The 72089-nt window shown below is 35.6% G+C and overlaps 1 protein-coding gene across 3 annotated transcripts; it reads left to right on the top strand.

The window, feature by feature from the left end:
- Window positions 1–33701: 33701 nt before the first annotated feature.
- On the top strand, window positions 33702–45586 carry LOC107893857 (E3 ubiquitin-protein ligase PRT6). Of its 3 annotated transcripts, none has more exons than XM_016818984.2 (18): window positions 33702–33911; window positions 34044–34251; window positions 34424–35536; window positions 35771–36987; window positions 37093–37233; window positions 37738–37981; window positions 38074–38796; window positions 39419–39607; window positions 39712–40385; window positions 41444–41495; window positions 41578–42211; window positions 42680–42888; window positions 43303–43838; window positions 43923–44027; window positions 44164–44230; window positions 44311–44388; window positions 44871–44939; window positions 45043–45586. In XM_016818984.2, the coding sequence occupies exons 2-18, from the start codon at window positions 34198–34200 to the stop codon at window positions 45115–45117; spliced, it is 6180 nt and encodes a 2059-aa protein (XP_016674473.1). In that variant the 5' UTR covers window positions 33702–33911; window positions 34044–34197; the 3' UTR covers window positions 45118–45586. The 3 variants fall into 3 exon arrangements, with proteins under 3 accessions (XP_016674473.1, XP_016674475.1, XP_016674474.1); XM_016818986.2 differs by having other exon boundaries at window positions 33720–33899; XM_016818985.2 differs by having other exon boundaries at window positions 33720–34251.
- The last annotated feature ends 26503 nt before the right edge of the window (window positions 45587–72089 follow it).

The raw sequence follows: 72089 nt of genomic DNA, 5'->3' as shown, positions 1-72089 counted from the left end.
CTCATTGACACTACAATTTTTATGTCAAAATAAACCAATTCACACACCAAATTAACTTGTATTTAATGTCATCTTGAACATAATAATCACATACCTAACTTACCATTCATCCATACCATTCATGTCTACTTTCACAATCCCTCAATTCTAATTCAAATTATCACCTTAAATATATATACTTAGTACTACTCAAACATTCCATTTCATTCTATATTTTAAGGAACATATATATATACATCATCATAAACATCAACCAAAAGACCAAAAGCATTTACAGCCACATCATTAGATCAAAGTACCAAACATATATACATGACTACAAAATATTACCAAATCAAATACCAAACATAAAAAACAAGGACAAGCCATCCAAAAGATCCTAATACATGCTATTCATAACCAACAAAAAAAAATGACCCAAAACATCTACCGAGATGATGAACAGATAGTGTGTGTGCTCCGACTTGATCTTCTAACTGTCAAAGCTTTTCAAGATCTATAAGAGAAAAATACATACAACAGAAGCAATTTATGCTTAGTAAGCTCATATAGAATGTAACATAATTTGCTAAACCATGATTATAACTTAATTATGCATTGAGTCATAGAGCATATATATTCATTTAATTCATTCTCATATAAAAAACCTAAATAATTCAATCAAGTATTCATTCCAATGATGTACCTTTTCTAATAATTCATCGTTCCAAGGCATGCTATGGTATCTTCCAACCATGGTCTTAAACATACCCGAGGTAGTGTTATAGTATCTTTCAACTATAGTCTTGATTATTACTGATGTAATGCCATAATATCTTTCAACTGGTCTTATTTCTATTAGATTTAATGCCATAGTATCTTTCAACTATAGTCTTACACATTTTTGGTTTAGTACCATTGTATCTCCCAATTATGGTCTTATTCATTCTAGTTTAGTGCCACAGTATCTTTCAACTATGGTCTTTCTAATTTCGAGAAAAATGCCATGGTATCTTTCAATCATAGTCTTTCTCGTTTCTCAATCCAATGAATTTGATGAACCAATCATATATTGGTAAGCATTAAATTACAAAACATCAATCAATTAACTGCTAAATTAACTTATGAATTTACCTAAACAAAAATGGTTACAAGAACAAAATCGGCAACTATTATGATACTTTAGCTTTCCCACAATTCATGTCCACTTGATTTGTTTCTTGATATAAAATTGTGATTTCATTTAATTAATACAATTCCAACATTTACATAAGCAAATGTATACAATTAATTACTTCTAACATCATTTTACGAATTTACCCCAACATTTTACCTTTTATACAATGAAATACCTAACTTCAAACATACAGTTTAACAACATTTGATGGAAAGATCATGCTAGTCCAATTATACCTAGCCTCTAGTCAGGCCATTTTTATCAAAATTTCACTAAAATTCCATGAATTTTTTCTATTTTAACTATTTAATCCTTAACTATCAAAACATTTACAAGCTACTTTATAAAATAGTCTTATTTAACAACCAAGGTTAACAATCTACCATTAACTTCAAAAACACTTCAATTTCACCAATGGCATAATCCAAAATGTTTCACAATATTATAAATTAGTCATCGGTTTAACTAGATTAATCTAAAATAGACTCAAAAACATAAAAATCACTAAAACAAGGCTCAAAATGCGTACCATGCAAGGTGAAATGAAGCTTGACTGAAACCTAGCTTAAGCATCCATGTTAGAATTAGTTTTAACTAAATGAAGAAGAAGATGATAGTCATTCTTCTTTTGTTTATGTTTTTTTAATTATTAAGTTACCTTTTTAACCTTTAAAATTAACTTTAATTACATGAAGCATACGACCTTATTATCCACTAACAATTCATGTAGTATAATTATCCTTTAAGTCCACCTATTTATCTATCCATAGCAATTTAACACATGTAACTAATAAAGGCTAACTTTTGCATCTTTTACAATTTAGTCTTTTTTACTAAATTAACTTATTAAACATCTAAGTTTCTTAACCAAATTTAATATGACCCTATATCAACTCTATAAAAATTAAATAAATAATAAAGTACTGACTCGCTTGTAGGAATCGTTGTCCCGAAACTACTGTTTTTGACACCACTAAAAATACGCTATTTGTAATAGCCCGATTTTGGGCTTAGTCGAAACAATGCTTTTGAGACCACAAATCTAAGGTTATAGAAACTATTTTATTATTTTTAATATTATTTTATATGTTATAGCATGATTATATAGGTGCATGAAAATTTTGGTGAATTAATTTTAGCGATTGTGAGCCCAATTGGGAAAAATGACTAAATCGCATAAAGTGCAAAAATCCTATTTTGATAGCTAAGGGTGTTAAATAGTTATAGAACCAAACTTGAGGAGTCTTTAAAGGGCAAATAGACCCTTGGATAAGTGGTGGCTGGCCATAGGAAACAAAAGATAGAGAAAGTCAAGGTTAGGTGGAAATTTGGTAATTTAATTGACCAAAATGAAATAAAATAAAGAGGAAAAAGATATCTTTTCTCACCCACTTCACCATCGAAAATACTAGCAAAAATAGGGGTTTGGAAGCTTGAAAAATTATAGCCACTTTTTACCTTCACAAGTAAGTGATTTTGATAGTTTTTCTTGATGATTTTTGTATTTTTGGACCCCTTGTAACATGAGCTTTCAAATGAAGGGGCTATTTTGCAAAATGGTGGAAAGTCTAGGGTTTTACCATGAGAGTGTTCATGTTTTTTTCTGAAATTTTATGGAAGAAAATGAGTCAAGATTGTGAAATAAACAATTTTTGTGAAGTAGTTTTTATGGAAACCCTAACTAAGGACCATTTTGCATAAGTTATAAGAATAGGTAATAAATGTGTGAAATAATGAGAATTGCAGGCTGCTCCGAGTATAAAAAGTATTTGGCTAGGCTTGGTTAGTAAGAAAATATGATAAAGATCGATTTTTGAACCTATGGGTAAAATGGTTATTTTGTGAAAGTTTAGGGGCAAGATAGTCATTTTGCCCAATTATGAATTTTCGAGTGCCTAGATTAATATGCTGATGAAATGAATGAATTTATATCATTTTAGATCAAGAATTAGAAAATCCGGGCCTAGATCGGGGAAAGGCAAAACAAGTGGACTAAGCCGAACTAGTCGCCTACATTTTCTATACCGAGGTAAGTTGTGTGTAAATAATGCAACTACACTGTTATCAATTGTGAATGAATTTTTATAGCATAAATTGCTTAATTGTGGTAATGAAAATATATGATGATAATTGAGATAATAGAACTCCCGGGTGAACTTTAGGAACAAATCGGATATTCATGCCAAGACATTTGGGTCATTTGTACGCTAATGTAAGACATGTCTGGGACATGCATCGGCCTCGAGAAGTAAGCCAGTGTAAGACATGTCTGGGACATGCATCGACTACGAGATGTGTCAGTGTAAGACCATGTCTAGGAAATGGCATCGGGACGGATATGTGAGAGCTAGTGTAAGACCATGTTTGGGATATGGCGTCGGCCTTGGTCTCAATAGTCAGTGTAAAACCATGTCTGGGACATGGCATCGACTTGATGGATGAGCCAGTGTAAGACCATGTCTGAGACATGGCATCGGCATTACACCCTATGTTTGAGGCTTAGTGAATATCCAATAGCATTCCAAATGGTTCAACTGTGAGAGTTACAGTTTAAGTTAAACGAGAAAAGTATAACCATGTTGTGAGTGGTACAAGTACCTATTTGAAATATATGAGATGTGAGCTCAATATATGCTATGTGAATTATATTGGATAGTGATGAGTATGTTATGCTTATGCCTACTTTTGTACTATGAGCATGATGATGAATGCTAAAATTGTTGTTATATTTATTTACACGCAACTTACTAAGCTTTATGCTTACTCCCTCTCCTTTCTATTTTCTTATAGTGCCGCCTAATTAGCTCGAGGATCACCGGACGTCAGAGGCATCAATCATACTATCATCCGAAGCACTTGGTATAGTTAGATCTTTTATTTTGATTATGGCATGTATAACACCCTGACTTTTGAGTTTTGTGTCATCATTAATTAGCCAAATGTATTGGCTTACTTTAGCATTTGATTCATTTTGTATAAGGCCATGGAAAATGGCTAATATTGAAAGTTTTTGTGTGAATGCAAGCTAGTCTTTCATGAATGTGAAATTGTTGGCATGGTTGAATATATGTAATGTATATAGGTCTTAACTATGGTAGCTTGGTTGTGAAATCATATTAAGTTAATCTTTAATATGTTGGTTGATGTTAGATTGTGTTTCAAGGTGGCAAAGGCTTGGTAGATAGCCTTATATTGTCCACACGAGTAGACACACGGGCGTGTGTCTAGACCATGTGTGACACACAGTTTGCCCCATAGGCGTGTTGCTAGGTCGTGTGTCCCCTGCATGTAAAAATTGCAAGTCAGTATGCAAGTTAGTAAACACACAGGAAGAGACACGGCCGTGTGTCTCAGCCGTGTGAAGGGCACGGCCTAGCACACAGGCTTGTGCCTTGGCCATGTGACCCTTAAGGATCATTGACGTTAGAAACAAAATGTCAAGGTTTTCGAACACGGGCTGAGACACGGGCGGGTCGAGGCCGTGTGAGGGAGACGAGCCATGGACACGGGCATGTGCCAGGCCCTGTGTAAACTCCTGTTGGTTCGAATTGAAAAATAAATCTACATGGGTGTAGGACACGAGCGTGTCCCTAGATGCTTAGGCCGTGTGTGTCCCAGGGCTATCAGCACGGCCATGTTATAATGACCACACGGACGTGTTGCCCTTCCACACGGACGTGTGCCCTGTTTCAAGAGTTATTTTTCTAAAGTTAGTTAAAGGACCCAGGTTGGTCCTGAATGGTTTCCAATGGATGTTTGGGGCCTCGTAGGCCCATATTAAGGAGTTTAAACAAAGTTCAAAAAAAGTTCTAAATTTGATTGAGTCTTAATGACATTGATATGATTGTATGCATGTGACTAAGTGTGGTAACTCCTCGTATCCTATTACGGAATATGGTTTGGGTATGGTGTTACACTGTTACAAACGACGCCAAGGCTACACCAAAAAGAAGTGGCACGATGGGTTGTTTTGCATATAGAAGAAGTTAAGTTGCATGTTCAAGTTAGAGCATAAGATGTTTAAGTAGCATTCCAATGTGTCTACAGTAGACTGAGAGAAAAAATAAAGAATACTGAAATTTTATTATCATGAATTGTAAATGTAACCATACAATGTACACCTATGAGAAACTCTGTCACATTCATACATAAAACTTTTACATAGGTAAAAAGCTTAAGTTACATTTGTTATAGGACGTAACATCCAATACTTAGATCTGGTTCATCGGGTCAAGTGGAGGGCGTTATATTGTTATTGTTATTGCATGTCATTTTGCATTGCATTCAAGTTGGGACGATAATGAAAGGGGGAAGTACTGGTTGTTTATCTGCAATACTAGTGGCTTGTCCACAATACTAGTAGTTTATCTACAATACTTGTGACTTGTCCACATCTTACTGACAGCTTAATTGCAATACTGGTGGCTTGTCCACATATTTCTAGCAGCTTAACTGCAATACTGGTGGTTTGTCCACATATTTCTGGTAGCTTACTAGTGATTTGTACACATATTTCTGGGAGCTTGCCTACAATACTTGTGGCTTGTCCACATCTTACTGGCAGCTTGACTACAATTACTAGTGGCTTGTCCACAAGCTGGTGTGTTATTGGATAGATGAGTTCTAGGGAGCTCTTACTATGGTGTGTAGCGGAGTTGGTAACTTTTCTAAAAATATTACATTAACATGTTCATACATATTGGAACTATGAATCTGTACTATCCTTTGTTTAATTGTTGGTTGGACTACTATTTCTATGGCCCTTTACTGATTACTTAAGTTATAACTCACACTAAGCTTATTAGCTCCCTCTTTAGTTTACTGGTGTATTTTTAGATAATCATCATGGTTAGGACTTAGACACGACTATCAAGGAGCAACTCAGATGTTTTTACATTTGAAGTATTTTAAACTTATTTTTAATATTTGTTTTGGGACTAAAATTAATTTTATCTGGATTGTGGCATGGGTTTTATTTTGGGATTGTTTTGGTTGCATGACATTAAAGTTTTAAAAATTGCTTAAACTAGTATTTAAAATGATTACACATGAAACTTGGTTTTCAATAAAAATCTGACAATGTCACTCTTTTCTGTTGCATTATTGAAAAACAAGACTTTAATAAAAATTTGACTTAGTTGTCAAAATAATCAATATTTATGTATGCAATACTAAAATCAATCGATTTCTAAAATTTAACATAGTTTTGCAAAAAGTAAGAGAACATTTGTTTTTTTTCACTAGTTTTGAACGAATAAACAAATGATTTAAAATTACGTTTGAAATGTGAAGCTTTATTTAGGTCATTTTGGTGGCCAATATATCTCTCCGAATTCAGTTATAACGTCTAGGCTAGTTAGGGAGCTTACTGTAACACCCCTAACCTGTATCCGTTGCCAGACTAGAGTTACAGAGTATTACTGGAGTTTATAGAACATTTACTGATACTTCTTACTAATTAATATTCATTTTTGAAAGAGGTCGTATTGTCCCTTGAATAGACTCTCGAGGCCCATTATAAATATTGGAAACAAGTAGAGACTAAATCAGAAACTCAGAGAATTTTTTGCGAAATTTCAAAAAAAAATTCTAGATGCAGGGCACACACACCCGTGTGACCATAAGACACGCTCGCGTTGTAGGCCGTGTCTGATCCCGTGTAACTCTCTGACTTGTACTACACAGCCTTCCACACTCCCGTGTGCTAGGCCGTGTGGTTAATTTAATTTTCAAAAATTAAGTTCAGGTTTCACATGGCCAAGACACGCCCGTGTTCTAGACCATGTAGCACACACGGCTAAGACACATGCTCGTGTCTCTGCCCGTGTATTCAATTCTGAGCATTCTGTTTCTCAATTTTAAGATGTCGGGGACACACGGCCTAACCACATGCCCATTTTTCAGGCCATGTGTCACACACGGTCAAGACACACATCCGTGTGTCTACCCATGTGGACAAAGTAAAGCCATTTCCTAGCTTTATTTCTCACCCAAATTTGCCAATAACCTACACCAAAACTTACAAGTATATATACCAGCCAATTTAATCATTAAAACTAAGCCAATTCTATCATCTAACATGATATATTTTCACATGTATTTAAATTTATATTTTTACCTTTATCTAACCCATATGTTAAGAATAACTTGATCAATCATACTTAATATACTTAATACATAGGTATTTGTCATAATATAACCTTATCAATATTCCAAGATAAATCATTACTAGCCATTCCAATGGCTAGACTGCAAACAACATTTACAAGCCAACATAGGCCAAGTTACCTATACATGCCATTATACCAAAATAAGTTTACTAGTTATACCAAAACAAGCTAGTAGATAGTGTGATGATACTTCAACCAATCTCCAACCTTCGCGAGCTTCCGAGCACTACAAAATAGAGAAAATAAAACCTAGTAAGCATTTAATGCTTAGTAAGTTCGTATAACAGAAATTAAACTTACCAATCACATTCATTATAATAAACATATAATAACATGCTTTCCATCAATTTGGCAAGTTGCCTAAACCCATACACTCAATCAAGCAAGTTAGTCATGTAATTCATATGTATATCAAATAAGTATAAATAAGCTTATCATGTTACAACTTTCAAATATTTCAGAAGCATTCGAGATATAATTCATTTAATCTCATAATTTATCATTTCAGGAATTTGTCCATTAAGCCATTGAAATTTTGATGGATATTCAGTTAGTACACACAAGGTGTACAAAATATTAAACCGTCAACTCATAATCAGGGGTACCCATTAGGGCGCTTAATTGGAGAGCACACTCTCGAGCTACATATCAATATGCTCAGATGAGCCATGTAACAAGACACTTATCCGAGCTAAACAGGTAACTCATAAGAGTTTTAATTAGTGAGCTCACAGAGCTTAATAGATAACTCCAAAGAGTTAATATTAGGGAGCACCGGATAAGGTAACAGAGAGTTCAAGCAAGTCATATCAGAAAGCTCATAAGAGTTTATATCAAGACACTTACAAAGAGCAGCGGTAGTGCTCAACACATGATAAATCACTACAGATTAAAATGCTCTCAGGAACTATTTATTAGGACGCTCGAGAAGGCTATAACAGGATTGCTGGTCCGAGCTATATTCTGTCCGCAACATATGCAGGACCACATGAAATATAGGAAATCATATATATCCATCGAATTTCATTGTTCAAACGGAACTTAATGTTTTCTAGATATGATTGAACATATGATTATTTCATTTATTTTTAACAGTTATATCATTCATATAATAACATACCACATTCAATTCAAGCAAATAAATAAACACAATCAGTTACACGAATTTACTTCGATAATAGTTCATATAAGAAAATCTGCTAATCTGAAACTTTACTCTTTTCCTCGATCTAGCTTCGAATTTGAGTTATTCGGATCTATATAAATGAATTTAATCATCAATTTAATACAATTCATATCCAATTATATTCAATTTACACCCTATGCAAAATTACCATTTTTCCCCTGAACTTTCCATAAATTCCAATTTCGTCCCTAGGCTCGGAAAATCAAAATTCATGCAATTTAATCCTTATTCCAAGCCTAACTGAAATTCTAGTATAACTTGCACATGTATTTCACAAAATTTAGAATTTTTCTATAACTTTTACAACTTTTTAATTTAGTCCCTAAATCATGTTTTCATCAAAATTCACTTTGTAAAAGTTGTTTATCTATCAACAACCTTTCATATTCTACCATAAATTTCAAATTTCAGCATATTCATCCGTGGAAAATTTTCTATACTTTGATAAATTTTCAAATCAATCCCCAAAATAGATAGATTATGTAACACCCCTTACCCGTGTTTGACGCCGGGACAAGATACGAGGCATTACTAGACATAAACATAAGCACACATACAAAATCAGGCTATAAAATTTCGTTCAAATTAAATTCATTCATACATATGCAAATTGTCCCTTATATGGGCCTACAAGGCCAAAAACATGCACTGGGAGTAGTTCAGGACTAAACCGAGAATTTTAGAAATTTTGGGGAAAACTTAGAAAATTTTTATGAAACAGGGTCACAGGCCCGTATGGGTAGGTCGTGTGGTCACACACGCCCATGTAGCTTGGGTCACGCCCATGTCCTCAGCTCGTATAACTCTATGTTTATGACGTCATCACACAATAAGGGTCACACAACCAAGTCACACGCCCGTGTACTTAGGTCATGTGGCAAATTAAATTCCAAAAATTAAGTGCAGACTTCACACGACCTGAGCACACGCCCATGTCCTAAGACCGTGTCCTTCATACGGCCGTGTCTCTACCCGTGTGTTCACTACTGGGTATTCTGATTTGCCTAATTAAGGTGTAGGGGACACACGACAGGAGCACATGCCCATGGGGCAAACCGTGTGTCACACACGGCCTAGATACATGCCCATGTGTCTACCCGTGTGGACAAATTCTATGCTAATTTCCAAGCCATTTGCCACCCTTAAATGCTCACTAACTTATACATTTTTGATGGCATGCAACATAGCACTTTAGTCACTCAAATACTCACAATCATGATTAATCCATGACTTTGTAATGTCAACATATCACATGCTCAAACCATCATGCTTTCATATGGCATTCCACACCAATTTCATATCTATTCATCCTTATAAACCTACTTTCAACCTACTCAATTATACCATGAACATGGTCATACCTATTAGTCCCAATTCATTCATTAAGCATATGTGTCATTTATCATATTCATTCCCAACAAGCAACCACCAGCCACATCACAAAGCGTAAATACATTGCATGCATGCATAAATAATTAGGGTTACAACCTAAGAAACAAATATAAGCCACATCTCATGGCCTTATACAAAATGAATCATAATACCATCATAAGCCAACTCATTTGGCTAATCAATATGACACATAACAAAATGACCAAGTCCCCTATACATGCCATACTCAAAATGTTGAGACTAACTATACCCAAATGTCCAATTGATAGTGTGATCGAGTCTCCGACGACCTTTGATCCTCGAGCTAGCTAGGCGACACTATAAAAGAAGGAAAGGAAAAGAAGTAAGCATTAAAGCTTAGTAAGCCCATATGCAAATAAAATGCTATCTAGACAAGTAATTAACATAGATTTAACATAATGAACATAATTTATAATTCAACAAATCATTTAAACTTACTCAGCACATAAACAACTTTGTCATAAGTTCATCACATACCAAGGCACTACTCATGAGTTCGATATACATACATGTATTAACCCATAACATATCCTCTTACTCATTCTTCTCATTGACTTACCCTTTGAGTCTTCTGTCAAGTTAATCGATAATTTACCCGTTGAACACTCGGAATACTATCGGATACACGGAAGGTCTTGCGCGTAAATGCCACATATGTAGCCAAAGTTACCTCATCTCACATAACACATAAATGCTCATTCTCGAGCTACTCACAAGTCTACTCACACAAGTTGTCAGTCAGGACATAACTACACGGGCTGCTCACACAAGCTGTCAGGTATCCGCAACACATGTCGGACTACCCAACCACCGATAGGACATACAAGACCAGCACCCGGAACCACATAAATATATCTCATGAGCTCATAAATCACATGATTCCTAGTGACATGTCACTTGTATCTTAAACTATTCCTAAGGTTCAAACGGGATTTTCAATATCACTTCTCTGTCAAGCTTGCTCGTAATGTCGATCTCAATGTCCATAATACCAAATCATTTACTCATGGAGCAATCAAAGCATAACTCATAATAGCATTAAATAATTTGAATTCACATAATATTCAAGCATAAAAAATATAACATAACATTACATTATTTATACATGAACTTACCTCGGTACAAAATGATGAAAACGAGCCTATTCTTCGTAATCCTTGTTTTTCCCCCGATCAAGATCAAGACCCAAATCATGTTTTTCTTGATCTATAATGCAAAATTTAACCTATTTAATACACACATTGTATTGTTTGAATCGACCTATAACACATACTTTGGTAAAATTACTTTTTTACCCCTAACTTTTTACTTATTTATAAATTGGTCCTTAGGCTTGTAAAATGAAATGCATGCATTTTCTTTATTACCCAAGCCTAGTCGATTCATATTCCTATTCCTAGCAGCCCACATTTTTCTTTATTTCACACATTAACTACCCATTTTACCACTTTTACAAATAGGTCCTTTTCATGCATTTCTATCAAAAATCACTCAGTAAAAGATGTTAAACACATATCAAACTTTCATATTGCTCCATTAAACATCAAAATACATGCATGACACACATGGGTAAGTTTTTGAACATGAACCCTAGCTCAAAATAATGGTAGAAATAGTTAGATCAGTTGATGACAACTTAAAAAATGTAAAGAATATTAAAAACGGGGCTAGGATGCACTTACTATTAAGCTTGAAAAGTTGAAAAACCCTAGCTATGGAACTCTTAGAAATTTCGGCTATAGCATAGAGAATATGAGCAAATTTTTCTTGATTTTTCCCATTTTATTCTTTTATTAACCAAATAACCAAAATGCCCTTTAATGCCTTTCTTTCAAATTTTCCTATGCATGCCTATTTTTTCAGAAATTTTAGAAATTGGTCAAATTACTATTTAAGGACCTCTAATTAATAATCCATAACAATTTCATGCTTAAAGCTTTTAGAACTCAAGTTTTGAAACTTATTCAATTTAGTCCCTAACTTCAAATTGGACACTTTAGGCATAATTTTTTTTTCATGAATTTTTCACACAAACATGCATTCATATCATATATCATCAAATAATCATAAAATAATTATTTAAACTTCAAATTTGTGGTCTCAAAACCACTGTTTCAACTTGACCCTAATTTAGGATGTTACAGATTAGACTACCCAGTTTCAAAAATATAAAAATTACTAAAAACAGGACAAGAATACTTACCCAATTAAGCTTGATTAGTTTCTTCTCTCTCTCCTAGAGTTTCCATGTATTTTGGGGATGAATATGATAATAATATGATGATATTTCTTATTTATTAATTTATCATCTTTTAATTATTTTTATTTCCAATTTAGTCCTTGCCCTTTTTCTAAATTTCCATGGATGATTCATCAAAAATATCTACTAACGTTTCTTTAATGGTCTAATTACCATATAAGGACCTCAAGTTTTGAATTCCATAGCTATTTGATCTTTCTAGCTACTAGAATCTAACTTTTTTATTTTATGCAATTTGGTCCTTTCCGTAATTGAGCACATAATCGGTAAAATTTTCTTATCAGAATTTTCATATGACATTCCTGTCATAATGCAAACCATATAAATCTATTAAAATAAATTTTCTTTCTAGCTCGGATTTGTGGTCCGAAACTACTATTCCGATTTCACTAAAAATAGGCTGTTACAGTTACAAAGTTTAATAAGGGCTAAAATTAAAAATAAATTAATTTTTTGAATAACGATATTAATTATTGAAACTGAATATGATATTAGACTAAAATTTTTCAGGAATGAATGGTTAGAAAATTGTTAAATGCTTATAAGTATGTGTATGTGTGTATAATCTATTTAATTGAGATTATTTTTGATTACTCAATCATGACTCAAATGTCATTGTTATGACTTTGAAATGTTTTAATACTCTTTTGTATGGTGTCCAAACCACGATTTGAAAGGTAAGTATAATGATATTTTCCATATTATCTTACTAATTTTATGCTTGACATGTTATTGTCTTTTTTACATAGGTTAAATTGAATTTTGAGGGCTTGGTTCACTCTGCAGATCACCACCCCACACTATTTCTATCGTCCAAGAGTCATATTACTCTGGCCATGTATTTGTAATAGATGTTTTAGTGATCATTTTGTGACATGGTTATTAATTGAAATTTAGGAGTCATGGCTTCTATTAAGGGGCATGCATACATATATCCCTATTTTCTTATGAGATTGATTGGATAGTCATGGAATTCATTTTGTATGGTTCATATAGGCTTTATTATGCAAACATTGATTCATGAATGTTTCATTGTACAATGGTTTACTTGAGCAAGCTCTATGAAGAGTCTTAATTGTACTTGGTCGTTCTTGAAGCATTTTGAATAGTGCTTTATTTGAAGGTGATTTTTAATGTGTTCTAAGTTTTTCAAACTCAAGATTTAGGTCCCTTACACCTTGTGTTTAATAACCATGGTGTGGGTACCGTTTTCTTATTGAAAAGGGGCAAAAAATGCAACCAAGTGCCTAGGTTTTGATACCTATATCAATAGTACCGCACATAGGTCAATAGAAGGCTCCCTAGGATAGTACAAGGACCTAAGTTTGAACTCCAAGGCCATAAACACTGTTACCTAGGGTTGTAATAGTGCTGGTGTTGTGTTTTAAGGAAAATGAGCCCTCTAAGGTTCGTATATGGTCACAAACACCTCCAAACACCTATAAATTGATTCAAAATGATTTTAATAAGATTCCAAAACTCAAAAATTGGTTTTATCTATGTTCTATTACTTTATAAAAATATTTTCTAATTTAATTTCTTAAATAAATTTGAAATTTTTGACATGAAAATGGTCTGGTGGCATCTTTCATCTATACTGGTCATTTGGATGAGTGAGGGGTGTTACAAGAAATCACCTTTTCATGTCTCTACTTCAATGAAACATGAATTCCATAACAAAATACTTAAATTCTTACATTGTCTCTTTAATATTTTCACTTTCTTCTCAACTTACTTCACTTCTAAATCCAATTTTATTGATTCTAAGATGATAATCAAACTTTCTAAGATCTCTACTTCACTTTTCCTCTTTGGTGACTATAAAAATTCTTAAAATATTTGGATGAAAATGGTGTAATTGATGAAAAAAATTAAAATGAATAAAAAACTTTCTTTCTTCTTTTTTTCTCTTTCACGTTTGAAGCAAAAGAAATACGAAGAGAATTCATCATATTTCTATTATAAGTATCTAATATTATTTAATTATAAGATAAATTGGTGAAATGACTTTATTAAGACAATTGAAATAATTTTAAAAAGTTATATGATACTTTTGATTTAAAAGATAACTAGTAAATGGTGATTTAAACAAAATATATTTAAGCATACATTTTGTAAAGTATACAAATGAATGACATTGAATTGAAATTATAATGATGTGTTAGAAAATGAAAAGAATAACAATGTTAATATCAGATTATAAATGAAACTTGAATGTGGAATTTCAGCTTGGATTTGAGTAAATAAAATATGTAGAATAATTATAAGTATGTGTCATGGATAAAAATGCCAATCATAAAGTGAAAGAGAATAAATAAATAGCTTGACAGATATATGATAATTTACTTGATAGTTGTATGTAAATAAAAGATAATAAGTTGAACTAATTGATATGAAATGATCTGATTAAGAAATTTGAGTTGTTACTATGAATATAAAAAATTATATTAAGATTAATGTAATTATACTAAGATTTGGGAAATGAGTTAAACATAAAAGAAATAAAATTAGTGAGTGATTGTAACACCCCGTGCCCGAGACCGTTGCCGGAGTCGAACACGAGGTGCTGACCGACTTAGTTCATTTACTTGCACAGTTCATTTTAAAAATTTCCAGACAGTTGGCTAACTGTGTCGCTGTCACCTTAAAAATCATATCTTGAGTTCCACAACTCGAAAATCAGTTTCGTGATTTTTTCCTGAAACTAGACTCATATATGCATCTAAAATATTTTTTCTATAATTTTTTGTCAGGCCAATTAGTACAGTTTATTAGTTAAAGTCTCCCATGTTACAGGGATCGACTACACTGACCTTCGCGCATTACGACTTGGATATCTCCCTGTACAGGGATTCAATACTGATGCCGTTTGTTTCTATAGAAACTAGACTCAAAGAGGAATCTATAAATATATGGCATGACTCCTAATTATCTCTGGTTAATTTATAATTAATTTCCAAATTCGGAACAGGGAATCCAGAAACCGTTCTGGCCCTGTTTCACGAAAACCTAAATATCTCTTAACATACAACTCATATGACCGTTTCGTTTCTTCCATATGAAAGTAGATTCATCAAGGTTAATTTACATAATTTATTCACTATTTAATTCCATTCCTACTATTTTTAGTGATTTTTCACATCCACATCGCTGCTGCTGTCAGCATCTGCCTTTAAGGTAGACTTTACCTATTTCATAGTTTCCATGATTCAATTAGCCCTTTTTTTTTGCATACATAGCACAAAGTATAATCATGATTAACCATTCCAATGGCTAATCGTTTCCAAACATTTCCATACCTCTTAGTGATCAACATACAAAACGATTATAGTACTATGCTAAAAACGTATATAAGCCATTTTCGCATGGCTATTCAAATTTACACAAAATCCATGGGTACATGACCAACAACAAGAAGGGTAGTCCTATACATGCCATTTCAAAGTTCAACCAAAATTGTACCAAAAGGGGGCTTTGATAGTGTGGGAGACTTCGACTTCCAAAAATCTCGAGTCCGATAGCTGACGAGCCAAAATCTATAAAACAGAGAAACAAAGAAACAGAGTAAGCAATTTATGCTTAGTAAGTTTTGAGCAAGGGATTGCAGCACAACAAAAGTATAGCATTCATATAGCTAAACGGACAATTTCATATGCACAAATTCTCAATATCATACTTACTTCACATTACCAACCCTTATGTTCATACACAAAAGATCAACTTAGCCAAAGGCCGGTAGCTCATTTATCGACTGAGCGAATACAGATTTGTAAGGGATCAACTAATTCAAAGCACACACGAAACATACCTCATCGTTGGGATTTTACGAGCGTATAAATTTAAATTTTTATAGCAAGATCGCTCATTCCCAAATCAAGCATCTTCGGGGTTTAGCCGGATATAACCACTCGCACAAGGCCTTCGGGTCTTAACCCGGATATGGTCACTAGCATAAATGCCTTCGGGACTTAGCCCGGATTTAGTCGCTAGCACAAATGCCTTCGAATCTTAGTCCGGATGTAGTCGCTTAGCACAAAAGCCTTCGGGACTTAGCCCGGATATCATTCGAGTAACCATGCACATATATCAATAAGTCATGACACATTCATATTTCATTTTCATTACCAAAGCTCAAACACAAGACACTCATCACATTTACAATTTCGGCTCAATAGCCACATACAAGAGCATGATTTTGATTTACTTAAGACATAATCTAATCGAATCATAATTTAAGTCCCATTACTCGAAAACTTACCTCGGATGTTGTCGAACGATTCCGATGGCTATTCGACCACTTTTTCCTTCCCTTTATCGGATTTAGTTCCCCTTTGCTCTTGAGCTTAATTTAACAAATATATTGATTTAATCATTTGAGCATCGAAAAGAGGAACTCAAGGTACTTGGCCCACATATATTCATTAGACATTAAAGTCACATATGTACGGAATCATGAATCAAACTCAACACATTAGTTAATACTCTCCTTAGCCGAATTTTCTAAGTCAAGATAAAGCCTTCAATATGCTTACCTATGGCCGAACAACACATCAACCTATGTACTCATTCATGTGGCCGATTATGCATGTCTATGTTGAGGCCAATTATATACTCAATACCACACACAAATGGCATACCTTTTACTAACTAATGCATTACATATTATAACTCAATACGCATCCATCATGTACTCCATAACCGAAACACCATCATATGTAAATATATACCTTGAGATATTGTATATGTCATACCAATACGTCATGTGCAAACATATATATATATGTGCAAGAGCCGAATCTCAAAGTTGATTATAACTAAACATGAACATAAATCCAAAACACAAATCTTACCTACCATGCAATAAGCATAAATCATACTTATGGATATACCATGGCCGAATACATCACAACACCATACCATTTCAATTTTGGTCATGTTTAAACAAAGAACTTAATGTCTCACTCAAAAATGCTAAAAAGAAAATCCAAGAGTCATCAATCCACCATCACATGTATCATTAACAAGCTTCATATTTAGCATGCAATGGCATTAACACAAAATCCACCTAGGCCGAATATCATCCCAATGACATAGCAAAGATTTGAACCATGGGCTAATTAGAACTCAAGCTAGCAACTAAAAACATGCATGAATCTCATGGCACAACCTCAAACATACCTTAATCTAGATACAAGTATGGCCAAACCTCCTCCTAATCCTCTTCCAAACCAAACATGAAGCAAGAACTCCTTCCTTCTTCCTTAGAATTTTCGGCCAAAAGAAATGAAAAAGGATGAACAAATTTTTTTTCTTTTCTCCAACTCACGACAATGGGGGGGGAACACTCACACACATTCTTTTTTTTTGTTTTCTTCCTTCCATTTCTTATTAGTTTATTGCCCATGCTTCTTATTTTATTTTTCCATTAACACAACATGTTTCATGACATGTTTTGCCCATCATCCCTTGTCATGGCCGGCCACTAGTACTTAAATGAGGGGAAATTGACATGCAAGTCACCCCTTTGATTACATGCACTATTAGGCCACTTGCATTTGCCTAGCACATTTCTAAATTTTCTCACATAAGTCCTATCAACTAAATTCACATGCAATTAACTAAATCGAAGCTTAAAACTTTCACACATTTATATTCACATATTTTAGGCAATAATTATCACATTCAAATAATTTGGTGACTCGGTCTAGCGGTCCCGAGACCGCTTTCCGACTAGGGTCACTTTAGGGCTGTCACAGTGATAAATAATTAATAATAAAGAAATAAAATCAAATATAGAAATGTAATTGTAACATCCCGAATTAGGTTCTAGTCAAAACAGTGGTTTCAAGACCACAAATCCAAAATAGAAATAATTATTTTATTATTATTTGATGGCCCATGATATGATTTCATGTTTATGTGAAATTTCCATAAAGAAATTCTATGCCTAAGGTGTCCAATTTGACTTTAGGGACTAAATTGAATAAGTTGCAAAACTTGTGTTCTAGAAGCTTCAAGCATGAAATTGCATTGGATTATTACTTAGAGATCATTAAATAGCAGTTAGACCAAGTTCTAACATTTTGGACAAAAATGGGCATGAATAGGAAAAATTTTAAAGAAATGCTTAAAGGGCATTTTTATCATTTGGTAAATAAAAGAATAAAAAGGGAAAATAAGTCAAAAATTTGCTCATCTTCTCCAAGTGCTAGCTGAAATTTCCAAGAGCCATAGTTGGGGTTTTGTTCAACTTTTCAAGCTTGATTGTAAGTGCTCCTAAGCCCTGTTTTTTATGTTCTTTTCATTTTTGAAGTCCTTGAAGCATGATCTATCCATTTCTAGCCATATTTTGAGCTAGGGTTCATGTATGAAATGTTAACCATGTGTGGCATGTTTGTACTTTGTTGATTAGTGGAAGATTATGAAAGTTAGATGTGTGATGAACATCTTTTACTAAGTGATTTTTCATGGAAACCACTAAAAAGGACCTATTTGTAAAAGATGTAAAAATGGATAGTAGAAATGTGGGCTGATATGAGCAAGGTATAGGTTCGGCTAGGCTTGAGTAACCGAGAAAATGCATGCATTTCATTTTACGAGCCTAAGGACTAAAGTGTAAATAAGTAAAAAGTTAAGGGTAAAAAGGTAATTTTACCAAAATATGTGTTTTTGGTCGATATGAACAATATGTGTATTGAACAAGTAAATTTGGCGTTATAGATCAAGAAAAACGTGATTCGAGTCTTGATCGGGGGAAAAACAAAGTTTACGAGGATTAAGCTCGTTTCTATCATTTTGTACCGAGGTAAGTTCATTTGCAAATTATGCAACATATACCATACTTTAAATGTTTTAATATTGCATGTATGGTAAGTATATATATAATTAATGTGATGTTGTATCATGTGTTAAGGCTTAAATTTTATTATGAATTATACATTGATTGTTCCATGAGTATGTGATTGGTGTTATGGATATTGAAATCGACATTACAAGCAAACTCAATAGAAATGTGGTATCGAAGAATCCCGTTTGAACCTTAGGAATAGTTTAGGATACAAGTGACATGTCATTAGGAACTATGTGATCTGAACTCATGAGTTGTGGTCTGAGTTCATGATATATGATACACATATTTTGGCGCTCTAGGTACTAGTCTTGTATGTCTACCAGTGGTTGGGTAGTCTGGCATGTGTTGTGGATACCCAACAGCTTGTGTGAGCAGCCCGTGTAGTTGCATCCTAACCGATAGCTTGTGTGAGTAGACCCATGAGTAGCTCGAAAGCAAGCAACATGTGATATGTGATATGAGGTAACGTTGGCTACATATGGGGCACTTAGGTGCGAGATTTCAATGTATCCGATGGTATTCCAAGTGTTCAATAGGTAGTACAAAGAGAAGTTCCATGGGTAATCTTGATGAATATGTCAAAGACGAGAAAGTAAGTATTATGTGCAAGTTGGTACAGGTATGTACATAAACCCATGATTAAAGATCTCGGTATGCTATGAATATGTGGTAAGAATGTGTTAGAACGCCGGTGCCTCCAAGGCGCAGCGGAAAAATAAAATAATTAAAAATATTCCGATGATCCAAACCATGGATCTATGTGTAAGGAACGTATCGGGGTGATAAAAGGTTTCGAAATTACCAAAACTTCAATCTGAGTAGACAGCGATACCTAGGCAACGGGAATCCTGAACCACTATCGAACCAAGCCGCAACCTTTTCGATGTCGGCCTCTACGTAGTCCACCCAGTTAACAATGAACGGTAGAAAAATCTCAGAAACTATTTCAATGATTTTTATTCTTGACGGCTGCTAGACCCTTTAGCATAGTTTCGGGCTTATTTATGTATTACTTATTTATATATTACTTATTTATATATTATCTCTTTAGGGTTTTTTACCCTTGCCATATATAACACCCTTTTAATTGGTATATCTTTTTAATGAATATTAATTCATTAAAATTAATCTGAACATAATAGTCATCATTAAAATAAATATAATAATGTTTAACCGAAAATTATAATTACATTAATTATAATAAAGATTTCGGTAAACTATATTTATTTAAACTTATATACGAACCAAATTCATATACTAATGAAATTATGTTCTGATTATGTGTACAACATCCTTGTACGTATAGTATGTTCAACAATTTGATTGTCCAATTAAATTAATTCTATAATTAATTTAATTCATCTGACAATCAGAATACAATGCCAACTATGTTTTAATTCGTTCATTTCAACCATAGGGTGTGACCCTATAGGTTCTTGTAACGTTAGCAGTAATATCAGAACGACTCTAATGTTACAAACAATGAGTGGCATCTAGCAATGCATCATTGCTACCTATGTTACGATAAGTCATGATTTTTGTCTCGATTTTATACTATTTCATATTTAAGCTTTACTCACCAAAGTATTTGAAATATCATCTTTATGTAAATAGCACACATGAGGTACATAATTCCATAGTTAAGAATGAACACATTTATCAAACATATTCCACATTCATATATCAATGTCTTACATTTCCATATATCAATAACCGTCATTTTTCTTGTTTTTTCAGATAATTATGTGTAACCATTGATAAGCATGTAATTCACTGTTTCTTCCTGTCAATCACAATTTCAAATGACAAATTCGTGTGAATCAGCTTAACCTCATTAGGTGTTTAAATTCTGTCACTTTGATTCACATACTCATAATTTACTAACATATCTTGTCAAACACAATCTTTGAATGATAAAATCACATAATTGAGCTCAATAATAATAATGATAACATTACTTACATTTCTTTTTCCACATGTTACATTTACGACTTACCAACTTGTCCGTCCAAGGAACAGCTTACGGATTTGAGTACATCGTGATCTGAAGCCCGAAATCTAACTGAAGCACATAAGTGCTAAACGGCAGCCCGAAGGCTAACTGAAGCACATAAGTGCTAAACGGAAGCCCGGAGGCTAACTGAAGCACATAAGTGCTAAACGGAAGCTCGGAGGCTAACTGAAGCACATAAGTGCTAAACGGAAGCCCGGAAGCTAACTGAAGCTCATCAGAGCTGAACTGAAACCCCAAAAGGGTTAACTGAAACTCATATGAGTTAACGGAAGCTCGTAAGAGCTAAACGGGAAGCAAACACGAGAATTCGCAACAAATGCTGAATCTCGATTTACTTGGGTAATTTACCGTCAATTCATCTTTTTCACTGAAAGATTGTACTCATTTCCTGCGTTCCGTTCCTCCGAAATTCTCAGTTTAATTTCATAACTTTTGTACATAATTTACTTATTTTCAACAATTAACATACATAAATATTAATCACCATTCATAAAATAATATTGAAATTTAATAATATTAACAAATGGTCACTAAATTTAGTTATATAAACTCACAAGTTCGATTTTTATTATAGCGATAATCATAATTTCATAATAAATATTCCAAATAAAACATTATATCGTTTCTAATTCAACACTTATCGATTATAATCGGGCATGTAATCAATTTATACACGATTCATTCATATATTTTTGTATATTTTCCTCCTCCTCCTCTCCATCCACATCCTTAGTATAAACAACACACTTGTAGGTAACATTATCTATAATTTTCACTATCTATTTATGTGAATACTCAAGCTATCCATATGTGTTATAGTCACTAAATTATTTTTATCTTGAGCTACAGAACTCCAAATTAAGATCCATAAATTTTCCCAGAAACTAGATTCACATATCTTCTTACCATATAAATTTAAGCCTCTAATTATTTTTATCTAATTTTTGATGATTTTCCAAATTCAAAACAGGGGAACCCGAAATCATTCTGACCTTGTCTCACAAAAGTTATTGTATCTCATGATTTAAAATTCCATTGCTTACATAATTTCTTTTATAAGAAACTAGACTTAATAATCTTTAATTTAATTTTTATTCATCCTCTAATTCTATTTCTACAATTTTTGGTGATTTTTCAAAATTAGACTACTGCTGTATTCAAAACAGTTTTAGTGCAAAATGTTGATTTCCATTTTGCCCCAAATTTCACAATTCATACAATTCAGTCCTTGCTCAATTAACCCCTCAATTAAGATAATTTTCTCAATTAATACTTTTCTTAAACATTATAAGTTATTTCATAACTATTTAAATTCAGAATTTCCACATAAAACTCTAACTTCAAACTCTTTTAAAATTAGGTCCCAAACATTCACTTTCTATTCAATTCTTACAATAAAATCAACATATAAACAATTTAAAACTCTAATTCCATGTCAAATCATCATATACTTCTAGCACATATGTATATAAACTTTCAATTTCTTTCATAGAATCAAAAACTAATGAATTCGACAAGTGGACCTACTTGTAAAAGTCACAAAAACACAAAAAATTCAAGAAATAATCAAGAATTGAATTTGGAGTAAAAATATGAAAAACCAGCTTAATAGAACTCCTCCATGGCATTTTTCTGATGAGAATGCAGAAAAATAAAGAGAAATCTAGATAATTCCACTTTAGTCTTAGTTTTATTAAGTTAATTTTGTAATTTTCCAATTTTACCCTTAATTCTCCTTATTTTCTTGCTGATTTCATGCCCTTGCCGTCCAGCCCAAATAGACCTTAGGTCTATTTTCCTTTTAAACCCTCTTTCTTTTATCAATTAAGCTATGTAATCATTTCCCACAATTTTGCATTTAATACAATTTAGTCCTTTTTGTTCAATTAACTATCAGAACTTTAAAATTTCTTGACGAAACTTTAATACTAACATATTAACACTCCATAAATATTTATAAAAATATTTATGGCTAGATTTAAAATTATCGAGGTCTCGATACCTCGTTTTCGATTCTAATTATTTTAATATTTATTTTTAGTACACTATTCACTATTTTCAAAAAAAAGTTCCTAACTTCACATTTAATTTATACTCACTAAATTAATAATATTTCCTACTCATTTTTCGGATTTAGTGATCTCGAATCACTGTTCCAACACCACTGAAAATTAGGCTGTTACAACTCTCCCCCCTTTAGGGATTTTCGTCCCCGAAAATCTTATCAGAAGAAATTGCTGTCAACACTCATGAAACACTTTTACTAACTTCTCAGTTTCACAAAGAAAACCCCACTTTAGCATTTAACTTGGTTGAAATCAAATCATCATCAAGTAAAGCCAATCATGTAGTCAACATTCACAAAATAATCAAGATTTTCCAATACGTATATAATGTAGAGTAACAACCCGTATAAACAGAATAATAGCTTTACATGAATCTCACCATTTACTTTTATCTTCAACGTAACAGAATAGTATAACAAAGAAAAATGAAGAAGTCCCAATCATAATTTAATCAGACCAACGATGCTCTCATCAAATATTTTAGCTAGCTAGCATTCTCATACAATAAGAATTTCATCAGAAAACGAACAGCCATATATTCCTCTAACTAATTCTGTCATCCCTAATCCTATAATCTGATTAACCTTTCATGCATTAATCCTTAAGTCCTATAACTTTGGAATGGACACAAGTCATGGAATAGCCACACTTGCATAGTTCATCCCATGTTTCTTGATACCTTAAGTGAACTATGATACACAAATAAGTATGACATCTCATATCAACTTATTTGAGCATGGCCATGCATTTCTAGTCTCACTCAATCAACTGGCCTAAGATATTACTCCCATTATGTAGGAGGGACTTATCCTATATTGATCAACCATATCCCTCTACATAGATTGTGGTATATCCAACATTAGTCTTTATAGAACAACTAGTTACGATGTTCGTTTGACTATATCAAAACATACAACTCACGATGTTGGGATAATGATGATCTCAAGTATGAGGATCATACACATATTAATCACTATGAGTAATGTTGTGACAATTACATAATAATCCAAGAAACATACTCATAATAGGTCAGTCTAATATGTTGTTCTCTAACACACATATTCATGCGTTGATTTTGACACTCCATATCAATGACAACTCTTTATCATCAATCAACTACATGTTAGTCTTAATGCATTATTGTTGTCCTAGCCAACAATAATACTTGACTAAGGATCTTTTAAGAATAATCATATTATTTTCAGGACATTATAATAAAACAGTTTATTTATGTACACAGAAAAGAAACTGAAATAATAATGGCAACGCCCTATATCAATAAACATGATAAATCAAGTATGTTATTACAAACATCTCGTGATTGATCTTTGGGCATACTCTTACAATCTCCCACAGGCACTAAGACCAATCACTCATATATCTAATACCAAGTGACTTAGTGTGACAATCATGCTTCTGCTATGTCAGAGGCTTGGTCAAGGGATCAGCAATGTTATCATCTGTAGGTACTCTGCATATCTCTACATCCCCTCGATCGATAATCTCTCGAATAAGATGGTAGCACCTAAGTATATGTTTAGATCGCTGGTGAGATCTGGGTTCTTTAACTTGTGCAATAGCTCCATTGTTATCACATCGAAGTTCTATAGCATCTGATATGCTAGGCACAACCCCTAGTTTAGTAATAGACTTCTTGATCCAAACAGCTTCTTTCGCTGCCTCACTAGCTATAATATACTCAGCCTCTGTTGTTGAATCGGCTACTATACTTTGCTTTGAACTCTTCCAGCTCACAGCACCACCATTAAGGCAAAACACAAAACCTGATTGCGATCAAGAACCATCTTTGTCAGTTTGGAAGCTGGCATCAGTGTAACATTTTACACTTAACTCTTCCTCACCTCCATATATTAGGAACGTATCCTTAGTTCTTCTCAAGTACTTAAGGATATTCTTGACTGTGGTCCAGTGACCTTCACTGAGATCTACTTGGTAGCTGCTCGTCATACTTAAGGCATATGAGACATCTGGATGGGTACATAACATGGCATACATGATAGATCCAATAGCAGAAGCATATAGAATTTTACTCATGCATTCTCTCTCTTGTGAAGTTGAAGGACACATTTCCTTCGAGAGTGAAATACCATGTCTCATAGGTAGGAATCCTCTCTTAGATTCTTCCATATTGAACCTCTTCAATACTTTATCTATATATGTACCTTGACTTAGACCTAGTAATCGTCTTGATCTATCTCTATAGATCTTGACTCCTAAGATGTAAGTGGCTTCGCCCAAGTCCTTCATAGAAAAACAACTTCCTAACCAAGTCTTAATAGATTGTAAGGTAGGTATGTCATTGCCCATGATAAGTATGTCATCCACATACAGTACCAAGAATGTGATTGTGCTCCCACTAACTTTCTTGTAAACACATGGCTCATCTTCATTTTTGATAAAACTAAACTCTTTGATTGCATCGTTAAAACGAAGATTCCAACTTCGAGAAGCTTGTTTTAATCCATAAATAGATCTTTGTAACTTACATATCTTTCCAGCATCCTTTGGATTGACAAAACCTTCAGGTTGTGTCATGTACACATCCTCTTCAAGTTCCCCGTTAAGGAAAGCTATTTTGACATCCATCTACCAGATTTCATAATCATGAAATGTAGCTATGATGAGCAAGATCCTGATGGATTTAAACATAGCTACAAGAGAAAAAGTTTCATCATAGTCAACACCATGAATTTGACGAAAATATTTAGCGACTAATCGCCCCTTGTATCTTTGTACATTACCATCCATGTCCGTTTTCTTTTTGAAAACCCACTTGCACCCTATAGGTTTAACCCCTTCGGGTGGGTCAACCAAAGTCCATACTTGGTTTTCATACATAGAATCCATCTCAGGCCTCATGGCCTCGAGCCATTTCTTAGAGTCTGGGCTCGCCACCACTTCTTGATAAGTCATAAGCTCATCTTGATCTATAAGAAGAATGTCACCATGCATTGTAATGAGAAATCCATATCTCTCAGGTGCATGGCGTTCTCTTAAAGATCTACGCGGTGGTTGTGTTTCTACAACAGTTACTTGTTCCTCAATTTCTTATGGAATTTGCTGTTGTTCTATCTCTAGTTCAGTGGTATCTTATGATTCTCCAATTTCTTCAAGTTCAATCTTTCTCCCACTTCCTTTTTTAGAAACAAATTCTCTTTCTAGGAAGACACCAGTCCGAGCAACAAACACTTTGTTCTCAGTGGGATTAAGAAATAATATCCTTTAGTTTCTTTCGGATACCCCACAAAGATACACCTTTCAAATTTAGGTTCAAGCTTAGTAGACGTCTGACGTTTAACATAAGCTTCGCAACCCCAAATTTTCATAAAAGACATACTGGGACGTTTTCCAGTCCACATCTCATATGGCGTCTTTTGAACCGATTTAGATGGAACACGATTTAGTGTGAAAATAGTTGTTTCAAGTGCATGTCCCCAAAAGGAAGTTGGTAGATCAGCATGACTCATCATGGATCAAACCATGTCTAATAGAGTTCGATTTCTTCTCTCAGAAACTCCATTCCATTGAGGAGTACCAGGAGGAGTAAGTTGTGAGACAATCCCACATTCCTTCAAAAGATCATCAAACTCTAGGCTCAAATACTCTCCACCTCGATCAGATCGAAGTGTCTTAATAGTTTTGCCTAGTTGATTTTATACTTCATTTTTGAATTCCTTGAACTTTTCAAGGGCCTCAGACTTATGGCACATGAGATAAACATACCCGTATCTACTGAAATCATCAGTGAAAGTAATGAAGTAATGAAATCCACCTCTGGCTTGTGTATTTATTGGTCCACGTACATATGAATGTATTGAGCCCAATAAATCACTAGCTCGTTCACTTTTACCAGTAAAAGGAGATTTAGTCATTTTTCCTAATAAGCAAGATTCACATACTTCAAATTGTTAAAAAACAAATGAATCCAAGAGACCATCTCTATGGAGTTTGGATATGCGTTTCTCACTTATGTGGCCCAAACGACAATGCCAAAGATAAGTTTGATTTGAGTCATTTATTTTAGATCTTTTAGTATTTATGTTGTAAATGGGATTCATTTGATCTAAAATATAGAGGCCATTAATCAATTGTGCCAAACCATAGAAAACATTATCGAGATAAAAGGAACAACAATTATTCTTGATTATTATCTCAAAACCAATTTTGTCTAAACACAAAATTGAAATAATGTTTTTAGTCAAACTGGGCACAAAATAACAACCCTCTAAAATTAAACCAAGTCCACTAGGCAAAGATAAAGTATATGTTCCCACAGCTAATGCAACAACTCTTGCTCCATTTCCAACTCGCAGGTCCACATCTCTTCTAGCCAAAGTCCTACTCCTTTGTAGTCTCTGTACAGAAGTACAAATATAAGAACCACAACCAGTATCTAATACCCAAGAAGTAGTAGTTGATAAATTAATATCAATAACATAAATACCTAAAGCAGACGTTCCGCTTACTTTGGCCTTCTTGATTTCCTCAAGATAGACAGGGCAATTCTGCTTCCAATGTCCAGTCACACCACAATGAAAACAGTTTCATTCCTTAGACACCCCACATTTAGGTTTCAGTGCAGCCTTTCCTTTTCCAAGATTGGGCTTACCTTTGCCCTTAGGCTTTGTCGGGACTTTTGCCTTTCCCTTGCCCTTATTATTACAAACCATCAGTATGGGCTTGGGTCCAACCTTTTTTATGTTGCCTTCAGCAGTTCGTAACTTGCTAAGCAATTGTGGCAGAGTCTTGTCAATTTCATTCATATTGAAATTGAGGACAAACTGGCTGTAGCTATCCGGCAACGATTGCAGAATAACATCACTGGCCAACTCTTGGCCCAATGGAAACCCAAGCTTAGACAGACTTTCAATATAACCAATCATCTTAAGGACATGAGGTCCTACTGGGCTTCCTTCAGCTAGCTTACATTGGAATAGGGCTTTTGAGATATCGAACCTCTCTTACCTTGCTTGCCCTTGATATAGCTCTTTCAAGTGATCGATCATATCATAAGCAACCATATCCTCATGTTACTTTTGAAGCTCAGGATTCATAGTGGCAAGCATAAGACATCCAATGTCTACCATATCATCGAGATGCTTCTTGTAAGCACCTTTATCAGCCCTCGAGGCAATAGCAGGTGGTTCATCAGGAAGTGATTTTTCAATGACATATAATTTCCATTCTTGTTTGAGGACAATCGTCAAGTTACGGAACCAGTCAAGAAAGTTCAAACCATTCAATTTGTCCTTCTCAAGGACTGATCGTAATGAGAGTGTATTAGTGTTTGCAGCCATAATATATCTACAACAATAAAATATGCGTGTGAATAAATTTACCAAGTTTATATCAATCATTAAAAGGACTTTATTATATGATGTTTCCCACTATTCTATTTCAAAATTAATACCCCTCATATATTAATTTCGGAAAGACTTTCTTGAAAGTATTTCTAGTGGGTCAAGGATCCATATTTCACCTCCTCTTAAGTCAGCTTTGGATTTACTCTCAAGATTATGGTTATTTAGGTAAGCAACACTTGCTATTTACATCATATGTAACTCCTACAATTTGGTGAACAACTCTTGTTCTAATCATCTTATGATTTATCCAAATTACTTGCCTCTAGGTTTCTAATCCTATTAGAGTAACCTAGTTAAGTCATTAACCAATTTTTAACCAGCGAATATCACTTGTTTATTCTTCGCGTTTAACCAAGATAAATACTAGCACTTCACTTTGGCAAAACCTACATAGTATTGATCGAGGCCTTAATGAGGGCATAAATTGGAAGGCCATGTTGACTTAATATTTTAAAAGAGGGATTTTATTACAGTGTTATATCTCACCAACTATGGTCTACTTTAGTCCATTTAATCTTTTAATTGATCTCATCAATTAATGGGGTTTATTATTACCAAATATGCATGCTTTAGACATCCATAGCATCTCATACATGAGTAAGTAAAGTAATAAATAAATGCAATAGTTATAGCCTATAAACTATGGTGGTTCAACCCAAGCCAATGGGAGAACCAAAAGGGAACCTAAAGGTGTAAGTTGTTTCACAAGCTATCGATCCACACTAGTTGGCCCATCTTCCTTCTCGTCTAGTCCACGGCAACTTTTACAAATTACAAAATTCAAAAACTCGTTTTACATACGAGGGAGTAAGATGAGAAGAGAAATACAAAAGAATAGTAGTAAGGCACGACACGCAGGCCGTATTTATAAAATTACAATCTTTTATCAAATGGGTCATCAGGCTATAACTATGCATTTCAAACACCGTGCATTTCAAAAATAACATATATCATTCAACATTTTTGTCAAGTAAAATATTAAAATATCCTTTCAACCTTTTTATGGCCCATTAAGTTTTATTTATTGCAAAACATACTGGAAGATGATGGGGGTGCGGGGGTAGAGCCCCCGCGGTACGAACCGTATACCCTAGTCGAATGAAACCTCATGATTTGATAACTTTTATCAACAGAATCGTGTTTTTAGGATTTTAATCCTTGAGGTTTCATACCTGAACAACCCTTTGTTCTATTGGCCAGTAAACTCTAACTGGAAATTGTAAAATCACCGCTACATTATAACAGATTTATTAAAGTTTACAGCAATAACATAAAACCGAATAGGGCATAACACCATGATTAACATTTAATCACTTATCGAAAGGAACAGTTTTCAGATTCTGCTTAAACGATTTAAACAGAAAAGCATAATAAAATTAAAACATGCATCTCATACAATTGCATCACCCAAGTATTTAAATCCGAGTCTGATCACACAAGTGGCTCTGATACCACTGTTGGAACGCCGGTGCCTCCAAGGCGCAGCGGAAAAATAAAATAATTAAAAACATTCCGGCAATCCAAACCATGGATCCATGTGTAAGGAACGTATCGAGGTGATAAAAGGTTTCGAAATTACCGAAACTTCAATCTGAGTAGACAGCGACGCCTAGGCAACGGGAATCCTGAACCACTATCGAACCAAGCCGCAACCTTCCGATGTCGGCCTCTACGTAGTCCACCCAGTTGACAATGAACGGTAGAAAAATCTCAGAAACTATTTCAGTGATTTTTATGCTTGATGGCTGCTAGACCCTTTAGCATAGTTTCGAGCTTATTTATATATTATCTCTTTAAGGTTTTTTACCCTTGCCATATATAACACCCTTTTAATTGGTATATCTTTTTAATAAATATTAATTCATTAAAATTAATCTGAACATAATAGTCATCATTAAAATAAATACAAAATGTTTAACCGAAAATTATAATTACATTAATTATAATAAAGATTTCAGTAAACTATATTTATTTAAACTTATATAAGAACCAAATTCATCTGACAATCAGAATGCAATACCAACTATGTTTTAGTCCGTTCATTTCAACCATAGGGTGTGACCGTATAGGTTCTTGTAACGTTAGCAGTAATATTAGAACGATCCTAATGTTACAAACAATGAGTGGCATCTAACAATGCATCATTGCTACCTAAGTTACGAGAAGTCATGATTCGACATAACCTTTTGTAATTAACCTTTCATACATTAATCCTTAAGTCCTATATCTTTGGAATGGACACAAGTCATGGAATAGTCACACTTGCATAGTCCATCCCATGTTTCTTGATACCTTAAGTGAACTATGATACACAAATAAGTATGACATCCCATATCAACTTATTTGAGCATGGCCATGCATTTCTAGTCTCACTCAATCAAGTGGCCTAAGATATTATTCCCATTATGTAGGAGGGACTTATCCTATATTGATCAACCATATCCCTCTACATAGATTGTGGTATATCCAACATTAGTCTTTATAGAACAACCAGTTACGATGTTCGTTTGACTATATCAAAATATACAACTCACGATGTTGGGATAATGATGATCTCAAGTATGAGGATCATACACATATTAATCACTATGAGTAATGTTGTGACAATTACATAATAATCCAAGAAACATACTCATAGCAGGTCAGTCCAATATGTTGTTCTCTAACACACATATTCATGCATTGATTTTGACACTCCATATCAATGACAACTTTTTATCATCAATCAACTACATGTTAGTCTTAATGCATTATTGTTGTCCTAGCCAACAATAATACTTGACTAAGGATCTTTTAAGAATAATCATATTATTCTCAGGACATTATTATAAAACAATTTATTTATGTACACAGAAAAGAAACTGAAATAATAATGGCAACGCCTTATATCAATAAACATGATAAATCAAGTATGTTATTACAACCATCTCGTGATTGATCTTTGGGCATACTCTTACAGAATGCACATAAGAAAGTTATGCTTATGAGACTTAATGACATTTATGAAACTTTACCTTATTTTAGTTGTATGATTTATGTTGCTTATTATTTGCATGTGAACTTACTAAGCTTTAAAGCTTACCCCATTTTTTTTCCTTTTCTTATAGTGTCGCCAAGCTAGTTTGGGGATCAGAGAACGCCGGAGTTTTCGATCACACTATCAATTGAATAATTGGGTATAGCTAGTCTCAATATTTTGAGTATGGCATGTATAGGGACTTGGTTTTTTTGTTATGTGTCATATTGATTAGCCAAATGTGTTGGCTCATGATGGTATTATGATTCATTTTGTATATGGCCATGAGAGGTGGCTCATATTGATTATTTGGGTTGTAACCCTAATTAGTTATGCATGCATGTAAGTGTGTTTGTCCTTATTGTGATTGTTTGTGATTAATATGTATGATAATAAATGTGGTATAATGATGAATAGATAGGAAATTGGTGTGAACTGCCATATGAAAGCCTAATGGTTTAAGTATGTGATATGTTGACACTACCAAGTTATAAATTAACCATGTATGTGAATGCTTGACTAACTCAAGGTGTCATGTTGCATGCCATGAAGGTAGTGTAGGTGGGTGAGTGTTCAAGGGTGGCAAATGGCTTGGAAAATAGCCTAGAAATTGTCCACATGGACATGTTTCTAGGCCGTGTGAGACACACGATCTACCCCATGGGCGTGTGATCCGGCCGTGTGTCTCCTGCACCCTAATTAATGCAAAATAGAATGCCCAGTAGTAAACACACTGGCAGAGACACGGCCGTGTGTCTCAGTCGTGTGGAGGACACGGCCTTAGACATAGGCGTGTACCCAAGCTGTGTGAAGTCTGCACTTAATTTTGAGAATTTAATTCGCCACATGGCCTAAGCACACGGGCGTGTGCTGTTACATTATGGACTCTTTGGTACACCCATAATTAGTTAGTGTATGAGGGTACACACTAGGGAGTGGGAAAATTGGCGGTCTTCATTCGCAGTTACTGTGTGGAACTAGCAATTGTATTATAGACTCTTTGGTATACCAATAATAAGTTAGTGTATGAGGGTACACATTAGGGAGTGGGGGAATTAGTGGTCTTCATTCGCGGTTACTGTGTAGAACTAGCAGCTTTGACTACTATTTCTCTTCGTTCGAACTTGAGTGCTCTCGTTAAATGGTCTCTTTCACTTTCTAACATGGTTAAGGTAAATGCGGATGTGAGTTTTGTCTTTGCACAAAGGAAATCATGTTCAGAAGTTATTATTTAGGATGAATTGGGCCAAATTTTAAGAGCATGCAACCAATTTACATGTTCTGTGTGGTCGGCGTTTGCTGCTGAAGCACTGGTAGTTGTTCACGGTCTTCGATTTGCTTATGAGATAGGTTTCCATTCAATAGTTTAGAAGGGGATTTTAAAGTTACCATTGAGAAATTAGTTGATACGGTAGAGGATCTATTGGAGATTAGTGCATTAACCTGGGAAGCCAAGGAGCTTTCAAAAGCACTCTATACTTGTCACTTTTAGTTTGTGGGTAGATATGGGAATAGGGTCACGCATGCAATGGCTCGTGATAGGTTACGGAGAGGCGAGGATCAGTTTTGGGTGGAGGAAGCTCTTGATTCAGTTGTTCTGCTGCTAATGAAGATCGTCGCCTCGTAGACCTCCCTTAATTTTTACAGGGCGTCTGTCCTTTGGGGCTTCTTCTTCAACGTTTGCCCTATGTTTGGCTATTTGGTTTTCCAATAAAGTGACCGATTTTTCATAAAAAAAATAGATGCTAAATACTAGAAATGTTTAAAATGTTTTGTAAACTGTGAATTAGAATTACTTTAAAGTAATATAGATTCATATGAAATGTATATTTATATACTGAAAAATAAATTGAAAGATTGAATTTGTTATTAGGCCAATAATTAAAGCCCATGTTAGACTTCAATTACTGAGTTAACGAAATTAATGGAAGAGTGGTTAAAATATTTAATTTAAAAAAAATTGTGATTAAATTGAAAAGAATAATAGTTGGGTGCTAAAAACATAACCAAGTGTACAATTATGTGACTTTTCTTGCAATTACTCCAAGTCTAAATGGGTGGAATATTCTAAACCCAGCAAAGCCGAAGAGAGGCAGGCAATCCATTGTCACAAAGGCCATTAAAGGCCGGGTTTCTTAGCCCACATATAAGACATGGATGGATCGGTTTTTCCCTCCCCCAAGTCCAAAATCCAACACTAGGAGGAAAAGAAAAAAAAGGTTAATCTTTCTTACGGAAGACATCAATAAAGGTTTTTAAGCAACAATGAAGCTTTTAGAAGTGAGATTATTATTATAATTATTATCCAAACAGAGGACAGCAAGAACACGCTATCTCTCAGATTATTCCAGGCAATCTTGCACCACCGCCTTGAAGGAAGACCAGTTAAGCCAAGAGTGAGATATTATTATTTACATAAATACTGAATTAATATATTTTATGTATAAATATGAGGAATACCGATGGGTCTGTTCGCATCAATGCTATGCCCAAAGTGAACGACTGACTGGGAATTTTCTGCAATTCAGGACTTGATAATTTCCTTTGGGTAATTTCAAATTTGATAAAAGAAATTCCATTGAAGAAGTAAACCTGGGGAGTGAAGAAGGCTCCAGATTACGGCCGTGCTTGTATTGCGCTGATTGGCTGCTTCGTTACTGGCATTTGATTTTCCGTAATAAAATGGAATCGCCTGCCGATTCTTCCCCGATTAGGCCCCGTGATCGAGTCGTACGGGTATGTTCATTGTTCTTTTTTTTTCCCTCTGATTATTCAATTAGGTGAAAATGTGAAAATGTTGAAGTTTTATTTTATTTTATTATTCTTTGTTTTTTTTTTCTAATTATACCTTGTGGATTTGTTAATATTGGATTGAATTGCTGAAAAGAACTATTGATTTTGTAATCAGAGGTTAGCTGCTTTAGGGATTCCAATGGAGTACCTTGAGAAGCGTTATGAGGGGATAATTGATTTTGTTAATGGTAATGGATTATTGTTGCCACAGATAGTTTCCGCACTCTTACCTACAGATGAAGATGTGGCTGAGTCAATACAAGATGCTAGTTTAAGGTCTAAGAAATGGATGTGCCTAAGTATGAAAAATCAATTTCGTGAGAGTATGGTTTGGTTGCAGTGGCTGATGTTTCAGGGTGAACCGACAAACACTTTGAAAAACCTAGAGGACTCGAGTGTTGAACAACGCGGTGTTTGTGGTGCAGTTTGGGGATCAAATGACATTGCATATAGCTGCCGGACATGTGAGCATGATCCAACTTGTGCTATTTGTGTTCCCTGTTTCCAGAATGGGAATCACAAGGATCATGACTATACGATTATCTATACCGGTGGCGGTTGCTGTGATTGTGGGGATGAAACGGCATGGAAACAGGAGGGGTTCTGCACGAAGCATAAAGGTTCTGAACAGATTCGACCACTCGATGATAACTTAGCAAACTCTGTTGGTCCAGTGCTTGATGCACTCTTTATTTGTTGGAAAAACAAGCTATTGGCAGCAGAATGTATATTTCAGGAGAATATGAGAGCAACTGACTGTGGTGCCAAGCAGAGGAAGGCTGCAAATGAGCTTACTTATGTGGTTGTTGAGATGCTTATAGAATTTTGCAAGTGTAGTGACAGTTTGCTTAGTTTTGTAGCTAGGAGTGTAATTTCTCTAGATGGTTTATTGAATATTCTGGTTAGAGCAGAGAGGTTCTTTGGTGATGGTGTCGTGAAGAAGCTCCATGAACTGCTGCTGAAATTGCTGGCAGAGCCTATCTTCAAAAATGAATTTTCTAAAGCATTTTTAGGTTACTACCCAACTGTTATACATGAAGCCATAAAAGAGGGAAGTGACAGCATTTTCAATAAGAAATACCCACTGATCTCAACTTTCTCTGTACAAATATTCACAGTGCCAACACTAACTCCTCGTCTTGTGAAGGAGATGAACCTATTGGACATGCTACTGAAATGCTTGGAAAACATTTTTCTTTCTTGCGCTCGAGAAGATGGTCGTTTGCTGGTAATTTCTATTATTCTTGATTCCTTTTGTGTACTAGGCCAAAATTACTTGAGGACAAATGATTTGGGCATTGAAAAGAGAATAGAGCCTGAGATTTGCTCACATTGTATGTCCATTTGGTTATAGGAATGAAAACAATAACTCCTGAAAGCAGTTATTGAAAAATTTATTTTACTAGTAATGCGTTAGAAGTTTTACAGTCTATGTAAGTCTTTTTGTTTTGTTCTTTTGCAGGCTGCTAAGTGGGGAAGTTTGTATGATACCACTAACCGTGTAATTGAAGACATCCGGGTTGTTATGAGCCATGATGTAGTCTCCAGATATGCAATCCATGAACAGAAGGACTTCTTAAGAGCTTGGCTAAAGCTTTTGACTTTTGTGCAAGGGATGAACCCTATTAAGAGGGAAACTGGCCTCCATATTGAAGAAGAAAATGAGGCTATGCATTTGCTTTTTGTTTTAAGCCATTCTATTGCCAATATTCACTCCCTTCTGGTAGATGGTGCATTTTCTGTTGCCACAAATGAAGGGGCAAGCTGTCTTCCTTACGTTTATATGCAAGATGTGGATGATGGAGATAGCATAAGACATGCAAAAGTAGGAAGGCTCTCCCAAGAGAGTTCTGTTTGTAGTGTAACAGGAAGGAGTGTTTCAAAGGCTACTGAAATAGGATCTGATTCCATATATCATTCAATTCCCTCCACTGTCATCTGGTTAATACAGGAGTGCTTGAGGGCTTTGGAGACTTGGTTGGAAGTTGATGGCGGGACCCCTGCTGCTCTTCAGAGTTTATCTTCTCCAAATAGTAGTGGCATTTCTGATAGCAATTTTTTGGCAATAAAGAAAACCTTGTACAACATTAAGAAAGGCAAATATTTTGGGAAGCTAACTGGTTCAAGTGAAAATCAGAGCTCACAATGTTCTTCACCTGTATATAGTGGAAATCGAGCAAGTGATGAAATGGAGATTGCTAAAAATATAGGCTCTGAGAGTACAAGCTCTTCAGCTGAAATTGATCCTGTTGCATGCGATTATATGGGTTTGGATGTCAGTGCCATGGAGACAGACAGTGGCATAGGAGTAGCGACTCTACATGTTTTGAGTTTAAGCGAATGGCCAGATATCATTTATGATGTTAGTTCACAAGAGATATCTGTTCACGTTCCATTATATCGATTATTTTCCTTGCTTTTGCAGAAGGCATTGAGAATGTCTTATGGTGAATCTATAATGCCAAAAATAACAAATGCTTGTTTGACAAGTTCATTATCAGCACATGTAGATTTCTTTTGCCACATCCTTAAGGGCTGCAATCCTTTGGGGTTCTCTGCCTCTGTTATGGAGCACCCTTTACGGATTAGGGTATTTTGTGCTCAAGTTATTGCTGGAATGTGGCGGAAGAATGGGGATGCTGCCCTAGTATCTTGCGAGTGGTACCGCTCTGTTCGCTGGTAGGTTAAATTGTGCTTTATTTGTGAGTTGTAACTAGTGGGAAAAGGTCCCCTAAGTTTCCATTTCTTAGTTGTCAAGTTCTTTCTGGTGTTCTTTACTTTCAGGACTGAACAAGGTTTGGAGCTTGATTTATTCTTGATGCAGTGTTGTGCTGCACTAGCTCCTCCTGATCTCTATGTTAAGAGAATTGTAGAGCGCTTTGGGCTGTTGAACTACCTCTCTCTTACTCTTGAGAGGTCAAATGAGTATGTATTTACACCTTTTAACTTCTAGTTTTACATCATTAAAATGCTTTTAAGTTCATTTAGTTTCATTAAAATACCTTTTGTTGATTTCTCCAAGATTTATTGCTTTACCAGTTGAATGGATAACTTTAAGGAATGAATGCACCATTTTATTAAGAAATTTAATACTTGACATGGTTGCCACAGCTTCTACGTGGTTTTTGTGCCTTCATTTTACATTCTCAAAATTTGCTGTTAAGAAAATGTACGTAGCAAAAAGTAAAATGATATATTGATTATGTAACTTCAACGAGAGCATGATGAGTCCCTATTGAAGTCATTATTTTGCAAATCACAGAAGTCTTTTTTGTTATTATTTTTTTCTTTTGGTTTTGCTTTTTTTGCTTTTGAAGTGAAATCAAGTAGCAAAGATGGCCTAGACACTTGCACTCCTTTGCACCCTTAAGGATACTTGCAAGATTCTGCATTCATGTTTGATATAATGTGACTTGTACCATCTTTCAGGTATGAGCCAGTTCTTGTTCAGGAAATGCTCACTCTAATCATGCAAATATTACTAGAAAGGAGATTTTGTGGACGCAATACAGCTGACAGTTTGAAAAGAGAACTGATTTATAAGTTAGCCATTGGAGATGCTACTCACAGTCAACTACTGAAATCTCTACCACGCGAGCTTTCCAAGTCTGACCAGCTTCAAGAAATTTTAGATAGGGTTGCTGTATACTCTAATCCATCAGGCTTTAATCAGGTTGGAATTTTTGGTCTTACATACCTTTCGATGTTATGAGTTGTCAAAATGGCTTTGACCTGTTAATATTTCATAATATTGATGTATTTCAGGGAATGTATTCATTGCGGTGGGCCTATTGGAAGGAGCTGGATTTATACCACCCTCGTTGGAACTCAAGGGATTTGCAAGTTGCAGAAGAAAGATACTTGCGTTTCTGTGGTGTTTCTGCAATGACTACTCAGCTGCCTAAGTGGACAAAGATATATCCTCCTCTTGAGGGAGTCGCTAGGATTGCTACATGCAGAGAGACACTTAAGATTATTCGTGCAGTTCTATTTTATTATGTTTTAACTGATAAATTTACTGAATCATGTGCTCCTGATGGTATCCTGATGACAGCACTGCACTTACTTTCACTAGCATTAGACATTTATTTGCAGCAGAATGGATCTGGTGGTGTAGAACGTCATATTGGGGATTCAAATTCCCTGCTGGATTTTGCTAGTGAAGCAATTACTGAATCATTAAACTATACTGCTGGCAACCAGAGCTTGTTATCACTTCTTGTTGCATTAATGAGAATGCATCAGCAAGACAACGAAAACAATTACATGGAATCCAGCAAAAGCAGTTTTTCTCCCCTGATTGAAAGTTTATTGAAGAATTTCGCTGAAGTTGATTCCCAGTGCATGACCAAACTGCAACAACTTGCACCTGAAGTGGTCAGCCACCTGTCAAAATCTACTTCTAATACCGAGAGGAGGACATCAGGTTCAGCTTCTGATAGTGAAATGCGCAAGGCGAAAGCTCGTGAAAGACAAGCTGCCATATTGGTTAGATTTTTTGCCTAATGATTCTGTGAATTTATGTTGAGCATAAAATGAAAGGAATTCTTGGAATTTGGAAAAATAGAAGTTGTAATATCATAATAACATGTGGTATGGAATAGGATAAATATTGAAGTGTATTTGAAGTGAGGGAAGCAATCTTGAAAAATTCACGTAGGAAGCAGGTTAGCAACTTGCTTCTCAGCTAACATTAACTATAATAGCTCATACTTTGCCTCTATAAAGAAAAATCTGTGATACCATTAGAATGAGGATCATTTAACTCTGGCCAATATCTCTCTTCTTGAATATTGTAACTATATGCAACTTGTATGAGTTTCATCTCAATGGGGGATTGCCAAACATTGGATTATCGATGTGTCAGTTATTCATTGGCCTGGTTAAAAAACTGTTGACAGTTTCCTGCATCTTAAGTGTTAGGTCCATTGCATGACTGCTGATTAACAAATTGAATAGACCCTTTAACTTTGCCAATTATGTGATGCTGTCTTTGGATAATTGTGGAGGCAATCAGAATGTGGAAATTGAACTAAAATGGAACATGATCTCAGTGTATTTGTTAGTCTGTGGGTTGAATTGTTTTTGTATTCTGTAACCTTTCCTGCAGGCTAAAATGAAAGCAGAGCAGTCCAAGTTTTTGTCAAGCATCAGTTCCACTGCTGATGATTCAAAATCTGAAGCAGAAGTTTCTGATTCTGACTCGGAACATGAAGCAGAGAGTGCTGTGCAACAGAGTTGCTCCCTTTGCCATGATCCTACTTCCAAAGATCCTGTTTCTTTCTTGATTCTTCTACAAGTAAGTGATTAGTCTTTAGGTTACCCATCACTTTCAGACAAACAGAATCTTCTTTCTTTTTTTTTTCCCTGCCAGAATTAACATTTTATTATTTCTTAATAAAGAAATCTAGGCTTTTGAGCTTTGTTGATAGAGGTCCTCCTTCATGGGATCAATGTTCAGAGGAGCAAGGTTATATTCCTGCAAATAGGTCATCCAATCAGTCAGATTCAAATGCCTCTGCCCGCAGTTCAGGATTGGCTTCTTCGTCAGTACAGTTGACTGAAAATCCAGTTATTGAGTCTAACAATAACAGGCAGGGACAAGATAGGGAGGTAAATGTCATTCTTGAGTTTTTCAAGTCTCGATTTCCTTCAGTGAGGAGCACTCAAGCACCTTTAACATCTACTGATATGGGGGACAGTAGTATATACAATATAGAGAAGTTGGAAGAAGATATGTACAAATCTATTCGTAATGAAATGTGTAATAATTTGTTACGCTCAAGTTTCAAAACGGATGTGGTATCCTTTGCCACTGAATGTTCTCAAGGAAACCACAGGGATGTGGAAATTGACATTCTTGGAAAGTACATTGTTGCACTTTCAAGTGAGACAATTGGAAACCCTTTGGGTACTGAAAACACTGATGTCGATAGAGAGTTGACAGAATCTACTTCACAGCCTCTTGTTTATGATGGGTTTGGACCGTTAGATTGTGACGGGATTTATCTTTCTTCCTGTGGGCATGCTGTACATCAGAGTTGCCTTGATCGCTATTTATCATCACTGAAGGAAAGGTAAGCTTTCTTAAAAAAGTCAATTTTGTTCTTATTAGATAGATTTCCTTATTTCTGTTAACACAAGTCTAAACCTCACTAAGCTATAAAATTCAAAGGCTCATGCAACCTTTTACGACTAATCTTTCTCAATGCAATTATGAGGTGTGAACTTATAGTTCTTTGTTTTGGACTTCTTATTGTCCTTTTGGTGAAGGATACTCTACTGAAACCTTAAAATGTCCTCACTAAAATAAATCACGATTTATTCCATTCATTGTTAATGAAACTCTAAGTGTAGATTTGGAGCCGGAATCATGTAATTGGAACTTCCCATGCCTAAATGTATTTCCATTCAGAGGCTCCTACTCCTGTTTCTGGGTTAATTTCAACCTCATCATGGTTTTTGTAACTGTGCCTTCAAATCCTCAAACATCTTGTACCCACCTTTGTGGTCTGGGTTAATTTCAACCTGATCATGCCTTTTATAACTGAGTCTGTTAGTTGAGCCCTGAGAACATGATAGGAGCTTCAAAAAGTTAGTGGATTGAAGGGAAAATTTAACAAATTGTGCGTAAGTATCTTAATCACTCAACTAATTCTGTCCGTATGGAGTGGACAAGACTCCAATATAAGAAACAAATGATTCAACTCCCTAAAACAAAGCAAACAATCTGATATTTAAACTGAAGACTCCTAAAGCTTAACAGAAAGCAAAAAGAACTGCAGAAAATGGAAGTAATGCTCCTAAAATTCCTGAAACACATGCGAAAGGCCCAACAACTGATAGAAATAATTGACTTCTTTGCTGTTGACTCCCCCTAAACTCTTGTAATCTTCACGTGATTTTTTATTATTCCTTCTAGAATATGTTTTCAAAGGAGGTATCGTATAAGAACAACTTGAGAATCTTGACCTTATGATTTGGATGGTTAGTGAAATTTATTTGTAATTTCGTTTATCAAGGAACCCAGATGTTGCAGAAATGCCTTTTATCTTGGACATTTCAGATGGTGCCTGCCTGGAAGTGCTCTTGCTTGAAAGTGCATAAGATATATCTTCTTGTTCTGTTGTTGCAGATTTGCCCGAAGGAGTTTCTTTGAGGGGGCACATATTGTGGATCCCAATCAGGTACTGGCTTCACAAAAATTATTCTTCTGCCACATCCTCATTTAACATTTGATGTTGATCTTGTACTTGTTTGCTTTGTCAGGGAGAGTTTCTGTGTCCTGTGTGTCGCAGACTAGCAAATTCTGTCTTGCCTGTAGTGAATGGGACTTCCCGAAAGGCTGGAAGGCGCCCTATGACTTCAACTGTTGAGGTGCCTTCTTTAGGGTCATCTGCAGCGAACAAAGAAACATGTTCTCTTCTGCTTCAGCAAGGTTTATGTCTTCTGAAAACTGCTGCCAATGTGGTTGGGAGACCCGATTTCTTTGAAGGTCTTTCTCTTCAAAGAAAAGAAAGTTTAAGTCAGAATCTGGAGCCTATATCCCGTATTCTGTCCAAAATGTATTTTTCAAAAGAGCAGGATAGATTCTTAGGATCTCCAAGGTTAAGCCACCCAATAATTTTATGGGATACTCTTGAATATTCCCTTATGTCAACAGAAATTGCTGCTCGGAGTGGAAAGACATATATGGCCGCAAATTATACTCTTACTTCTTTGTATAAGGAATTTAAATCTTCTAGTGAATTTACATTTTCCTTGTTGCAAAGAGTTGTCCAGAACCTGAGCACTACAAATTCTCTTCATGCCCTCCAAAGATTTAGAGGTCTTCAACTATTTGCAGAGTCTATATGTTCTGGGCTTGTCTTTGACAACCACAGCACCACACATAACAAAGAAGGTATGGTTTTCACTAATTATTACTTTGAGATTCATTTGGAACTTGGCGGATTTATAAATAATGTCTGATACTAAATTCTTGAGGTTGTAGATACATTTAAGGAATAGATATCATGGTATCCAAGTTTGATGCTGCTTATGTGTTATAGAGGATTTATTCTAATCTTTTGATGGTTTGTGGATCACAAATAAATCTACATAAGTCTTTGCTAAAACTGAAGTAAAATAACAAAACTTTCTACTCATGCTAACAAGATGAGCTTTTTCTACTTAACCATACGATGAGGGAGAATGCTCTTTAAACAAGTAAATGAAAGGAGCAGCATTATATACATGTGTGTGTGTGTGTGTTTGTTGATGAGTCAATGGATGTTTATCATCTTTGGCATTAATATAAAAAACAGCAGATAAATTGTCTTACTTTTGGATTCTTGAATAAAATGTTGGACTCATGATTGTCTGATGACAGATAAGCTCCTTCGTATCTTGAAGCATGATGATAAGGAAGCATTATATCCTGACATTCAATTATGGAATCGGGCATCTCATCCTGTTCTTGCTCGTGACCCTTTCTCATCACTGATTTGGGTTCTCTTCTGTCTTCCCTGCCCATTTATCTCATGTGAGGAGTCTTTGTCATCCCTTGTGCATATTTTCTATGTTGTCTCTGTGATTCAGGTTTGCTACTATCTCCTTATATATAGGTTCCTTTGGTCAATTTGTACAGTTTTTCTTTCCTAAATTTTCTGGTGTCTGATGGGAACAAGAAATTTTGATTACGGACAATATTTCTGGCCAAATGAAACAATATAAAGAAACATTGATGCTTCTAAACATCTGGGGTGATGTTTATATGGTTTTGTCTAAACGATATGTTAAGCATCCAACCTGAAATCCCTTGGCAGGTGGACCAGTGGGGAGGCCTAACTTATAAAGACACTTTAAGATGTTTTCTATGAGGGACTTGTTTCAAAGGATTCTGTTAACTGATTGAAATTTTTTCTTGGAGCAGCCATTTTCTATGAATGTAACTTTTAGTCACTGTAATTTAGCACCACCACATATTTTCTGAATGTGATATGTTGATTTCAGGCTTTAATTGTATGTTGTCAGAGGCATGGTTGTAAGACCGATGGATTAGATTCCCATAACCGCCTAGTTACTGATATCTGTGGCATTCTTGGAGAAACTGGTTGTGCTCACTGGTATTTTGTGTCAAATAATGTCGACCATTATTGTGATATTAAAGATATGATTCGAAGATTGAGTTTCCCGTACTTACGGAGATGTGCATTGTTGTGGAAGTTGCTTAAATCGTCTTCCTCAGCACCTTTCTGTGATAGAGATGATGTGTGGGAGTCCTCTCATGCAACAACTGACATGATGGATACAATTGAAAGTGCTTCAATGGAGCTTAATGAAATAGAAGAACTAGAGAAGATGTTTAAGATTCCTCCTATAGATGTTGTTCTTGAAGATGAAGTCGTACTATCATTTGCATTAAAATGGTTTCATCACTTCAACAAGGTATATGAGACCTGCAGTTTCCGAAATGTTTTCTACTGCAATCCTGCGGTTCCGTTTAAGTTGATGAGCCTGCCTCATGTTTATCAAGACTTACTACAAAGGTTTGTTACAAAATCCGTTCTTAGACATGCAGGTATTGTCCCTCTTTGAAGAATATCTTCATTCATGAGAATGTGTTTCAACAGGTATATAAAGCAGTGTTGCCCTGACTGCAAAGCTGCGCTTGTTGAACCTGCATTATGCCTTTTGTGTGGTAGATTGTGCTCTCCAAGTTGGAAATCATGCTGCAGGTCAATGTTCAACTTTCATTTTTCTGGTTTTGTGCTTCAGATGTGCATTTATCCATGATTCTCTGGTATTTTGATTCTTAAGATACTATAGTAAATCTAAAGTACTGACCTTTTTCTTTGATGTTTTCCTTACTAGGGAGAGTGGATGCATGGTTCATGCAATGAACTGTGGTGCTGGTATTGGTGTATTTCTGTTGATAAGGGTATTGATCTACTATTTTTTTCCTGGAACTTTAACCTAATTTTAACTGAAAGTGGCTAATAGTCTTTGTTGTTGTAATAGAGAACAACAATCCTACTGCAAAGATGTGCGCGTCAAGCTCCTTGGCCTTCTCCATATTTGGATGCATTTGGTGAAGAGGTAAAGCATTTTCTTCTTATTAGCAAAGTTTCAGTTAGTATTACTGTCATTTTTGTATTTTCGAAACTTGAGGTTGAAGCAGATAAATATTGGGTAGTATTACTGTTATAGGATCGGACATATTGCAGTTATTGTTGAAACTGCCAAAATGTTAGAAATATCAAGGTCAATCTACTTGATATTTTTAACTTGATTGAAACTGCCAAAATGTTAGAAATTCCAGAGCTCATTTGTTTGTGTTGCAGGAAAAATCTCTATAGGTGTAGTGTAAGTGTTCTGTAGGAACTAAATATTTGTTTGAACCTTCTATGAGATATCAAAATTGTTAATTTGAATTTCATCTGGTTACCATGCTATAGCACTGAATCTTACAATATAAATGTCTATAGGTTTGCTTTTCGTTTTGCCTCTGCACTTCCATTTCATAGCAAGGCATATTCTTATCATCCATTTGTGTTATTCTGCTTCCTTCTCTTATTTAGGATATTGAAATGCATAGAGGAAAACCGCTGTACTTGAACGAGGAACGTTATGCAGCTCTAACTTACATGGTGATTTGCAAATCTTTCTTTTTGTTTTATATATATTATTTGTCCTTGACACAGTTGATTTTTTATTTTCTTGTATTTGTAATAAATCTATTCTCTGGAATAGGTTGCTTCTCATGGCCTTGATCGGAGTTCGAAGGTTCTAGGCCAAACAACCATTGGTACCTTTTTCATGGTTTAACTTGGTTTCATGTTAGTGGTGGTGGTTAAATCTTTGGCTTCTTTCATATGTCTCCATCTTCTAGCAAGACATCAATTGCATAGAAACTGGTTCTACAAAACTGAAGATTGCCAGTATCCTGAAATTATTGCAAACTAAGGATCTTGGACAGTGATGTCAGCATGTGGCGTTTTTGGCTTGACATACTGGTAATCAGATCTGTTCAGTGGATTCAATGCTTTTTTCCCCCCTTATTTTTCTTTGTTCAGTTGTGTCTTTTACTTTTCTGTTAATGAATATTGATTCTTAGATCACTGTGTTTGACGGGAGAAATGGTTTGGACGTAGTATTTTTCCTCATTATGGGCAAAGTGGAGCAATAGTTTCTGCTGTTTTTATGGGTTTGTAACATGGCTGTGTACATAATAGCACATTTTCTCTCGAGACAACAATTCTTCCCTTTTTCTGTTTAAGACAATGACTTCTACTAATATTGCCTCAATTTTTTTTTCTTAAACATTCTTTTTCAAATATTGCTGTTTAGCATGTGTTCTATCATGTTCGAGCTTTAAGATGAGATATGATGAAAACGAGATTCTTTAGAATATATTTTGTTGGACGCATGCTGTACAAGGAATTTTAGTTTCTACTTTTGTTTTGTACCAAAACCTTTAATAATGAAACAACATTTACGATTTCATGGAACTTAACTTTTTAAGTAAAGGAAGTCAGTTATGGAAATTCCTTATCTTTTATATTCAATAGTTTGACGAACTGTGATAAAACATGAAAATATCACATGAAAATGCAGGTGTAATCGGTCACTTAAAAAATATTGTTATAGAAATTTGGAAAACATTTTCTAGATCATTTTTAGATACTCTAAAAGATCATTTTTGAGTTTTTGCGTTTGAAAATTAAAGTACAATGAACTTGAGTTGTGAGGAAAGTTTTAACACTTTTGAAACATTCAAAATTAGTGTCTTATTAAATATATGTTGGTATTATTTTTCGAGTTTCAAAAATTGAAAATTGAAAATTGAAAATCTAATATTTATTATGATATAAAATTAATAATATTTTCTTATTTCTTTAAGTCGATGAAATATAGAAATTTTTGTATTTTAAAAAGGATATTCTTTTTTTAATTATAAAGGATAAAACTTGTCTTGGTAAAATGAATGAATTATGAATTGTATTAATTCATGAATATTAGAAAAAAAACAAACTTTAAAAATTAGTTCAAGGTTACTTAGAGTTTGCCTATAAATAGACCACCTATGCTTGTCGAGTTCATCTTTTTGGAGTGCTTTATTTGAGCTTTTTGTTAGTTAATTTCTAGTATTTATTTTGTATTGCAATCTTTATATATGCTTTTATTGGAGAGTTGAATATCATTGTAAGTGAGGTAAATTGGGTGAGTGATTGTAACAAGTTGGGGATATCTATTAAGGTTGCAATTGCTTCTTGTTACAAGGATATATTTAGCTTTAGTGAATAGGTTTATGAATCCATTGTTGAATAAATCGTTCACTAAGTGAGGCACCGTAAAAATTTTTGAGTTTATTTCTCTTTTATTGCCTTTATAGAACAGTCTTGTTCTAAACTATGTTGGAATATCCATTAAGATATTGTGTTTGGACAGGGAGCAAAATAATCTTTTCAATTGGTATTAAAGTAGGCTTCAAGAATTGTTTAAAGGTGATCCAGGTTGCAACCATAAAGTACACGAAAGAAGGAAGCTCATGTTGAAAAAAATCTGGTTTGTAAACGGTTTGAAATACATAGCTAAAATTTAAAATTTTGAAAATCAATCTGCTTTGTAATATTTATAGCAATAAACCTTAGACTGAAATCGTACGTGTGGTTTCGAATAAACAGATCCTTAAAGTTTTTCGGTTTTCAACCAAACAATCTTCTCTTCCGTTCTCGTACCACAAATTGCTTCGAGTGTGAGCTTGAACCAATTGAATCAGAACACAAAATTAGAAAAAAAAATTTCTTTTTGTGGTGGAAACGAAAATTCTTTCTTTCTTTAATAGAAACCAGTAGAATTTTTATTTTGAAAAAATATATTGAATAGTTGAGAATAAATTCTCTCTATTTTTTGGCAGGGTAATAATCTCTTAAAGTTGTGTTAATAGCCCTGCTGGTGCTATTTATTTTTAGGAAAAAAAGGTAAAATCCTTGTTGAATTGTAAAGGTTTATTTCAAATAGAAAAAATAAATTCCTACTTAGAGTAGGATTAGGGTGGATGGCATCCTCTAGTATTCTTACTAAGGTTGCCGCCCTCCTTATATCCATGAGGGGTTTTTGGGCCTCTCTCACATCAAGTCTAATTATGAGTACTTCTCAGACTTTTGACTGAGTACTTTGTAATATGATTCAACTTGATTCTATCTTTTTATTTCCCAAAATAAACTTCAATAGATTTATATTAAATAAATTTCTCATCTCAATTTTACCTCCAGCAAAATTATGACGATTTTATCTTTGATAAAATTTCTAAAAAAATATATTTAATATTTCACAACACAACTTGTTCATTATGACCAAATGATTTATTTTCATTTTCAGGCTTTAAAGTAGCTCAAAAACATAAACTCATTCTCCCGATCATTTTTAACTAACTCATCTACATTTCCAAATGAATCATTTCTCATTTCCATTTTGAGAAAACCAAATTCATTTCCAAATGATTCCATTTCTCCATTTCAAAGAAAATCATAATCATTTCTCAATGTTTTCCATTTCTCTCTGTGTATTCATTCTGCTAATTTTGATTCAAACACGCAATTCATTTCTTATTTTAATGGGCTAGCAGAAGGACAGATTGAACATATGTAATTAGGGCTTAAATTATTTATAATTAAGTTTCGGCTTTTTACCTATTAATTATAAACTCATTTAGTCACGAAGTCATTCCACTATAGTATCATGACTGAACACACCCTAATGACATACCATTACGAAAGCATCTACTTAGTTCTCGTCCAATAATCTTGTCATAAGTGTGTTACTCTCATAGGATATCCTTAATCTCTTTGGGGGTAATATCTGCTCTCCCAATATAATACTATTTTATGTAGTAACCATTACATCTTCCTTAATGAAAATTTAATTACTATTAAATAGTAATCTAGTCATTCATCATAAAGACGAACAACTCGTGACTACGTTTACTTTTCATCAAATATGTAATGCCAATGAGAGGATATTGTTTACCCATGTCTTGGGATATAAATTCCACTATTATGAATGACACTATATACTGTAGAAGTTGTACACCCAATGCACCAACTTTTGGTTCCTTATCTATTCGAGCTTAAGCTTTTACTTACATCAAAGGGTATGAGTCACGTATACATAGTCTGTCATCCACTAAGGATTTAGGTATGCCACACTATGGACGTCACAAGTGAATAAATCCATAAATAGATTCAGGATCTATTCTTTTTAGGTCTAGCCCGATGTACTTCCAGTCCGGTCTGTCACATCTATGTCTTTATCTTCTGGGAGTCATTCGCTCCGATGCCCAAGACAAAACATATCCCCAATTGGACTTGATTGATGACATTTTAGTATTTCAACCGGTTTACTCATTTATGATTAGACTATGAAAATGTTTAGGTTTGTCTACTAATATAAGTTGTCTTTTAGTATTACAAACCGACCACGTAATACCACTTAATATTAGTTAAATATTAGACAACCCGTGAGCAACATTTATTTCCATTTTTATTTGCGTGCAAAAACATGTGAGGAAAAAATACAAAGTATTAATGTAATTCATGAATAATTTTATTAACCAATCTATCTAAAAAATTACAATTTTACCAAGATAAAAATACTACACTTAGGGCCCCGAATCCAATAGTTTCCCACTTGCCCTAGTGAAATAGATGAGTCATGTTTAACATTATTGTACCCTTCTTTATGTTTCCTAAAGAGATCTTTAGCTAATAGAGTCTTGGAAAAATAAATCCCCATGGTTTGTCCTCATATGCGATCTTTGACTACATCCACTATTCCGTTAAACACTACCATCTCCCTTATGATACTTTGTATAAATGTGTTTTGTACTTATACGGTTTCTTTAAGATTTAGTTAATCTGTATTGTTACAGTGCCATAGCTTTTCCATACCTCATATTCAACCCTCCATAGTGAAGTTAGTAGCGTAACCCTACTTGACACTTATTCAGACTATGGACCTACTGTTTAGGACAAAAACACAACTTGATGTTTATTTCTATAAATCCTAACATGATTGGTAGTCAGAACCAATATATCTAATAGGAGTAAGATCTCTTCCAGAATACGCAAGCATATAATCCCTCATTCTTTGTAAATACTTAAGTGTATGCTTAATTGCTTGTCAGTGTTTTGGTTTTGGATTCGCCTGATATTGACTCACCAACCCCACTACAAAATAGATATCTGGGCTTGTGCATAGCATAACATAACATACATGAAACTTCATACTACTGAAGCATAGGGAACCTTTCTAATGTTCTCTCTTTCTTTCGCTGTTTTAGGGTAGTCCTCAAAGAGGGATGAAATCTCGAAACGGAAGGTTGATTTCTCTTATTCAAATTGATCATTGAATAACGCTCCAATATCTTATCTATGTATAAAGCTTGAGATAGTGCTAACTTTTGATCCCTTAGGATTCAAATGCCTAAAACAAAATTAGCTTTTCTCAAGTCCTTCATGCTAAATTATTGAGTTAACCACAGTTTAACCGATGAAAATTTCCCTACATCATTCCCAATGAGTAGAATGTTATTGACGTATATAACGAGAAGAACAACCTTTCCATCCCTAAACTGTAACACCCTATATTTGACCCAATCGCTAGGTTTGGGTACCAAAGGTCACAATTAAATCGTATTACTTAGCAATATATTTCTAATTTTTTTACTTCTATGCCAAATTTAATGTTATGTTCTCATAAATCTTAATTACTACCCATAAGATTTCCATAAATGAACATCATATGAAACTTCTTATTATATGATTAACTAACTAAGTAGATTAGTGTTATTTAAATACATACCCATATACTAAATATATTTTATACACGTAATCTGACAAATTGGATTTTGCTTAGTTATACTATTCAATCCCCGATGCGTAGCCTCTAAGGGCGCCTCTCTATATGCATTATACCACAACAAAGAAGTCCACAAAGATTCCGTAAGGTTTGGCTTGGTCCCTTTCACATTTTCCATAACAACCTTTGATCCTACATTCAATGCAAACCACTCATAAGTTTGAATGAGCTTAGTGAGATTCTATACACCAATTTATTAAATAAACATCTTGATGTTGTGAGCAATAAGAATTAATGCATGTAAATAACTACTTGAGTCTCATGTAAGCTCTCATAGTTTGGCTGGCATGGTCAACGCTTGTACGTTCTTCTTGAACGAATCGTTGGTGGACATATTGCTGTAAAATTTTGGATGAAATTGTATTCTTTCTAACAACCTCTATTTGATACTTGACTTCTTCAAGCTTTATCTCAATATTTTCTTTAGCTCACAGGTTTGTGTTATCAAAAGATAGCCACACAAGCGGATATACAAATTTTCGACTAACCTTTGTAGTCATACATGCGTTTTGCCAAAATGGCAGATTCTTACTTTAAATCCTTTATTCTGTGTCGAACCCGATACCGACTTACCATATTATTTGGACAACTGCGTTCTTTTAACTTGGCTTGTGCAATGTATCTCTCTAAAGAGTACTCCATTTACATATACCCTCATATGTGGCCTTTGAGCTTAAGATTTGACGAATAGCTTTTAGAACTACTTTATTTCGAAACTGTAGTTGTATGATATTATTTGGACAACTGCGTTCTTTTAACTTGGCTTGTGCAATGTATCTCTCTAAAGAGTACTCCATTTACATATACCCTCATATGTGGCCTTTGAGCTTAAGATTTGACGAATAGCTTTTAGAACTACTTTATTTCGAAACTGTAGTTGTATGATAGCCCACTAGCTTTCCCATCTTTACGCTAGTCCGAATGGACCTTTCATCAATTTGATAGTCCTAATGGATTTCCCTTCCTTAGGTAGTCTTGGACGAACTTCACAGATAATCCTTGACAGGCGTTCCATCCATATGATAGTCCCTGCAAACATTTTCATCTTCAAGATTGTCCTTGGTGAACATTCCAAATGAGATAGTCCTTGGTGGACTTTCCACAAAAGACATGTAATAGTCCGGCTTAGACCTAGTCGGAATAGTAGTTTTGAGACCAAAAATTCGAGTCAAAAAAATATTTTAATATTATTTTTCGTGCTTATGGTATGTGAATTAATATGTGTGAAAATTTTGTACGAAAATTTAATCGTTTGTGTGCTCAATTTAATAAAAGGTCCTAATCGCGTAAATTGTAAAAGTGGCCTTCTAATTGTTAAAATGCCTATTTGTTATGGTTTATTAATTATGATGTTCTTATGAGGTTATTTGACCATGGAATGAATTAAATGACATAAATGGGCATTATTTTATGGAATTATAATGATTTATAATAAGGTTAAATTGGTAAAATACATATTAATGTTATATTAATTAAAACCAAAGTTAAATTTTAGTTTATTTTCTTCATCCATTGCCTAAAATACAAGAAAAAGAAAAGGGAAAAAGAACTCTAGGGTTCGGCCATTGATTTCCTTGATTAAGGTATGAGTTTTGTTCCGTTTTTGATAATTTTTAAGTTTTTGTAATCGTTGATTTGTTTACTATCAAGCCCATGTCTCAATTTCTGATTTTGTTGATGATTTTGAGTTGAAAATTGATGAAAATATGATTTTTATGAAGTTTGATGTTAGCAAATGAAAGATATGTTTTGGGTTAACATGTTTTGTTTTTGAATTTTTGATGAATTTGAGTAAAATGGGCTAAATTGTGAAATTTGTAAATTGAGGGACTAAAATGTGAAATAAATGAAATGTGTGGACTTGTATGAGTACCGTGAATATTCGGCTAAGTATAAGTATAAAGAAATTATGTGTATTTTGTGATTTTCTAAAATAGGGACTAAAGTGTCAAAATGTGAGGGCTAGTTTGTAAAATGCCCTAAATGTGTTTGTGGATTGATTTGAATGAATGCGAAAGTGAATAAGTTAAATTTTAATTGATATAGATAAATAACCAAAGAAAACAGAATTAGATCAGGGAAAGTCGAAAGTCGTCGAGTAGCCGATTCTGTTTATTCAAATCTGTACGAGGTAAGTCGATATACAAATAAATGTATTTTGAATTGAATTATTATTGATTATATGCTTTTAAACAATGTTTTATGATTATATGTGTTGAGAATGAGATATCTGAGAAAGTATCGACAAAGTTCTGACGTCCGAAAAGCCCCGTATGAACCTTAGGAATAGTTAGGATATATATGTCATGACATAGGATCCGATATGTGTTATTGTGTAAGACCACGTCTTGGATGTTGGCATTGACTTATGATTTACGTGTAAGACCACGTCTGGGACGTTGGCATCATACTTGATTTCATGTAAGACCCTGTCTGGGATAGTGGCATTGATATTTGATTACATGTAAGACCACGTATGGGACATTGACATTGTACGAGCTTTCCAAGTTATCCGCTTATCCTTATGTTTTCGAACGGTTCAATGGGAATTTCGAGAAAATGAATTATGATGTGAACATGTATCCGATTCAGGTACGTCTGGAGTGAGTATCATACTTGATGTAAAAAGGTAAGTATATGTACTTTAGTGATCAGTTGATGATATGTGATAAAAGCATGAGAAAATATGCTATTTGTGCTAAAGAATTTGGAATATATGAAATGTATATGAACGTTGAGGTTTGTGATAGTAATTGGCTATGATTTATATGCAAATTTATGATGATTATATGAATTAAATGATAAGTTTATTTGTATATGGCTTACTACACTTTTGAAAGCTTACTTTCTATGTGTTTGCATTGTTTAATAGATATCGTAGCTATCGGGAGCTCGTGGATCGTCGAGGATCGTCACCACACTATCGAACTATATTTTGGCACCTTTTGAAAATGTATATATTGAAGTATAGCATGTATAGGCTAGAGGTAGTTGAATATGTTTTGTGAAGTGTATATTTAGCCATGTGATATGGCTTAATTATGGTTGAACTAATGGTTTGATTTTGGTATATGATATGTGATGCAATAGTGGTATGTTTGACATGTTCATGAATGGCCAAAGAAATTGGTCAAATTGGTAAGTTTTTGAATTGTGCTTATTTGGAGAAAAGGTAAGATTATGGCATGAGATTGAATGATGGATTTTAAGGTTATAAATCATATGTTTTGGTATGTATTTGGGTTATGGAATGATATGATTTGATATGTGTTTCAAGCATGAAATGTGTTGATAATGAATTGGTATAAATGATGTATGTTTTGGTTGTAAAATGATTGAGAATTTGGTATAAAAATGATGTAATTTTGATGTTTTAGGGAGGACCCTTAATGGGTGGCAATTTGGCCATGCAAATGGCCTATTTTTGCCCACACGAGTAGAGACAAGGGCATGTGTCTCAGCTGTGTTGCTCGAGGGCCATTTCGAAGTGAGCATGAATAGACCACATGGTCGCACACACGGGCATGTGCTAGGCCATGTGGCCAAGTCAGTTTCGACCATGGGCTAGACACACGGGCGTGTGACTGGCCGTGTGACCTAAGTCAGTAGCCTCCCTAATTTTCACAAGGCCTGGCACATTGGTGTGTCTTGTGGCCATGTGGACAAGTCAGTATGTATGCCCTATTTTGACACGGCCTAGACACACGGTTGTGTCTAAAGCCATGTGAGGCACATGGCCTGTTCACACGGGCGTGTGGCCTGTACAACTTTGAAAAATGTTTAAATTTCGAAAAATTTTGTATGTGTTCAGTTTAGTCTCGACCCCTTTTTAATGCATGTTTAAGGTCTCGATGACCTATATAAGGGACATTATGATCATGTTTGATTATGATTGTGAATAATGTATGTGAATTATTTGTAAAATGTTTCTGATTGTCCAGTAACGCCTTTAACCTTAGTCCAGCGACGGATATAGGTTAGGGGTGTTACAAGACAGTCCTTGGTGGTCTTCCCGCATGAGATATCCTTTGGCTGACTCTCAATATTAGATGTATATTTGCAAATATTCCAATAAAAGATCCCGTCTTCTATATATATTCACATACAAAGAACTTTCACATTTTCCCTTGCCTTTGAATCTTGGCTGGACCTCTTATCAGCATGTTTGTTAGCTTTGTATGCGCCATGATTGTTATAATAAACTTTAGTCTTATAGTAGTTTCCACATATATGCCCTAACGGGCTTCTTTGTTTACTTTCTTAATGAATTTCATTTTTTCCACACAGTGGACCTATCCTCCACTGGATCATGCCATGGCTAGCCGCCGACTTTTGGCTCCAATGAGTTAGTAAACCATTTTCATGGTACCACCTCGTAGAGCCAGTAGACCATTTCCATGATGCTACTCCGTAAAGCTAGTAGACCACTTATCTAACCAAACCTTCTCACCTCATCTTATTGATTCAAACACCAAAGTGTTCGTCTGCAAGGTTAGGCCAATTCACATTTCAGTGATTCCAATCCCTATTCAATTCGTCAATTTGTCCATTACACCAATTTCTATATCTTTAACTAACCCACCAAAATAATTCCTTCTGTACTCCACATTTTATAAGCATACATTTCACGCATAACATTAAATTGACTATTATAACATGGAGTATGCCACACGCCAATTCAGTGATACACAATTGTATCATACATTTAGAGAACATACTTGCAAACATTCATATAATTTCAAAACCATATGCGTGCATAACCTTTCCAGATAACAACAATCATATATAGCCATAGAACCCAAACCAAATTTTGTATAGAACATACATGTTGCTTAGCAACTAGAATAACATCGAAATAGCGGAGTACAAAAACTCACTAGCCATCCTTCGCCCAAGCCAACTTAGATTTTTCCAAATGTCAGAGCCTCCTTCGTCCTGGCAGCTAAGCATGTCAACCAATATACCAATTAAATCGAATGTATTTAAGCTTTAAAACCCAGAATCTAGTAACATGCAAAAGCTTTTTTCAAATATTTTAGAAATCCTTAACTTCTCTTATTTCAAATCCATGAATACAAAAATATTAAGAAACCTACTAGCTCATCGGATTCACTACTGTCTAGACTAATACCTCATGATCACTACACCATGCTAGTATTAAACTTTCTCTTCTTTGGAGAAGTTAAAGAAAATGATGCAAAAGAGAAGAAAATATAAACAAAAATGAGAATAATTCTACCTATAGAGAAAATCCTTCTCACACATATATATATAACCTTTCACGCACAATCACCAAAGTCCTAAATAAACAATCCATCAATAATCATTTTGTTTCTCACTAAGGAACCAATCAATTCCAACTTAACTAACTAGAATTGAAACCCAACTATTTTCCATTCAGCTAATAAAATTTCCAGAATTTTCACTAGTGTTAGTTGAACTACTATTTCTTTCAATTAACTCCCAAATCTTTCTTAATTTCCAGACCTTAATTAAAACAGGGAGTGACATAAACACTTATAAATGCAAGGTTCATCAACATTTTTCTCAAATCCAAAAGTTTTGACTGTTTGATCAAATCATTGATTCCATGAGCGAGATGCTTACTTAAGTTCGTATATTGAAGACATGATGGCCCTTTCACTAGATAGTTTCTTAGTGGGAGACATGATGATTTCCAAGTGGTTGTGAATTGGTTTTGGTGATAGGGGTCAAAAGGTGTAACATCCCACACCCGAGCCCTGTACTGGGACGGGATACGAGGTGTTACCACACTTAATCGCATGCTTACAATCATTTCGATGTCATTAAGACTCGGTCAAATTAAAAACTTTTTCAAACTTTGCCTAAACTATTTAATATGGGCCTACGAGGCCTTAAACATCCATTGGAAACCATTCGGGACCAACTCGGGTCCTTTAACTAACTTTAGAAAAATAACTCTTGAAACAGGGTGTAACACCCCGTACCCGAGACCGTTGCCGGAGTCAGACACGAGGGGTTCGCAGACTTAAATCACTTATTTGCACAGTCCATTTTAAATTTCCAGACGAGCTGGCTAACTGCATCACTGTCACCTTAAAAATCATATCTCGAGTTCCAAAACTCGAAAACCAGTTCCGTAAATATTTCCTGAAACTAGACTCATATGTTCATCTAAAATTTTTTTTCTAGAATTTTTGGTTGAGCCAATTAGTAGAGTTTATTAGTTAAATTCTCCCCTGTTTCAGGGTTCGACTACAATGATCTTTTCGCATTAAGACTTGGATATCTCCCTGTACAGGGCTTCAATACTGATGCCGTTTGTTTTTATAGAAACTAGACTCGAAAATGAAACTATACATATATGGCATGACTTATAATTATCTCTGGTTAATTTATAATGAATTTCCAAAGTCGGAATAGGGAATCCAGAAACCGCTCTGGCCCTGTCTCACGAAAACTTAAATATCTCATAATATACTATTCATATGATCGTTTCGTTACTTTCCTATGAAAATAGATTCATTAAGGTTTGATTACATAATTTATTCACTATTTAATTCTATTTCTACTATTTTTAGTGATTTTTCACATTCACGTCACTGCTGCTATCAACATCTATTTTTAAGGTAGACTTTACCTATTACATAGTTTCCATGATTCAACTAGCCCTTTTGCATAAATAGCACAAAATATGATCATGATTAACCATTCCAATGGCTAATCGTTCCCAAACATTTCCATACCTCTTAATGAACATCATACAAGACGATTATAATATTAAGCTCAAAGTGTATATAAGCCATTTTCGCATGGCTATCCAAATATATACAAAACCAAAGGGTCCATGACCAACAACAAAAAGGGTAGTCCTATACATGCCATTTCAAAGTTCAACCAAAAGTGTACCAAAAGGGGCTTTGATAGTGTGGGTGACTTCGACTTCAACACTCCCAAGTCCGATAGCTGACGAACCAAAATCTATAAAACAGAGATTCAAAGAACGGAGTAAGCATTTAATGCTTAGTAAGTTTTGAGCAATGGAATTGGGCTCAACTGAAGTATAGCATTCATATAACTAAACGGATAATTTCATATACACATATATTCTCAAAAATCAGTCCTACTTCACATTTCCAACCCTTATATTCATACATAAGGGATCAACTTAACCAAAAACCGGAAGCTCCTTAATCGATTGAGCGAATGCTATTTAAGAGGAATCAATTAATCCAATGCATGTACAACACATACCTCGTTGTTGAGATTTTACGAGCGTATTAATTGAAATTATTACAGCAGATCGCTCATTCCCAAACTCAAGAAATCTTCGGGATTTAGCCGGATATAACTACTTGCACAAGGCCTTCGGGTCTTAGCCCGGATGTGGTCACTAGCATAAATGCCTTCGGGACTTAGCCCGGATATAGTCGCTAGCACAAATGCCTTCGGGTTTTAGCCTGGATATAATCGCTAGCACAAATGCCTTCGGGTCTTAGCCCGGATATAGCAACTCGCACGAATGCCTTCGGATCTTAGTCCGGTTATAGTCACCTAGCACAAAAGCCTTCGGGACTTAGCCCGGATATCATTCGAATAACCATGCACATATATCAATAAATCATGACACATCCATATTTCATTTTCATTACCAAAGCTCAAACACAAAACACTTATCACACTTAAAAATTTCGGCTCAATAGCCACATACAAAGAGCATGATTTTGATTTACTTAAGACATAATCTAATCGAATCATAATCTAAGCTCCATTACTCGAAAACTTACCTCGGATGTTGTCGAACGATTTCAGCAGCTATTCGATCACTTTTTCCTTTCCATTATCCAACTTTGGTCCTCTAAGCTCTTGAGCTAATTCAAATAAATTTAACTTATTAAAGTCTCATTATGCTAGCTTATGGCCGAACATGACAATGAATTTGATGGGTCATATGGCCACCTTTAGCTCAAATACAAAATGGTCATACGCATTTTTAATCACATTAAGCAATTTAATACAATTCATTCGAACATCAAAAGAGAAGCTCAAGGTACTTAGCCCATATATACATTAGACATTAGAGTCACATATGTACGAAATCACGAATCGAATTCAACATATTAGCTAATATTCCCCTTAGCCGAATTTTCTAAGTCAAGATAAAGCCATCAATATGCTTACCTATGGCCGAACATACACATCAACTTATGTACTCATTCTTGTGGCCGAACATGCATGTCTATGTTGAGGCCGATTGCAACACTTAATACATTCTACAAGTATGGTCAATTGTATTGACTAAACACCATTTTGTTTCAAGTTCAAAACTTGGCCAATACACATATATACACTAGTAAATCAAACACTAACATTTGCACTTCACCTTACTACCATTTCTCATCCAAATAACGTGAACAACAACCATATTTCTCTTCTACTTCCTACCATGGCCGAATGCATCACAACACCATACCATTTCAATTTTGGTCATGGTTAAACAAAGAACTTAATGTCTCACTCAAAAATGCTAAAAAGAAGATTCAAGAGTCATCAATCCACCATCACATGCATCATTACAAAGCTTCACTTTTAGCATGCAAATGACATCAACACAAATCCACCTTAGCCGAATATCATCTCCATGACATAGTAAAGATTTGAACCATGGGCTAGTTAGAACTCAAGCTAACTACTAAAAACATGCATGAATCTCATGGCACAACATCAAACATACCTTAACCTAGATACAAGTATGGCCGAACCTCTTCCTAATCCTCTTCCAAGCCGATCATGAAGCAAGAGCTCCTTCCTTCTTCCTTAGAACTTTCGGCCAAAAGAAATGAAAAAGGATGGACACTTTTTTTTCTTTGTTTTCCTTTTCTTCAACTCACAGCAATGGGGGGGGGAACAACCACACACATTCTTTTTTTTTTTTTGTTTCTCCTCCTACTAACACAAATATTTTATTGCCCATGCTCTTTATTTTATTATTCCTAACATAAAGTATCAACCCAACATGTTTATGACATGTTTTAGCCATAACATTTTGTCCACCCTCATGCTCATGGCCGGCCACTACTAATTCGGGGGGGGGGGAAATTGACATGCAAGTCCTTCCTTTTGATTACATCCACTATTAGATCCTTATAGATTAGCCTATCACATTTCAAAAGTGTCACACAAGTCCTATGTACTACATTCACACGCAATTAACTAAATCGAAGCTTAAAATTTTTGCATATTCATATTCACATATTTTAGACCATAAATATCACATTCAAATAATTTGGTGACTCGGTTTAGCGGTCCCGAAACCGCTTTCCGACTAGGGTTACTATAGGGCTGTCACAACTCTCCCCCACTTAAGAAATTTTCGTCCCCGAAAATCTTACCGGTAAATAGGTTTGGGTATCGTTCTTTCATGGCATTCTCGGTTTCCCAAGTAGCTTCTTCGATCCCGTGTTTGAGCCATAACACTTTCACTAACGGAACCCTTTTGTTTCGCAACTCTTTCACTTCACGAGCTAGGATACGAATCGGTTCTTCTTCATAACTCATATCGGCTTGAATTTCGACCTCGGAGGGGTTTATTACGTGCGAAGGATCAGATCTGTAACGTCGAAGCATCGAAACATGAAAAACGTTGTGGATCCTTTCGAGTTCAGGGGGTAAAAGCAACCTATATGCAACTGGGCCAACTCGTTCGGAGATCTCATACGGCCCAATGAATCTCGGACTCAATTTTCCCTTACGGCCAAATCTGAGTATCTTTTTCCAAGGCGATACCTTAAGAAACACTTTGTCTCCCACCTGATACTCAATATCTCTTCGTTTTAAATCCGCGTACGACTTCTGACGATCTGATGCTGCCTTCAGACTTTCACGAATTATTTTTACTTTCTGTTCAGCATCTTTAATCAAATCCACTCCGAAAATTTTGCTTTCACCAAGCTCGGTCCAAAACAATGGCATAGGGCATTTACGCCCGTACAAAGCCTCGTAAGGTGCCATCTTAATACTTGATTGAAAACTATTATTGTAAGAGAATTCAATCAAAGGTGAATACCGTTCCCATGAACCACTAAACTCGAGGATGCAACATCTCGACATATCCTCAAGTATCTGAATTATCCGCTCGGATTGACCATCGGTTTGTGGATGAAAAGCGGTGCTAAAATGCAGCTTGGTACCCAAAGCTTCTTGTAATTTCTTCCAAAATCGCGAGGTGAATCTCGGATCTCTATTCGACACGATAGAAATAGGTACCCCTGTAATCTCACAATCTGAGAAACATACAATTCAGCTAGTTTATCCAATGAAAAATCCATACGTACGGGGATAAAGTGAGCCGACTTAGTCAGTCTATCCACAACAACCCAAATCGCATCTTTCTTACTTGCTGATACTGGCAACCCAGATACGAAATCCATCGTGACTCGATCCCATTTCCATTTAGGTATCATGATTGGCTGGAGCAAACCCGTAGGCACTTAATGTTCTGCCTTTACTTGCTGACATATTAAACACTTCGAAACAAAATCGGAAATGTCTCGTTTCATACCATGCCACCAAAACTGACGTCTCAGATCGTTGTACATTTTCGTACTCCCCGGGTGAATTGACATTCGGCTACAATGAGCTTCGTTCAGAATCATCGAAATGAGTTCTGAATTACTTGGAACACACAAATGACTTCTGAACCTCAAACAATCGTCATCATCAATTTGAAACTCTGATTCCATATTCGGAACACATTCAGCCCGTTTTGCAACCAATTCATCATCGACTTTCTGAGCTTCACGAATTTGATGAATCAACAACGGTTTGGCCTTTAATTCCACCACTAACACATTGTCGGATGGAACAGACAAGTGTACATTCATCGCTCGTAAAGCAAACAGTGATTTACGACTTAAGGCATCCGCAACCACATTAGCCTTTCCCGGATGATAGTCAATGACAAGTTCATAATCTTTCAACAACTCAAGCCAACGCCTTTGTCGCAGATTCAAGTCTCTTTGAGTCATCAAATATTTGAGACTTTTGTGATCCGAATATACATGGCACTTCTCACCAAATAAGTAGTGTCGCCATATTTTCAAAGCGAATACGATGGCAGCTAGTTCGAGATCATGGGTCGGATAATTTTTCTCATGTGGCTTTAATTGTCTCGACGCATAGGCCACAACTCGACCTTCTTGTATCAATACGCAACCCAATCCAAGTAGGGATGCATCACTATAAATGACGAACTCTTTGCCTGATTCGGGCTGCACTAGAATTGGAGCTTCAGTCAGATAAGTTTTCAGTTGATCGAAACTTTTCTGACATTTTTCCGTCCATTCGAACTTAACCTCTTTTTGAAGTAGCTTCGTCATTGGTGTGGCTATCATCGAGAAACCTTTCACAAACCATCGGTAGTAACCGGCAAGTCCCCAAAAGCTCCAAACCTCAGTAATATTTCTCGGAGGCTTCCAGTTAAGTATGGCTGAAATTTTGCTCAGGTCAACTCGAATACCCGATGCAGATACCACATGACCCAAGAAGCTAACCTCTCTTAACCAGAACTCACACTTACTGAACTCAGTATATAACTGCTTATCCCGTAAACTTTGCAACACTAATCTCAGGTGCTCAGCATGTTTGGTCTCATCTCTTAAATAGACCAAGATGTCATCAATGAACACAACTACGAACCGGTCCAAATACTGTCTGAAGATCCGATTCATCAAATCCATAAATACCGCCGGGGCATTAGTGAGCCCAAACGGCATCACTAAGAACTCGTAGTGGCCGTATCTCATTCTGAAAGCAGTTTTGGGTTTATCCGAATCTCGAATTCGCCACTGGTAATAACCCGATCTCAAATCTATCTTTGAAAACACTGAGGCTCCCTTTAGTTGATCAAACAAATCATCAATACGCGGTAACAGATATTTATTCTTTATCGTCACTTTATTCAGCTGACGATAGTCAATGCACAACCTCATGGTTCCGTCCTTCTTTTTCACAAACAATACTGGTGCACCCCAAGGTGAGAAACTTGGTCGAGTGAAACCTCTATCCGTCAACTCTTGCAACTGAGCTTTCAACTCTTTTAACTCGGTTGGTGCCATACGATACGGAGCTATCAAAATTGGCATAGTCCCAGGTACAAGCTCAATACTAAACTCTACCTCCTGAACAGGTGGTAAACCCAGTAATTCTTCGGGAAAAACATCCGGGTATTCACAAACCACCGGCACAGATTCGGGTTTCTTTTCTAATTTTTTGTCATCAAGTACATACGCAAGGTATGCTTCGCACCCCTTTCTTACATATTTCTGAGCCAACATTGATGATATTAGAGCTGGCAACCCCTTTAAGTCCGTAGACTCAACTCGGATTATCTCGTTATTTGCGCACCTCAAATCAATAGTCTTGCTTTTGCAATTCACAACCGCATCATGCACGGTCAACCAATCTAAACCGAGGATAACTTCAAATTCATCAAACGGCAAAAGCATCAAGTCCGCCGGAAAACAGGAACCTCGAATTACTAGGGAACATTTCTTACACACTTTGTCGACAAGCACGTAACGACCCAAGGGATTTGACACCCGAATTACGAAATCAGTAGACTCAATAGGTAAAGTCTTACTGGATGCTAAGGTTTCACATATATAAGAATGAGTAGAACCAGGGTCAATCAATATAATCACATTAGTATCAAAGAGAGTAAAGGTACTGGTAATAACATCTGGCGAGGAAGCATCCTCGCGTGCGCGTATAGCATAAGCCCTAGTAGGAGCACGAGCCTCAGATCTGGTCGTAGCATCCCTAGATCCTCTCTGACCACCACTAGCATTGCCCGTATTTCTAGACGATCTACCTCGAGCAGTGGTAGCACCCGGTTTCCCACTCTGATTTGCATTCTGTTCAAACAACCTCGGAAAATCTTTAATGAAGTGGTCAACTGCCCCGCATTTGTAACAGGAGCGGTCATGGAATCTACAACTCCCCGAGTGCCATTTACCACAATACTGACACTCCGTTCTGTCTCGACGATCATTTCCAACACTGATGACCGAAGTGACTCGTGCACTCACAGGGGGTCGATCGCGATCTCGTCTAGATAAGCCCGAAGTGTCTCTAGATCGGCCTAAGCCATCTCTAAATTTCTTCGATGACTGTGGGAAGGGCTTCCCCGAAGACCTCTTACGAAACTCCTTTGCTTCCACCTCAGCTTTTCTTTTCTCCATACTTAGCTCCTCGGCTTTGCAAGCCCGCTCGACAAGTGCCACAAATTCTCGGATTTCCAAAATGCCAACATACAACTTTATATCATCATTCAGCCCATCCTCAAAACGTTTACACATCACGGCTTCTGAAGAAATGCATTCCCGCACGTACCGGCTAAGCCTTACAAATTTTTGTTCATAGTCGGTAACCGACATGGAACCTTGTTTAAGTTCAAGAAATTCCTTCCGTTTTTGATCAATGAATCTCTGACTGATATACTTCTTTCGAAACTCGGTTTGGAAAAACTCCCAAGTTACTTGCTCTCTGGGCACAACAGAAGTCAACGTATTCCACCAATAGAAGGCAGAATCACGTAGCAAGGAGATAGTACACTTTAGGCACTCATCGGGTATGCAAGATAGCTCATCGAGTACCCGGATAGTGATGTCCAACCAAAATTCCGCTTGCTCGGCATCATCGCTGTCCGTAGCTTTAAGTTCAGTAGCCCCATGTTTTCGGATTCTATCAACTGGGGGCTTATTCGACCTTATTTGGTCAGTTACCGGAGGTATTGTAGGTGCGGGGGTGGTATTAGTCGGGAATGGAGGTTGTGGAACAGCCGTATTAGTTCGAATGTATTGGTTGAACCAATCATTCATCACGCTATAAAAAGCTTGTCTAGCTTCATCATTCGGATTATTAGCAATAGGTTGAGAGTCCACCGGCGCTGTCCCTTGTGCGGGAGCAGGCGCTACACTCTCAAGATCATCAGCTACCGCTCGGCTGGGATCGGGATCCATTACTATAAATAAACACATTTGCAATGTCAGAAATCACCACACTATCAAATAATCACAAAATGGCATGTATAGCTAGACCCAAACGTATTACGGTAGTCCTAGAATCGACTAAACCGTAGCTCTGATACCAATAAAATTGTAACACCCCGTACCCGAGACCGTTTTCGGAGTCAGACACGAGGGGTTTGCAGACTTAAATCACTTATTTGCACAATCCATTTTAAATTTCCAGACGAGCTGGCTAACTGCGTCACTGTCACCTTAAAAATCATATCTCGAGTTCCAAAACTTGAAAACCAGTTCCGTAAATTTTTCCTGAAACTAGACTCATATATTCATCTAAAAATTGTTTTCTAGAATTTTTGGTAGAGCCAATTAGTACAGTATATTAGTTAAATTCTCCCCTGTTTCAGGGTTCGACTACACTGACCTTTGAGCATTACGACTTGGCTATCTCCCTGTACAGGGCTTCAATACTGATATCGTTTGTTTCTATAGAAACTAGACTCGAAAAGGAATCTATACATATATGGCATGACTTCTAATTATCTCTGGTTAATTTATAATGAATTTCCAAAGTAGGAACAGGGAATCCAGAAACTGTTCTGGCCCTGTCTCACGAAAGCTTAAATATCTCATAATATACTGTTCATATGATCATTTCGTTACTTTCCTATAAAAATAGATTCATCAAGGTTCGATTAAATAATTTATTCACTATTTAATTCTATTCCTACTATTTTTAGTCATTTTTCACATTCACATCACTGCTGCTATCAGCATCTATTTTTAAGGTAGACTTTACCTATTATATAGTTTCCATGATTCAACTAGCCCTTTTGCATAAATAGCACAAAATATGATCATGAGTAACCATTCCAATGGCTAATCGCTCCCAAACATTTCCATACCTCTTAATGAACATCATACAAGACGATTATAATATTAAGCTCAAAGTGTATATAAGCCATTTTCGCATGGCTATCCAAAATTATACAAAACCAAAGGGTCCATGACCAACAACAAAAAGGGTAGTCCTATACATGCCATTTCAAAGTTCAACCAAAAGTGTACCAAAAGGGGCTTTGACAGTGTGGGCGACTTCAACTTCAACACTCCCGAGTCCGATAGTTGACGAACCAAAATCTATAAAACCGAGATTCAAAGAACGGAGTAAGCATTTAATGCTTAGTAAGTTTTGAGCAATGGAATTGGGCTCAACTAAAGTATATCATTCATATAACTAAACGAATAATTTCATATACACATATATTCTCAAAAATCAGTCCTACTTCACATTTCCAACCATTATATTCATACATAAGGGATCAACTTAACCAAAAACCGGAAGCTCCTTAATCGATTGAGCGAATGCTATTTAAGAGGAATCAATTAATCCAATGCATGTACAACACATACCTCGTTGTTGAGATTTTACGAGCGTATTAATTAAAATTATTACAGCAGATCGCTCATTCCCAAACTCAAGAAATCTTCGGGATTTAGCCGGATATAACTACTTGCACAAGGCCTTCGGGTCTTAGCCCAGATGTGGTCACTAGCATAAATGCCTTCGGGACTTAGCCCGGATATAGTCGCTAGCACAAATGCCTTCGGGTTTTAGCCCGGATATAATCGCTAGCACAAATGCCTTCGGGTCTTAGCCCGGATATAACAACTCGCACGAATGCCTTCGGATCTTAGTCCGGTTATAGTCACCTAGCACAAAAGCCTTCGGGACTTAGCCCGGATATCATTCGAATAACCATGCACATATATCAATAAATCATAACACATCCATATTTCATTTTCATTACCAAAGCTCAAACACAAAACACTTATCACACTTACAAATTTTGGCTCAATAGCCACATACAAAGAGCATGATTTTGATTTACTTAAGACATAATCTAATCGAATCACAATCTAAGCTCCATTACTCGAAAACTTACCTCAGATGTTGTCGAACGATTTCGGCAGCTATTCGATCACTTTTTCCTTTCCCTTATCCAACTTTGGTCCTCTAAGCTCTTGAGCTAATTCAAATAAATTTAACTTATTAAAGTCTCATTATGCTAGCTTATGGCCGAACATGACAATGAATTTGATGCGTCATATGGCTACCTTTAGCTCAAATACAAAATGGTCATACGCATTTTTAATCACATTAAGCAATTTAATACAATTCATTCGAACATCAAAAGAGAAGCTCAAGGTACTTAGCCCATATATACATTAGACATTAGAGTCACATATGTACGAAATCACGAATCGAATTCAACATATTAGCTAATATTCCCCTTAGCCGAATTTTCTAAGTCAAGATAAAGCCATCAATATGCTTACCTATGGCCGAACATACACATCAACTTATGTACTCATTCTTGTGGCCGAACATGCATGTCTATGTTGAGGCCGATTGCAACACTTAATACATTCTACAAGTATGGTCACTTGTATTGACTAAACACCATTTTGTTTCAAGTTCAAAACTTGGCCAATACACATATATACACTAGTAAATCAAACACTAACATTTGCACTTCACCTTACTACCATTTCTCATCCAAATAACGTGAACAACAACCATATTTCTCTTCTACTTCCTACCATGGCCGAATGCATCACAACACCATACCATTTCAATTTTGGTCATGGTTAAACAAAAAACTTAATGTCTCACTCAAAAATGCTAAAAAGAAGATTCAAGAGTCATCAATCCACCATCACATGCATCATTACAAAGCTTCACTTTTAGCATGCAAATGACATCAACACAAATCCACCTTAGCCGAATATCATCTCCATGACATAGTAAAGATTTGAACCATGGGCTAGTTAGAACTCAAGCTAACTACTAAAAACATGCATGAATCTCATGGCACAACATCAAACATACCTTAACCTAGATACAAGTATGGCTGAACCTCTTCCTAATCCTCTTCCAAGCCGATCATGAAGCAAGAGCTCCTTCCTTCTTCCTTAGAACTTTCGGCCAAAAGAAATGAAAAAGGATGGACACTTTTTCTTTCTTTGTTTTCCTTTTCTTCAACTCTTGGCAATGGGGGGGGGGAAACAACCACACACATTCTTTTTTTTTTGTTTCTCCTCCTACTAACACTAATATTTTATTGCCCATGCTCTTTATTTTATTATTCCTAACAGAAAGCATCAACCCAACATGTTTATGACATATTTTAGCCATAACATTTTGTCCACCCTCATGCTCATGGCCGGCCACTACTAATTAGGGGGGAAAATTGACATGCAAGTCCTCCCTTTTGATTACATGCACTATTAGATCCTTATAGATTAGCCTATCACATTTCAAAAGTGTCACACAAGTCCTATGTACTACATTCACATGCAATTAACTAAATTGAAGCTTAAAATTTTTGCACATTCATATTCACATATTTTAGACCATAAATATCACATTCAAATAATTTGGTGACTCGGTTTAGCGGTCCCGAAACCGCTTTTCGACTAGGGTCACTATAGGGCTGTCACACAGGGCACACGCCTGTGTGGAAGGGCAACACACCCGTGTGGTCATTTTAACACGGCCGTGCTATTGGCCCGTATGACACACACGGCCTAAGCATCTAGGGACACGCCCGTGTCCCATGCCATTGTAGATTTATTTTTGAATATGAACCTACAGGGGTTTTCACATAGCCTGGCACACGCCTGTGTCCATGGCCCGTGTCCCTCACACGGCCTCGACATGCTCGTGTCTCAGCCCGTGTTTGAAAAATTGACATTCTGTTTCTGTCGTTAGCAATCCTTAAGGGTCACACGGCCAGGGCACATGCCTATGTGCTAGGCCATGCCCTTCCCACGGATGAGACACACGATCGTGTCTCTGCCCGTATGTTAACTACCATGCATACTGACTTGCAATTTTTACGTGCAGGGGACACATGGTCAGACAACACGCCCATGGGGCTGGCCGTGTGTACACACGCCCTCGTGTCAACCCGTGTGGACAATATGAGGCTATCTACCAAGCCTTTGCCACCCTGAAACACATTTTAACATCAACCAACATATCAAAGATTAACTTAATATGATTTCTCAACCAAACAACCATAGTTAAGGCCTATATACATTACATGTACTCAAACATGCCAACAACTTCACAGTCATGAAAGATTATCTTGTATACATATAATAACTTTCAATATTAGCAATTTTTAATGGCCTTAGACAAAATGAATCAAATGCTAAGGTAAGCTAACACATTTGGCCAATTAACAATGACACAAAACTCAAAAGTCAGGGTCTTATACATGCCATAATCAAAATAAAAGATCTAACTATACCAAGTGCTTTGAATGATAATGTGATCGATGCCTCCAATGTCTGATGATCCTCGAGCTAATTAGGCGGCACTATAAGAAAATGGAAAAAAGAGGGAGTAAGCATAAAGCTTAGTAAGTTGCATGCAAATAAATATAACAGTAACTTTACCATTCATCATCATGCTTATAGTACAAAAGTAGGCATAAGCACAACTTACTCATCACTAACAAATACAATTCACATAGCATATATTGAGCTCACACCTCATAAATTTCAAATAGGTACCTGTACCACTCACAACATGGTTATACTTTTCTCGTTTAACTTAAACTGTAACTCTCACCGTTGAACCATTTAGAATGCTATCGAATATTCATTAAGCTTCAAACATAGGGTATAATGCCGATGCCATGTCCCAAACATGGTCTTACACTGGCTCATCCATAAAGTCGATGCCATTTCCCAGACATTGTAACACCTCTCACTCGTACCCGACGCCAGAATAGGGTTCGAGGCATTTCCAAGACTTTACATTTTGAAACGTACCAAATTGGGTCACCAAGTTTTACTCAAATTTTAAGCTTTTCATCCATGAACAACTCGTCCCTTATATAGGCCTTCGAGGCCTATAACATACCTAGAGGCAGTGCGGAACAAATTCGGGTGCGTTCGATAAACCTTGGGCTCCTTAAGAAATTTTTCCTTATCATAAAGTGTCACACGCCTGTGTTGGTGGGCCGTGTTGACTCACACGCCCGTGTGACTTGGGGCATGCCCATGCCCTTCAGCCGTGGGCAACACTGACTTATCAACACGGCCATGGCACACACCCGTGCTGCCTGCCCGTGGACGACACTGTCTTTTTAACACGGCCATGGCACACGCCCGTGTGGCCTACCCGTGTACAAATTTGAGCTAAAATTTTAAGTGCAGGGGACACACGGCCGTAGCACACGCTGATGGGAGGGAACCGTGTGTCACACACGGCCTAGACACACGCCCGGGTGTCTAACCATGTGGACTCTAATAGGCTATTTTCTAAGCCTTTAGTCACCCCTTTCTACTACTTGTGCTTAGTGGTTACCAAATTCAAAGTAAAACAGAATTATACACTTGTCAATAATCTTGATTAAACTAGACGTATGGAAACCTCATATCATTGGTTTCATACATGATATGTTATTTCCCATTTAGTGTTTATGGGTTCCCATCACTTGTAAATAAAACCATGCATAAATTTGTAGGTCATAGCCTACATCAATGAAGCCAATTTTCGTGGCCATATACAAAGAGATCAACATATTCTTACATGACTTCATTTGGCAAATCAAATGACACATATAACAAAATACTAAAAAATACTATACATGCCATTGAAAAAAACAAACAAAGTCTTTATGCCAAAGCTTGTCTAGTTGATAGTCTGTTGACTCTCCAATCGTCTTCCAATCCTTTCGAGTCCTCGAGCTTTGTGAGATAGGGAAAAAGAGAGGGGTAAGCATTACATGCTTAGTAAGCTCGAATAACCGGAAAGTAAACTTACTGAGTAATTAACATACATCCATAATTAAATCATGAAATCATCAATTATGAAACGATTCCCTATCACATGCACTCAATCAATGAGTTAGTTATGTAACAAAGCATCATGTAATTTATGTAGATGAGATCATCATTCATCATCTTATTGACCATGTAATTTATGTAGATGAGCTCATCATTCATCATCTTATTGACATACATCATATTAATCCCCTTGAGTTTTTAGGAACTCTTGATGGAATACCCATTAACCGTCAATCCTTACAAATGATCATTTCACATATATGCACTCCCGCGAACTTCACATCTCATGGCAGGATTACCAGTCCAGGCTAAGCCCCCATATCATGAACTCATAAGGTGATGTCAGGATTACTAGTCTAGGCTAAATCTCTTATAACGACAAACACCCTCAACGAGCTCGATCTGAATTACCAGTCCAGGCTAAATTTAGAGCCTAATCGGATTACCGTCCGAGCTAAATCCATAATGTACACATATTCTTCGGGAGGCTTGATTATTCAAGGAACACCTGTCCGGGCTAGATCCTATTCATACTTGAGATCACGGATTTCCCGTCCTGGCTAAATCCTTACAGCAACACATGCGAGATCTCTTTACACATATCAATGAGGGTTTGTCCATTGAATTCCCTTTGTCAACCTCATCCGAGACATTTTTCACATGTTACATTAAATATGCATTTCTATGATATTTCATGCTAATAATAAATGCAATCATCATGCATTCATAAATCATTCAATTATGCATATTAGGGGTTTACTTTAAGTTATCCGAACTTACTTGGTATTCTTTTCGGAGTTGTGTTTCAGTTATTCCGAAACCTTGCGTTTACCTCGATCGACCTCCGAAATTTGTTCCTCGGGTCTATAATCTATAACAACAAAATTAACTCATTAATACACTACATTATACATGTCAATTTTAATATCTACCCCTGGTCCAAATAACCGTTTTGCCCCTAACCTTTTTCATTTTTATGATTTAGTCCCTAGGCTCGTATAATGAAACACGTGCACTTTTTATCTTTCCCAAGCCCAACCAAAGACTTTTTATTCTTATGGTAGCTAACATTTTCCATTATTTTATCATTTCTACCACACATTTATATCTTTTGCAAAATAGTCCCTATAAGGGTTTTTTTTCATGAAAATCAACTAGGAAAAGATGTTTAATACACATTCATCTTTCATATTCCTCCATAATCCATCAAAATACAAACAACTCATGCATGGGTAAATTTTTAAACATGAACCCTAGCATGAAATATGGGTAGAAATAGAGAGAGCAAGCTACTGGGATTTCAAAAATACAAAAAGCATGAAAAACGGGGCTTGAGAGCACTTACGATTGAGCTTGGAAAGCTTGAAAACCCTAGCTATGGAAATCCTTGAAGTTCTGGGTGGACAAGGAAGAAAATGGGTTGATTTTGGTTCATTTTTCCCACTTTGTTTCATTAAAATACCAAATGACCAAAATGCCCTTAAGCCCTTTCCTTAAAATTCCATCCATGCAAGCCCATTTTTGTCCGAAAACATAGAATTTGGGCAAATTGCTCTCCAAGACCTTCTAATTCATAACCCAAAGAAATTTCATACAAATTGCTTCTAGAATTCAAGTTTTACAATTTATTCAATTTAGTCCCTAATTTCCAATTGAACACCTTACTCAAAAAATTTCTTCATGAAACTTTAAGACATGCATATACTCATATTCTAAGCCTCATAATAATCATAAAGTAAATATTTTGATGTTAGATTTATGGTCCCGAAACCACCATTTTGACTATGCCCTATTTCAGGATGTTACATTTCTCCCCCTTAGGGACTTTCGTCCTCGAAAGTTTTACCAGAAAACAGATTCAGATAATGACTTCTCATGGTTTCTTCCGACTCCAATGTAGCCTCTTCTACACCATGTCAATGCCATAAAACTTTTACTAGAGCCATATCTTTATTTCTCAACTGTTTAACTTGACGAGCCAATATCTTAATCGGTTATTCTCCA

This window comes from Gossypium hirsutum, chromosome A13, assembly GCF_007990345.1.
Source record: "Gossypium hirsutum isolate 1008001.06 chromosome A13, Gossypium_hirsutum_v2.1, whole genome shotgun sequence".
Classification (NCBI taxonomy): Eukaryota; Viridiplantae; Streptophyta; class Magnoliopsida; order Malvales; family Malvaceae; genus Gossypium; species Gossypium hirsutum.
The sequence above is the reverse complement of the archived record's forward strand: the minus strand, read 5'-3'. Positions and strand labels throughout refer to the sequence as shown.

What these genes read in the sequence shown, in the direction of transcription:
- LOC107893857 (XM_016818984.2), top strand. Translation starts at nt 34,198, where the DNA reads ATGGAATCGCCTGCCGATTCTTCCCCGATTAGGCCCCGTGATCGAGTC. An exon ending in ATGTTGTCTCTGTGATTCAG is followed by an intron (nt 42,889 to 43,302) that starts GTTTGCTACTAT and finishes TGTTGATTTCAG; the next exon opens with GCTTTAATTGTATGTTGTCA. An exon ending in AGTTGGAAATCATGCTGCAG is followed by an intron (nt 44,028 to 44,163) that starts GTCAATGTTCAA and finishes TTTCCTTACTAG; the next exon opens with GGAGAGTGGATGCATGGTTC.